A 72,089-nucleotide genomic window follows, 5' to 3' on the forward strand; every position below is an offset into this window, starting at 1 on the left:
ATACTCAAAATTCTTGCCCATATAATGTTCACATATTCATTGTCCAAATCCAAATTTGGTAATAGTTAATAAATCTTAAAAATTATTTCAATTGCAAATATGTAAACCAGTGACAAACACATCCTTTTGATTTGAACATTGGTTTCCATTTAAGGATAGATTCACCTTGATTAACAAAAATTATTTCATCCTAAATCCCCCAGGCTGGACTCACCATTGCTTCTTTCCTGAAAAAACTTCATGCGGTGATACCTAAAGATTTGCCTTTGTAGAAAACCTTTTTAAAAACATAACTAGTTCTTATGATTATGTTTTCAATAAAAGCTGGTGCATTGAAACATTTAAAGAAATTGGAATATGTTAAAAGTGTTTAAAATAGTAAGTATCAGGCCATGTTGGGAAGATATGGGATATCAACAAAGTAAATCAGTATTGCCCGGGGAATTTTGGGAGTGGAAATCTACACATTAAAGTTGCCAAGGTTGGAAAACACTAATCTAGAGATCAGAACATACAGAAATAAATGAATACTTGTAAATGAGATTTTTCCTTTCACCAAAAAATCCTGGTGATTTGAAAAATAAATAAATTTATATTTAAAGCATTAGGATCACACTGAATTCAATTACGGTATCTGCTTTCAACTCAGTGTAATCTGAAAATTAACAAAAACACACAAAGTAAATTCAAGGTCCTGGGATTGAACAATTTATGACCCATTGACTTGCTTCTCAAAAGGTAACAAAAGCTGATCACAGGACCCCAGGACACTGCAACCATTATAAATATGAACCAGATGCCAAGCATCTGAATTTTGATCTCATGACCATGGGAATGCTGCAGCAATCGTAAGTGTGAAAAATGATCATGTTACTTTTTTCAAGGCTGTTGCAACTTTGCACAGTCACTAAATAAACTGTTATAAGTCAAAGACTACTTGTATGACACTCAAACCACTGATTTATGCTCTGGATAAATCTCCTTAATTAATCTTACATTTTTCTAGAAATAACTTAATAAAATCTAAAACATTCTCAGTTTATGATATAGATACATGCATTCTAGTTAAACATTTAATACACTGGCACACCTGAATTAAAATCAAAAACTCTGACACAAGAATTAATAGAAGCTAGTATTGTTGATTGGATTGCTGTAGTTCTTTCCCCAAAACAATTGAAATTTCCACCCCACAAAAATTCATCAGCTATCTTATTTTAATCTACTATTCCAGCAATGGCTTTTTTTCTGCCTTCTTTACATCACATTGAGATCTAAATGATGATACTTTATGGCTTAAGTATCTTTCTCCATTTCCATAATCAATATTGACCAAGACTCTGCAGCCAATATAATCACTACTGCAGATGTTGTCTTGGTTGAAAGAAAGTAAGAAACAGGAATTAATGGTAAATGGCATACAAAATTGAATGATATCTAGATACTCAACGTTCATGACATGGTATGAAATTATTCATGTGATAATAAAAGTGCTATCTGGAAGCATTTAGAAGTCCATCACAAAATCTGTAGCTATGCATTTTACAATTTAACTATAGTTTAACATTGGCACATGGTTTTGTTCATGTGTTAACTGTTTAGCAATTATCTAAGAAAAAAAACTTTGGGTATCACTGTCAAGACTAGTGACTGTACAAACTCAGCCTTTTTTCTAAACCATTGTTTATGGCTTAGTTTGTTATGTGAATTGTATTTTAAACATGATAAATCTGTGTTTTCCGGAACACATCTGTTTTTTGTTCAATTTCCTTTTAGGCAGAAAAAAAATCCCCCCCCCCACAAAAAAAAAGTTTAACAGAGGAGGAACAGAAACCCAACAGAGACACACAGTGCCTTTGATCACTTTCACTCAGGCAAAAACAGTTTTACAGAAGGAGGCGGGGTCAGGCCAAGGCTGCACATAAAACGGCAGGCCAAGGCCGAGCACCAGCCACCAGAGGGTCAGGGAGAGTGCTGAAACGAGTGGGCATCCTGCCTGCAGCACCCATGCCAGCTGCCTCTTCCCCACGAGAGCTAGAATGCCACCACATTTAAATTCCGGTAGAGGCTGGTCTTCCCTCCAGCAGGCCTGGGCAGCTGCTAGAAAGAAATGGCCCATTTCAGTGCCTGATGCCCAGATTCCCTCACTTTCCCCAAGCATTTCTTTGCTAAACTGATTTCCAGCTCCATCGTGTTTTTCCGTTGCATTTCTCGCCATTGTGTTCAACCAATCAATTCCAACTTCACACACACACACACACACACACACACACACACACACACACACACACGATCTCGTGAAGTTGGAATTGATTGATGGAATTTTTTTTTTTTTAGTCCCTCAAACTTTTGTTTTCCTGCACACAATGGTGATGGAGAAACGCAACAGAGCTGGAAATCAGATTAGCAAAGAAATGCTTGGGGAAGTGAGGCATCTGGGCAGTGGTATGTAAGTCAATCTCTGTGGTGAGGCACTGTGCTGCAATGGAGAAAAGGGAAAGAGAGCAGCTGGCATGAGGGGAGAGGGAGGAGCAGGGTTGTTAAATTATTTGAATCCCACCATTGCTCTAATTGTAAGATTACCTGACAAAAGCCCTAGGGTAGTTTGCGTCTACCACACCACAAATAAATCTGAAGTGGAAGCGGATAGGAACATTTTCCAAAAGCTGAGCAATGTGGAATTTCAGACTGCTTGAGCCAGCAACAGCAAAAAATAATAGAATAGAATAACAGAGTTGGAAGGGACCTTGGAGGTCTTCTAGTCCAACCTCCTGCTTAGGCAGGAAACCTTACACCACTTCAGACAAACATTTATCCGACATCTTCTTAAAGACTTCCACTGTTGGAACATTCACAACTTCTGGAAGCAAGTTGTTCCCACTGGTTAATTATTCTAACTGTCAGGAAATTTCTCCTTAGTTCTAAATTGCTTCTCCCCTTGATTATCCATTGCTTCTTGTCCTAGAATCCCTGCACCTGCTTCTTTCCTTCTAAGCTAATACTCCAATCCATTGAATTGTTTTCTATTTCATGCCCATCATATTAGGTTAGTAACCCATTTTCAGAAGCCAGAAAATTTACCATTCTCTATTTTCATTGCAATGAATTTTATTAAAAATTTACTTGAACACAAATCAATTGAACTGATATCTCCTACCGTCTGTCTATGCAACAATACTCTTTGCATGCTATATATTTTCACAAAATCTTGCCTTTTCAGTCTGTGCTACATCAATGAACATGCTAATTGGTTCTAATAGCTTTGTTCTCTTTACAGAGGTGAGTTATTTTCATTTGGTTTACCCATATACTGCTTCTTGCATAAAATATATTACAGAAACATTCATGTAAAGCCATTTTTGAATCTATTGGTGCATTATTAATATATTACAAAAATTTCAGCAGGTAATTTATCTGATATTGCTTAGACAACCTTGACCTTTACTTTCATGCAATGGGAATAACATTACATCACATCTACAAAGAACAATGTAATCATCTTTTCTATTTGAGGCTGTAAGACAGTCAACAGTATTTGATACAATCAGCATGTGTCTTGATACTGAAGGCACATGGTGACAAGTCTAACTGAATGTAGTTATTCAGCTGTCATGAAATGCACCTTATAGTGATAAACTTCAGCCATAAAATTGGAAGACTATCACATAAACATGTTTCATGAAGAAATACACTAAGAGAATTCAATGCAAGTTTATTGCTGGAAAACTGTGCTGTATTTATTACTGTGCAATTTTTACAGTAAGCCAGTACTTGAAAACTCATTACATTTTACAGTGAAGTAATTACTGGATGCTGATTCCTTTATTTCAACCAACAATAGTATCTAATTATTGTACAATAAATTGAAATGCTGAGATTAGAGAACTGTGAAAAGACTTAGCACAGCAGGCATTTGCTTTAGCTCACGCAGAATATGTTGTCTAATCAGCTATAATTTCACTGGATTGTTGCTTGCACAGATATGCACAAAAGATTTTCCTTTTTTATCTCATCTTAGAAACTTGTTTACCCAATTGGTTATTCTGGCCTAATTACTCCACTCCAATTGTATTCTTTTCCATTTCTGTTCTGTTTACACACTTAATCAAAAGTGATGCTCCTCTTGATGAGACAGGGAATATTGTTTTATTATCTCAATGGTACCCAATTCCCCACCCCACCCAGCCAAGTTCCCTACTAGAACAACAGATAGGGTAGAGACTGAAAAATATAAAAACAAAGTTTTATTAGTTTACATAATATTTAACAGATACTATATTGTTCCCATGTACTTAAAGCAGTTCTGCCAGACTAACAATTGCAGTTTAGAAGGACTTTGGCCAGAATATTTAAAGTTTGCATGAATTGATTGGCATTTCTTTTTTATCCCTTTAAAGAGATTTTTATATTAGGTTTGTAATGTTTTAATGCTTGAATCCATCCAGAGTCATTTGCTAAGTAAATAAATAAAATAAATAAATAGGACCTCAGTTTGTGCATTTGTGATGTCACTATCAAGTGTCATCTGGATTAGAAGCCGAATAATCACAGCAAAGAAATGTCTACATTTGATTCATTACGGCCCACATTTCAATGACTTCAGTAAACTCTTACAACCAGCAACATAAAATACCCAAATTATTCCATTTTTTGACCTGGATGATTTTATTTGAATCTTCATTTGACTGTGCTGAACTAAGAACTCCAGTATATGTGTGTGTATGGCTATATGCATAATGGTTATATTTTTAGAGCTGAAAACAACAAAATTTCATTTTAATGTATGCTGATTAGTGTACATTGAAAGTGACAATAAAGTTTTATTCTAATTCTAATTAATTCTAATTCTAGTAAGATTAGAAGTTTCCCTGGGAGTTTAGATTATCAAGAAGAAAATGATGTGAATGTTGATTTGCTGTTTGGAAAAGCACACTGAGAAGGGAAATCCATCATATTAGTAAACAGCAATTTTCAATCAGTCCACTTTTTCATAACTTCTACAATCTGTTTAAAACACTGACACAGAAAATGCAGTCTTGCCCTTGAAGTAAGAAACAAAGCAATTATTCTGCTCCAACATGCCATGCACACAGTCTTTTGTAGATTTTTAGGACATTTCATTTGGCAAATTAGGTAACTTGAAAGGATGGTGTTTGAAACAAAATTTATTATGGGAGCAAACTATCCTTTCAGATAGGTAATTTCTATTTCTAGTTTAGATAATTCAATGCATGTAGATCCAATGATCCAATTCTCAAGCATATATGCAAAATTTTATCAGAGATATCAAGTTTGCATATAATAATTTAAAATTGTGGCCTCGTATGTATGATGCCACAATAATTACAGATTATGGCATCATATATATCCAACAAAAAAGGGGTGGAATCATTGCTTAAATTTTAATCTAATGGGTAGAGATTTCGCTCCTGGGCATTGAAATAAAAACCCACAGCTGCCAATAAACTGGAAGTTTACATGTAATTCATACATTTCGCCTGTGCAAATATAGCAAAGGACATATTTACTTTAACACATTAACCACACATGCTTTAAAGCATTTTCCCACTCTTAGTTAGTGGGTCAGACACTGCTATGATTTACATAATCTACAGATTATAACTAGGATACAATAAATGTAAGAACAAATACCAAAATCCATATGAAGAAATGATGGAAGGGTACACAGAATCTGAAAGGAACTTGGTTTCATATTGTCCAACTCAGATCTACTATATCCTTTTCTTATATAATAATTTTATAATGTATATTTTACATGTACAAAGATTAAAAAAACTAATACAAATTAAGAAAAAATAAAAATATAAAAATGCAAACAAACAAAGAAAAAGTATATAAAGAGATTTTTTTTTTTAGAGATTTTATTAATATTTGTAGGCCGCCCTTTTCCCTGAGGGGACTCAGGGCGGCTCACATAAAATCAGGGAGGGGGAATACAGACATTGACATAGAGACATATAATAAAATAGTAAGCAACATACATTCATCATTCGGGAGGGGCGGCTATCCTTGTCCCCAGGCCTGACGGGCTAGCCAGTTCTTAAGGGCTGTGCGGAAGGCCTGGACGGTGGAGAGGGTACGAATCTCCACGGGGAGCTCGTTCCAAAGGGTCGGGGCTACTACTGAGAAGGCCCTCCTCCTTGTAGTTGCCAGCCGGCATTGGCTGGCCGATGGAATATGGAGGAGGCCTAATCTATGTGATCTTATTGGTCGCAGGGAGGTAATTGGCAGAAGGCGGTCTCTCAAGTATCCAGATCCACTACCATGTAGGGCTTTATGGGTGACTAATAACACCTTGAAGCGCATCCGGAGATCGACAGGTAGCCAGCGCAGCTCGCGGAGGATAGGTGTTATGTGGGTGAACCGAGGTGCACCCACAATCACTCGCGCGGCCGCGTTCTGTACTAGCTGAAGTCGCCGGATGCTCTTCAAGGGCAGCCCCATGTAGAGCACATTGCAGTATTCCAGCCTAGAGGTCACAAGGGCCCGGGTGACTGTTGTGAGAGCCTCCCGATTCAGGTAGGGTCGCAACTGGCGCACCAGGCGAACCTGGGCGAATGCCCCCCTGGTCACAGCCGTCAAGTGGTGGTCAAACGATAGCTGTGGATCCAGGAGGACTCCCAAGTTGCGGACCCTCTCTGAGGGGTATAGAATTTGACCCCCCAGCCTGAGAGATGGAATATTGGTGGAATCTTTGGGAGGGAAACACAACAGCCACTCGGTCTTTTCTGGGTTGAGCACAAGCTTGTTAACCCTCATCCAGTCCATAACGGCTTCAAGGCCTCGGTTCATCACGTCTGCCGCTTCATTGAGTTGGCACGGGGCGGACAGATACAGTTGAGTATCGTCCGCATATTGATGGTATCTGATCCCGTGCCTGCGGATGATCTCTCCCAGCGGTTTCATGTAGATGTTGAATAGTAGGGGGGATAAGACCGAGCCCTGAGGCACCCCATAAGTTAGGGGCCTAGGGGACGATCTCTGCCCCCCACTAACACCGACTGCGACCTGTCCGAGAGGTAGGAGGAGAACCACGACTGCGGGAGGTGGGAGTGGCCGTAGTGGCGTAATCCGGTCGAGGGCCTCCGATGCTGCCGAGTGCCAAGCAGCAACCAGAGTCTCTACCGGACTGTGGGCGAAAGTATCAGGAATAACCCCAAGCTCCGTCTGGAACCTTAACGGTTCCATAAGTCGCCTGGGGCGGAACCACCTGGTCGGTTCCTCCTCCCTACAGTGGGGGTTTGGTCTCCGGAAGTCGAGCCTCAGTAGGCAGTGGTCTGACCACGACAGGGGTATGATGTCGTTACCCCTCAGACCAAGGTCACAAATCCACTGCTCCGAGAGGAATACGAGGAATAACTATATCCCCAATAGTTAGGCTTTTTAATTTGTTATATACCTGAAGCAAAGGAGAACCTTTAACTCTCAAGGCAACATATTCTACTGAGAGGAAGCTCTCAATGAGATGTTTTCTTTGCATATAATTTATCTTTTTTTTTAAATCAAAGAAGGGTACTGGTGTATTCACATTGCATGCCATAACTTGTTTTACTCTTGATTAGTTGAATAATTAAATGCCTGGCTACATAAGATATACTAAATTAACTATGGCTAACTAATACAATTGCTGGGTTCAAACTAAGTTAAAACCAAACAAACCATTCATGATGTGTGAACCTAATTTAATTGGAGTAGATGACAAACACATTTTCCATATGAAGAATTCTGACATGCTGGGCCATTAAAATTGCAATCATGTGTCAGTTAACTCATAGTAGTACAGTTTTTGAAAGAAGTGCATTCTATTAATTTTATGCATATTAAAATGAAGTTGCAGTCTAATACTGCCATACAAGAAAATGGGTTTATGCTTCTCATAAAGGGTCAGTGAAATATATCCCCTAAATGTCACTTCTTTTTCCCTCTCATTATTTATGGAGTGATATCTAGCAAGTGAAAAAAATCTATTTCAAATACCACTATGTTGAAATAAATTTCCTGTGAACATCAGCTAATGACAAGCGATCATAGTTCAGATGGGAGAGAGCAATATCTCCTAAATAGCATCCTTTGATTCTTTTGGCACAATTGCCTCTTTATGTTGCACCAACATGTCAGAATTCTGAAAATGTCTTCATGTACTATCCTATAAAAGATGTATGGTAAAAATAAAGAAATGTCTGGGTAAGTAATTTTATATTTTATGACTCACGTCCCAAAAGGTCTTGAACTGTCAGATTTATACTCTATCCAGTTTTATGACTTCCAGTTGTATTTATTCTTTGATGTTTACAATCAGCTGTGCCTATATGACTTCTTGCTCATGAGCTCTTGCTTATGAGACTTCCATATTGCTAATCATTTTTAAAGCTTTAGCTGTGTTCTTCTTTTTTGCATCAATCCCCTGAGATTTATCACTAGCATGAATCATTTTAAAAAAATATGAAATATGAAATTCTTGTTCAGTCAGTTATTCATTGTGATGAAAGAAATGATGACCTTCAAAGAAGTAGTACACTACAACTAAATATCTGAAGAGATTACCATCATTGTCTGATTGTGAAGTTTATTTCTGTTCCTTTCTTCTTAGAAGAAAAATGCTTCTGAAAATTTTCTCCTTTTAAAAATCAAAGTCTCAGAAAATCCATTTGATTTAATATTTTTAAATGTATGTATTCCAGTTTAAGAATCAAAGATACACAAGTAAAACATTCCAAGCAGGTAGTGATTTAAAATGCTATCCACTTTTGGATATAATTGTGTAATATTATATTCATGTATTAGATCACACTATTTCCTTTTGGGGCAAGAATACTGGTAATAGATCATAAGCCAATGAAATTAAGGCATAAGAGAAAAGAAACTATCTCACTATCCATGTTACACCAACACTATGCATTATATATTTCTATATAATTCATTAGATACATATACTAATTGTATGTTAATTTTTTGGCCAAGAATGTTTTTCATTTTTTATTTTCAAAACAAACATACAAATCCTCCTTCTTTACATACTATAGAAAGTGTATCATTGGTTACAAGAGGCTTTTGTGCATCTCTTCCACCATCATCAAGTATAATTCATATTAACTCTAGTATCTTAACTCAAATGTTTATACGTATTACCATCATCATACCTCCACTTTTATTTGACTATGATTGTTTAAATGTCCTCCCTCATTAAAATATACCAAAATTTAATACATAACCACATACTGGCATTTCATTTACTTATTTATAAAATCCTCCATTATATCCTATTCTAGCTAAACATCCATAATATTTAATAACAAAATTTTCTAATCCTCCTTTCCAAATCCCTGTTTACAACTTACATCCAGTTTCTTTATATTATACACATACATATATACATACATACATACATACATACATACATACATACATACATACATACATTATTATCATTATAATTTCTTTATTTGACTATATCCTATATCATAACATTTCCCCCCTAATAATCAAAACTTAATTGTGTCTAATTTAGTTCTTTTATATTGTTATTATTATTATTAACCTTTATATGTAATCCAAAAGGATTTCTAGCCTTCCCTTCATGGGTACCATTCAATATTCATATCCAATTCAATATTCATATCCAATTATTGCTTATCATAACACTACACATTGTATACATTACTATCATTATCAATTTTTTTATTTAACTGTACCTATTGTCACTAAATTTAACTAGGTTTAGCTAGTTTTAAATTATACTCTTCCATCTATCAACCTGTAACTTTCCAATAACAAAACAATCTCATTCTTCTGCCATTTGTGGAACCAGTTCTCCAAACATCCTCTTAATCAAATCTGTATGGACTCCTCTTAGCAACTCCTTGCTTGTAAGATCTCTCATGTACTCTTGATGCCCTCTTTCTGTTTCCTTGTTCAGTTTGTCTTTGATTGTTAGCAGTGGTGTCAAATATTTTGCGGATAGGATTTTATAGTCCATAAATTCTTTAATTTTTTCTTCTTCTTCTATATCTTTCTGTCAGGGCTGCTTCACTCAGTAACCAAGAAAGAAACCACTCAACACCATTTTGCAGAATTAAGAGTACTTTTACTGGTCAGGAGTAGATAATAGCTAAGCAAAGCGAGGTCTGAGGCAAAAGCGTGTGTAATCATAGATATCAATATGTGACCCAACCCCCTCCCCCTGGTAACCTTAGTCCATAGTCCAATCAGTATACCCTACAGGTGTCATGTGGGAGAAAACAGAGGCCAACATCTGGCCCTCCATCAGGAAAGGAAATCATCCCTGTAGGAAAAAAAATAGACACACAAACAATAGAAAACAAGAACAAGGAAAGGTGAAAATGTCCACGTCAACTCAGGTCATGGCTTGTTGGGGTAGGTAGAGTAGAATTTCTGCAAAAGTTGAGGAGCCCTCACGTGGGACTTATTGACCCATTCAGCATGAGAGGGGAGGATATGAGGTACTGAATTTGATTTCTATGCTTCCAAAAGTCCAAAATCTCCTTAACCTCAAAATGTTGCTCTCCCTCAATAAGAAGAGGGGCAGGTGGTGCAGGCAGAGGAACTCGCAGAGAAGAAGTGTGTTCCGGCTTCAAAAGGTTGACATAAAACACTGGGTAAACATGTTTAAAGTATTTTGGCAGTTCCAATTGCACTGATACAGGGTTAATAATCTTTACAATTGGAAACGGACCGACGTATTTAGGACCCAGTTTCTTAGACTTCTGGGTGGTTTGGAGAAATTTGGTAGACAAAAACACACGATCTCCAATCTTGTATTCCCTTTGCTTAGTCCTCTTCTTGTCAGCCTGTTCTTGTGTGCTCGATGAGAAGCATCCAATGCCTTGTATGCCAAAGGCCAGATTTTGCGGAGTTGGTCACTCCAATCTGAAAGGGACAGGATTTGCTGCTTTTCTCGTGGCACCTCCAGAATAGGTACAAAATCATGGCCAAACACTACTTTAAACGGTGTAAAACCCATGCTGCTGTGCACCGAATTGTTGTAGGCCAGTTCAGCATGAGGTAACAACTCAACCCAATTATCTTGCTGGTAATTAATGAAACATCGGAGATACTGTTCCAAAACAGCATTAGTCCTTTCACAAGCTTAGTTTGCGGATGGTGGACAGAGCTTAGCCCCTGGGCGGAGCCAATCAATTTCAAAAACTCTTTCCAAAATAAGGAGGTGAATTGGATCCCCCTATCGAAGATAATGCAGTCTGGTACACCATGCAGGCGACGTACATGTGTAATAAACAATTTAGCCAAGGATTTAGCCGACGGAATTTTGGCGCATGGAACAAAATGAACCTGCATGGAAAATAAGTCCGTAACGACCCAAACCACAATGAAAACCATAGATATTTCTTTCCACAGTGCCTCCGGATGGGCTACACTTTGGAGCAGGCCCTGGGGTTTCCCTGGTGGGCGCTTCGCAGCAGCACATGTGGGACAACTGGCCACATAGGACTCAATGTCCTTCTTCAATGACAGCCACCAAAATTGCCTTTAATTAGATGCAGAGTTTTCACAAATCCAAAATGGCCAGTTGTAGAACCAAAGTTCAAATGGCAGCAGGAACATACATTTTAGCCCCTATCCAAGGTAGACCATCTTTCATGGTACACTCATTGGAATGCTGTTTAAACCACTCATCGGACTCCAGGTTTTCCTTGAGTTTGGAGACAAGGTCCTTTGTGACCTCAAAATTAGAGCTGTTCTGGCTTCTGGTGACCACCGGAGCAGCGAGATTCTTCGCTGGGATGACTGGGTGAACCACGCGAATCTTTGAGCTGTTGTATTGAGGGAGTCTAAATAGAGCATCTGCCATAAAGTTCTTCCCCCCGGGATATACTTTAAAGTGAAATTGAACCTGTTAAAATGTTGTGCCCATCTCATCTGTTTGGGGGATAATTTTTGGAGAGTTTTTAACGCCTCCAAATTCTTCTTTTTTTTTCACAGTCAACCAACGTAACTCATATTAACTCAAGCATTATTATATATCCATTTTCATTTAACTGTAATTATTATTTAGGAGTATTGGTAGGAGTAATAATCTTGAACAATATCTACCCACACCGATGGGAAGGGAGAGAAATCAAAAAAAAGAAAAAGAAAAAAAGAACAAATATAAAGTAAAAGTTAAGATAAAAAATAGTAGATAATACAAAAAAGACAAAAACAATAATCAGGAAAACAAAACAAAACACAGGTGTCTGTTGTGAAAAGAAAAAAAAGAAGTATATCAACTGGTTACAACATGTTTTGGTGCTTCTCTTCCATTAATTCATATTAATTCAGATATCTTAACTCAAATATTTACCATACCAACATCATTATACCTCCAGTTTCAATTATTATGGTTATTTAAACATCCTTCATCTTTAGCTATGCTAAAGAATTAATCCATAGCACATGCTGACAATTCATTTACTTATTTGTAAATTCCTCTATTGTCATCAAATCCTCATATCCTATTTTAGCTAAACCTCCATAATATTCAGTTATATCATATATCATAACATTTTCCCAGTATTGATTAACATTTGATTGTATGAATTTTATTTAGTTTTTTTTAATAGTGCTAATTATTATAGTTAATACTCTTTATGTATAATCTAAAGGCGTTTTTTCATATCCAATTGTCAGTTATCATATCAACTCCACATTATATACATTACTATCAGTATCCATTATTATTCAGCAATATCTGTTACAAGAGTGAGCGATTGTGTTTAACTAGTTTTCAATTGTATTCATCAATCTATCAGCCAGTTCCAAATTATATATATTGCTATCCATATCAGTCATTATTCAGCTATATCTATTACAAATTGAAGTAATCCGATTTAGCTAATTTTTGGATGTATTGTCCCATCTGTCAGCCTGTGTCCCTCCAACAACGCGATTTCCTCAGCCCAGTAGCCATTCGTTGGATAGATTTACCAAATGTTTCCATAAGCAAATCCAAACAAGAATATTTCGGCACCTTTGGATTCTGAATGTCGGTGATGAAATAATAATGTTGTCTTAGGCTTATAAAATTTCCCAAATTAACTTTAATTCATAAGGGTGGATTCTCCATTCCTCCTGCACTTTGTCTCTTTAAATGAATCTTCTTTATAGCTTCCCCCTCCCTTTCTTCCTCTGAGATAGACCAGACACCATTTCTCACATTTTCCATTTGTGTTTCAGGAACATTTAAGCATTCAACGATCTCAGTTTTAGCTTCAGATTTTAGAATCAGTTGATCCAGGGTTCTTTCCAATTTTTGGTAAGAATCAAAGAGTCCTTTACACGCAGAGAACAGAGCCTGAAATGAAATCTTGGAGGTATTTTGGGACGCCATGATGTGTCGTAGTTAAATATTAGCAGCTCTCTTTTTCCCCCCCCCCCCACAGGCTTCGAAGTACTTTTTTTTGTCTCTTACAGGCTGTCAATCTTATCTAGTTGTAAACAGAACTAGGTAGTAAAGTAGTAAAAATGTCAAATCGTGACGGGCTAATTAGAAGGAGATAAGTTTTACGATCCACTTAGGGAGATTCAGAGGGGGGAGGATGTCGCGGAGTTTCTTGAAGCATTTAAGAAGTAAAGTAACCACCAGTCATAAATCCATTAGAAAAGCCAATTCGCCGCTAAATCTTCTTGTTGTTTGGTTTTCAATTAGCTTAGTTTTTAACACGAACAGTCTCTCTTGGATAATAAAATCAGCTTACCAGATGACATCACTTCTTCCATTCTTAGGGGCAACCTGCAGTTTCAGTTAGCACGCAGCTAATCCAAAAAGGAATTGGCACGGGGAGTTAATACCCTCCCCCAGAGATTTGCGGATATCTCTGGAGTCCTGGGTCTCTCCCCACCTTCACTGTCGTCTACGGGACAGCTAGAGTTCAAAGAACCTGTCCAAAAATCCTTTGGTATAGAGGAATTTCAGGAGTAGCCTGAAACTCCATCTTCTCACTGCTAAGCCCCGCCTTCTTCCCCGCCTCCAAATTCTTATGGTCAGTCCACACCTCAAAAGGGTGTTTTGCTCCCTCCAAGAAATGTTGCCAGGTCATTAAAGCCCACCTGACTGCAAAAGCTTCATTTTCCCATATAGCCCATCGTCTCTCTGTCTCAGTTAGCTTTCGAGAGGTGTAAGCGCAAGGTTGTAGCTTTCCATCAGCATTGGCTTGTAGCAATACTGCCCCCACTGCAATGTCACTTGCATCCGCCTGGACCACAAATGGCAAATCCATGTCTGGGTATTTCAAAAGAGGTTCAGCTGCAAATAGTCATTTAAGTTTTTCAAATGTGGCTTGACACTCCATAGTCCAATTTAAGGGCTTTCCTGGTCTAGGTTTTGATTTCAGGAGGTTCGTAATGATGCTGGCGAACGAGGGAATAAATTGACTATAAGAATTCTTAAATCCCAAAAAACTTTGCAACTGTTTGCGGGTGCGGGGGGGGGGTGCCCATTCAGTGACAGCTTGGACCTTTGCTGGGTCCATCTCGATGCTATCATGGGAGATGTGATACCCAAGGTAGTCAATTTTCTCTTGATGAAATTCACACTTAGACAATTTCGCATACAGCTCTGCTGCCCGGAGTTTTGTTAAGCACTGAGCGGACCAGTTTCACATGTTCTTCACGTGTTTCCATGTAAATAAGGATGTCATCAAGATAGACCATCACGCCTTTGTAGAGATGGTCATGAAAAACATGAGTAATTAATTGCATGAAAATAGTTGGCGCCTCCTGTAGGCCAAATGGCAGTACCAGGAATTAAAAACAACCAAGAGGGCTGTTGAACGCAGTCTTCCACTCATCACCCTCCTTAATTCTGACTCTGTAACAGGTCTAATTTCGTGAAAATTCTTCCTTTACCCAACTGGGCTAGCATGTCCTTCATTAATGGCAACGGGTAGAGATTCTGAATAGAGATAGCGTTCAGATTTTTATAATTCACCACCAAGCGAAAGGAGTCATCTTTCTTTTCTCTGAACATAACAGGGGCAGCCACCCGGGGCCTAGCAGGCTCAATGAAACCTCTTTGCAAATTTTTGTCACTAAAGTTTCTTAACTCATCCATTTCACGAGAGGTCATTGAATAAATCTGAGGTTTCGGAAGTTTTACTCCAGGAAGGATATCAATGCTGCAATCAGTGGCACGGTGTGGGGGTAATTTATCAGATGACTTTTCACTGAAAACATCTTTCAGGTCCCAATATTCTTTTGGGGTTTTCTCCTCCCCCTCAATTTTTTCTTGCCCCCTGGCTGCTAGTTTGGGGTCAATGTTACACCATTTGGGAGCCTCCCCCTCTCCTTCAGGGGGTGTAGCAGATTGGATGCGTATCCACCCTCTCCTCCAATTGATGTGTGGATTCCATTTACGCAACCAGGGTAAGCCTAATATAAGAGGCCAATCCATTCCTGGGGCCACAATAAAACTTATTGACTCTTGGTGAGTTCCCATCCACATGTCTATTGTCTCAGCCACAAAATGGGCTGGACTCCCTCCAGCTATCGAGCCGTCCAACTGGCAAAAAGCAATAGGGACCTTCAAGGTTTTTAGTCTTAGGCCCAATTTTTCCACTACTTCGGGGCTAAAGATGCAATGTGTGCAACCCAAATCTAAAAGAGCAAGCATATTTTCTTGCGCTCCAGTAGAGGACACTTTAAGTTTCACTGGGATAGTCATGGGCCCCAATCGGGAGCTTACTAGACAATCGTCATCAGTTTCGGTTTCACTTTCCTCCGAATCCTCTTCCCCTGGGGCAGGGTTGATTTGGGGATGAGCCTCCAATGCCTTCATGGCGGTCTCTCTCTTCCTCCCAAGTGGTTTCTCTGGTGTCCTCTCCCCCAAAATAGAGGGCCTTGGACTCGGTTTGGGGATGAAAAATCTGAGTTTGCTTGCAGAGCTACTTTCCCTTTCATTTGGAGCTCCTTGGGGGAGGTTTGGAGGGGGGGTAGCCTTCCCTCTCCCACTATCTTCGCTATAATTGTCATGGACTAAATCACTTCCCATCTCCACAGCCAGTTCATAGCAGAGCTGCAATTTTGGGGGGGGTCCCCCTATTTACACAGTTCTTGTTTCCCTTGTTAAGGGATTCAATGTTGGCTTTTGTTTGTCGCACTGTGAGCGAATCATCAAAGTATTTACTCAGAGCCGCCATAAATCTTTTATAGTCTCTCGGTAGGGGGGGGGGTCAGCATCATGCGGGGCCTCCATCCCAACCTCTGCCTTGCTTCCCAAAGCCACAGTAATTTTTCTTACCTTTTTATTCTTCAATAAAAAATACATCTCCAAACTGTTGCATGGAATTCCTCAGCTGCCTGAGGGAGAGCCATAAATCCTTTGATTGTCCCCCGGTTTTCACACTCTGGGGGGAGGTTTTAGCCATCCAGCGTCTGCAGGGGCGCCCTCCTCCTCTTGGAATGTTTTTGGCTGTTGTCAGTGGGGTCACAGCTAAATCATATCGATCAGTTCCACCTTCAGCCCTCCCCCCCCCGGCTTCCCTCAAGCAGAGCAAATTTTCTACAGCCCTCTCCTCTGTTCCATGGAGTTCTGTTTCTTTTCCAGGGTCATGGCTGGAATGTTTATTTTTCTAAGCCTCTGCAATTTGTTTCATGAGGCTCTCCTCATTCTCCCCCTGGTTGCTGCCTTGCTGGGACATGTTCCAGCGGGGGTGTAGGAATTGGGTGCACTCCCCTCAGAAGTTATCAGCTCTGGGATGAGTGAATGTCTGAGACCTCGCTTAATGTCGGGGCTGCTTCACTCAGTAACCAAGAAAGAAACAACTCAACTCCATTTTGCAGAATTAAGAGTACTTTTACTGGTCATGAGTAGATAGTAGCTAAGCAAAGCGAGGTCTGAGGCAATAGCGTGTGTAATCATAGATATCAATATGTGACCTAACCCTCTCCCCCTGGTAACCTTAGTTCATAGTCCAATCAGTATACCCCACAGGTATCATGTGGGAGACATCTTCAAAAAGCATAATCAGGCTGGTATGCCAAACAGTTTGTCTGCGCAGCAAATCCTTCATCTGCAGCATACGCAGTAGATGGTGAGAACACCTCCCTTTATATAGTCACTCCTGTGCTGACACTTCCCCACCCACATACAATGCCCCCTCCTCCCCGTTTCAATGGCAGCTGAAAGCAAGCAGCAAAACAGAGGCTGACACTTTCCCTTTGAAATAAATTTCCTCTCTATTTAATTCCTCTTTCAATATTCCATTCTTTCTTTTTTCAGAAAGAAAACCAATTGCCATAAATGTCAACAAGTTTAATCTCTTTATATTCATCTTCCATTTTGTTTTTTTGCATTTCAATCACCTCATTTTGCATTTGAAAAACATCCTCAGTTTTTTCATCATATTTTATTGTTAAATGCTCCAAGTATTCCAAATTTCTCTCAATGTTTTCCTCTCTATTTAATAATTTTTGCAGTTCTTAAAATATTCCTTGCAAGTTCAAAGCCTCTACGTTGTCTGGAGGTGCCATATTCATACACAGCTGCTTTCGCTTAGAAGGCCAACAAGATTAAAACATACGTTCACAGAGACCGCTGTTTTTCGCAAAGAATGCTGCTATCAGCTCTCTGTGAATGAAAACAAACTTCAAAGGGACAGCTATGGACCCTTATCAGATCGTAACCAAACAGCCAAGCAGTAAAACCTTGTAATGCTAAAGTCAAAGTAATCCATGAGAGAAAAAAAGAACGTTCCATCTTTGAATACACAAAAACTCCGTCAGGGTGGGGATTTTTTTTGTATCTCTTTTGTATATCAAATTAGACAAAAAATCCAATCTTTAAATGAGTTTTAAAAAAACCCACAACAATAAAAGAGGAAAAAGTTAATCTGTAGCTTACAGAGAGTCACAAAGAAAGGTTAAAAGAAGAAAACTTAATCCACCCATTTGAAAAAGGTTTGCTTAGATTCAATCCATGTAAATAACATTTAAAAAGTAAGATAACCACCGTCCAAAACCATTCCAAAATTCAAATTCGCCGCTAAATTCTTCTATTTTTTTATTTAAATTGGTTTTTAAGTTTTATAGGCAGTCCCTTTTTTTCAGAACAATAAAAATTTCTCACCAGCTGGAAACACTTTCTTTTTCCATATTGTTTTGGAGCCGCCCCAACTTTGTCAGCCTTTTGGCTGGATTTTTTATCACCGGCTTAAAGAACTTCTCTTGCTTCTTTCGGAGATTTTGCAATAGCCCCAAGATCAGCAAGATGTAATCTTCCTATTCACCATCTCTTCAGAATGGTTTAGGTCTGTTAAGACCTCCCAGTGATAAAAGTGTCGACTGTGATATCAGAGTATTGAGATCTCACGTCATCTTGTCACAACTTCGGCCCCTCCTCTGTATGTTAATTTTTTTGTTGTTTAAGCATCTTCTGTATTTTGGAGTTATCATGAATTCAATCAAATAAGAACTTTCTCTCCCTTCCCTCTTCCGCTTTTCATACGTTTTACAATTTGACCCTCAGTCTCTATATATGACCAAACCATTTCAATATACTTTTTCGTACAAGATCACATAAGTGTTAGTACTACTTTATAATGTCTTAGAAAGACCCCACTTGGATTTTTGTATCCAAAAGTTGGCTGTCACAATATAAAAAAGATGTTGAAACTGTAGAAATTGTTCATAGAAAAGCATAAAAATCATTAGGGAATGGGAGTAAAAAGATATGCAGAATAGGTTTCAGGAACTTGGCATGTTTAGTTTAATGAAAAGAAGGACTAGGGGTGATATGGTAGCAATGTTCCAATATCTAAGGAGCTACTACAAAGAAGACGGGGTCAACCTATTCTCCAAAGCACCTGAAGGCAGGATAAGAAGCAATGGATTGAAACTAATCAAGTAGAGAATCAACCTAGAACTAAGGAGAAATTTCCTGACAGGACAATTAATCAATGCAATGACTTGCCTCCAGAAGTTATGGGTGCTCCTGCTCCAACCCTGGATGTTTTTAAGAAGACATTAAACAATCATTTGTCTGATGTTTTAAGAAGACATTGAACCACCATTGTCTGAAATGAGTACATGGTTGGATTAGAAGACTTCTAAGATCACTGCAAACTCTGTTATTCTGTTAGTACTTAACAATAAACTGTTTTTTCTTTTAGCATTATTTGAATCAATAGTTGTTACAGCATGCTTTGTAGTATTAAAATAAGTTAATTTTGATTATACTATTATATTAAGTTATATTAAGTTGACACCAGTAATTAAATGACTGTTCAAAGTTATGATAAACCTCTCTGGAGGTCTATCTGCACCAGGGACGTGCAGTCAGGGGAGGCAGGAGTGGCAGGGCCTCACCACTGTCATCATGAAAAGAAAAGAAAAATGTAAAAGGAAAAAGGCTGAGGTAGTTGCTGCCAGAGTTACAGTGGATGACTCTGATGAGTGCTTAACTGTTTAAAAAAGCCTCTTAAAAAAAAGTGCCCTCTACAGGAGGAGGTGAGAGAACCACGTGCCTCATTTAGTCTTTCTTTATAATCACTCGAGCAGAGTTAAGCAAGGGTTAAAAGCCGAAAAATTCCTTATGTAGATGAGGCACGTGGTTCTCTCGCCTCCTCCTGTAGAGGGCACTTTTTTTAGAGGCTTTTTTAAACAGTTAAGCAGAGTCATCCATTGGAGACTCTGGCAGCAGCTAACCCAGCCTAACCTCAGCAGCTCTTGCCTTTTTCCTTTTATATTTTTATATTTTCATGAGGGCAGACAAGAGCAGAGTTGAACTCCTCTGTGAAACAGCTGGAAAAGGTATGTGGGTCAGAGGGAGGGAAGGAATTCAAAATTAGTGTAATTTGTAAGTAATTGTATTATTGTAAGTAATTTGTGTGCATCTGTGTGTTTTACCCGCCTCTGCTGGTGCGCGGGCTGGCATTTTTTTTATGTTTAAGCAACCCAAAACTGTTAAAACGAGGAGGCTGACCATTTAGCAGGCATGTTTATAATCATTTTCCGTTCCTGACTAAGGGGAACCACTTTAAGTGTGTGGTGTCTTCATTAATATAATCTGCCCCTTTCTCCTTCTGATGCTGTTTTGTAGGAAAGGGGAGAAAGATGGGTTCCCCCTTGGTGTGGTAGAGCCCTTCCGAAAGCCCCAGCGCTGTGTCCGACATAGAGGCGTCCTCTATAGCGGACACAGTGCCGGGGCTTTCCAAAGTCTCGACGCTGTGTCCGACATAGGGCGGCTTTTGTCCGCTTGCCTCACCATCCATAAACCTCACCGCATGTCACTGATCTGCACACATATCTGTGGTCATGTAATCACATTTTGGATACTTGGCAATGAGCTCAACTTTACAAATTTTTGCAGTGTACAACAAATACCGGAGTGCAATTTGTGATTTCTTTTGCCTGTTTCCAGTGTTTATTTCTGGTTTCAAGTTTCAAAAAAAGAACCATTGAAGAAAATGGATCTGCTTAACAAATGCAACGTTCACTTAAGAACAATACTATTTGTTTAAAAGCTGTTACAAAATATGTCAAAAAATCAGCCCAGCCATGTGATACTTTGATTTATATCTGTAATTCTGGGGTCAATTACAGTCATGAGTAGAGGTTTATCTATATTGGAATGGATCTAGCTTTTATCATAAAATAGTGCAGAATTAAATATGCAAATACTTTACTATCTTATATGGCACTTCATGTCAGAGCTAATCAGAAGGCACAGACAGATATTTATTCCACTTATTAGTTAAAATTGTGGCATTTAAAAGACAACACTAATAACAACAATTCTTGCAATATTTAACATTTTCAGTATTTCTTCTGTTGTGTCCAATAGTGGAAAATATAGTAGCTGAGAGTTTGTTGTTTTAATCCATGAATTTTGAACAAAAGGTAACTAGTTGTACAGTTAGCTTGGTCTATCAATCTTGATAGATAGGGGTCATATTTTTTTCTGTTTATGGCATTATTTGTTCCCTAATTGTCCATCTGTTCGTAATACTGTTTTCCATACTGTGTGTTGGTTGTTAGAAAAAATGTGTTCTAGGCTGTTTCTTTCTTTCTTGACTTACTTTTAAATACATAAATAGGTTTATCTTCATGTGTCTGCTCTGTTAACATTAATCATTTCCAAACTTTTGATCATACAAATAGCTATCAATTAATGCAATATGTAAACATAATCTTAAGTTTAGTGTACTGTTGTGGCCCAGCAGGATCCGGTTGAGCTGCTGATGGACTTGGATAGTGAGGAACCATATGAATCTGCCAGGGAAGATGTGGAGCACTCTGGGCAGGATTCAGACTCAGAGCAGAGATCTGAGAGGCTGGTTGGCCACCAGAAGATGTCTGAGGCATAGAGCAGTGTGGAGGACGCAGTTTGTTCCTGACACTAGGCAAAGAAGGGCAGAGAAATGAAAGCAGCAGCTGCAGAAGCAGACTCAGAGACAATAATTAAGCCCATGTGGTTGTGGCTTGGCCCCTCCAAGAGAGTATATAAGTAAAGAAGTGGGAGGAGTCATTTGCAAGACACAACCGTTTGAAATTGTATTGGAATACTCTGTCTGTCGTGTATCTGTGCCTGTTGGATTTTCAACTAGTCTTGCATGTGAGCCGTGACTGGGCCTTCAGCCAAAGGAGTTGATAAAGTGGCAAACAGCCAAGCCTGTGTCTGGGTGATTTGCAGGTCGGGGGGGGGGGTCAGAACAGTGTACTATATCCAACAGGTGCATATCTGTCTCATTCTATTGCTTTTTAAATAGCTTTTTTTAAAAACTGCTTATTGCAATTCAAGTCTACGTATTGCTTATGGAGAATAATTATTTGGTACCTTCTCCATATCAGATTGGCAATTACTAGTCATCAACTATTTGTCAAGCCTGCAGTTATATTCCTTTTAGGATCTTTGGCCTGCCACTCTCTCTCTCTTTACTATGCTGTTTCATTAGTGGGGTAATTGGGAGGGGGAATAGTAAGGAATAGAATTGTAGAATGTGTTGTTGTCAAAATAAAACATTCCTTTCTAGAAGCCCAAAATCATTCTTTGTCTCCGCATCTCTGCACCTGACCGGAACTAGATGGGTGGAAATGCCAGTGTGGTAGAGGAAGATTGGATCATGTGATGGACTTGTGGGTGTGGGGACAAGATCATGAACTTTCATCTTGGTGGGAACGCCAGGAAGCTTTCAGATTCGGGTTTCCCACAGATGTACCAACATATCTCTCTTATTAAATTGGAACTTTGAGGAAAGCTCTGCCTTGGACTCTGATTTAATTCTGGATGATATTTGGAACACTGACACTATTAGTCAGTTGTTAAGTTTCTACTGTCTCATCTAGACAAATTTCTTATTGCTGAAGAAATTTTCTCACGTTGTCTAATGGTAGCACTCACTCAGGATTTTTAGTTCTTGTTTTCAACCTTCAGTTTTGTGTATTGTTCTTTATATAGCTTCCATCATCCAGAGCTTTCTTAATCCAATAGTTAAATAAAATAAATCCATTGAACTGAAAAACAAAAATTATCTGTATATGAAAGACATCTTTGAAAACTGGAATATTTTCTGTATGTTGTTTTCCTAGCACAATTTAATTTTGCTTACTTCAGCCTAGTAAAACTCAATTGTTACAGGTAGCAAACTCTTGTGATGGCACTCCAGTCTAGAATATTCTAAATATAGAAGTACACCCGCACGCCCCACATTTTAAGCAAAGCAAAGCAAAGCTACTAAAAAGAATAAAAAGTAAAAAAAATCTGATTAATTAAGTTACATTAATTTAGGGATGTGTTTATTTTATTTCAGACAATAGTGTAAAAGGGATTGTATTACTGAAAATTAACTATAATTACATTCACCCTGGGATCCTCTAAGACAATACAGGGTACTAGTAGAGTAATACATTGTTGATTACATACAATTATATTTATTTAATAAATTTATATGGCTGCCTGAACACAACTCTGAGCAGTGAACAACCAGCAAGTTAAACAATTTCACACCTCTTAAAAACATAACAATATAAATAAAAGCTGGAGAAGAACATACATTTAAACACAATATAGTCACAGACTCCCCATGGGATATCCAGGGCTGCTGGAAAAGCTACATTTTCAAGATCTTCCAAAATGCTAAACGCTAACATTTATTTATTTGTTTATTTGCTTATTTGTTGATTACATAGCAGTAAATATAAAGTATACAGATATATCAGTTTATTTGGAGAAGTAAAAGGTAGTTGAGACAGTATTATCACCTCTCTTATAAATAGCTTGCTTTTTCTCAACATACCATTTTTAGACTGGTAAAATAACATATTTTTTATTATAACTCCTTTTCTTTAAAAAATCTGAAATAATGAATGTGTAGAAAAAGTAATGAGATACGGCATCCTGTTCGTGAAATGTACCATAAATAGTAGAGAGATTGTAGCATACCGTAAAAATAATGTAAAAGTTAACTGAAATTATAAAGTAGAATAATGTGGTTAGTGCTAGTTATATTGTAGCTAAAATAGGACTCAGAATAAATATCTATTTCCCTCTGAAATTAACAGTGTACTCCCAACTAAGATATATTGGGAACAGGATGATGCTAGCTTTGCATTCAGTGGATACTGTTATAACCCAGCAACAGCCTGTGCTGCGTTCTAATTGGTCGGGCGAAGCACAGCCTGTGATTGGAGGTTCTAATGACAGTTGGTGACCTGAGGGTATAAATACCGGACAGTTGTAACGGATTTCTGAATCGCTTGTCATCTTGTCATCTGGTACTAATAAACATCATTACTCTCATGATCCATGGCTCCTGCGTTCCTTTCACCCAATCTTTAAAACTGGTGACGAGGATGGGATAGCGATTCCCGCAGAGCCTGGAATAAGAACAAAACTAAGCAATAAGCCAGTCGCAACGCAACCAAGCAAACACGAACAGAAAATTCTTTGAAGACATGTCAGAGCTGCAGCAGCAGTTGCCACCGCCTCAGGTTTCGCCTCCGATCAAGCCAACCTGAGTAGATCCACAGGCGCGGACTCCATCAGTCACAGGGACGGGCAACCTACGCTTAACCTTGGCTGGAGCCGCCGCCTCTGCTCAGGGACGAGCTACGAATCGCGTTGGCTCAACCGTGGCTGAAGCTGCCTGTCTGCCTGCCTCTCTGCCATGAAGATCTACCAGACACAACTCTAGAGTCTATCCGGTCTACTGTTAGCTACTGTTACAAACGTTCGTGTTGCAATAAACGGTTACTGTTGCCTAAGAAGCCTCTGATTCTAGCATACAGCTTTCCAGCCTGCTCTACTGCCTCCCGAGAAGCCATAGACATAGACGCTGCAGTCTTTCTTCTTGCAGAGCCAACCGCTGCTCCACCTGGGTTTTCCACAGCTGACAGCCTTCCAAGGCCATTTGCATTACAAAGCTGCCTGCCTCCCAAGGAGCAACTCTGGCCACTCAAAAGCCTGCCTGCTGCCTTCCAAACGATCTCCGCTCTCTAACAGAAGCCTCCACAGCCGTTTCAGAAGCCTACCATTCTCTGCAGCAAAAGTCAGCAAAGCCAATCCACAAAGTCGCTAATCTCTTCAACCCTGCCTGCATGCCGATCGAGTAAAGCAAATACACAAAGCGGATAATCTCTTCATACACAAACTTACAAGTTATACTGCCTCCCTGCCGCTGCTGGCCGCTGTTAGATTCAGGAGCGAGCCAAAAAGACTTGATTGAAGGTCCTGAACCAGTTAACTGGTGGGGGGGAATGCAAATGTGTATATGTAAATGGTGTATATGCAAATAGGAATATGAGGATGGAGTGTCTGGTTAACTGGGGGGAAGGAGAGAACACAAATTTGTAGGTGTTGAACATAAACACAAGAACACAAAAATGCAAATAAATTGTAAATGTTAAACATGAACACAAGAACACAAAAATGCAAATAAATTGTAAATGTTGAACATGATACAAAAAAAATGCAATTAAATTGTAAATGCAATAAATAAATAGATTTAAAAAAATGCAAACAAATAACACGCTAATTGACACGTATGCAAATAACTGGGGGGAAGGAGTGTCATAACCCAGCAACAGCCTGTGCTGCGTTCTAATTGGTCGGGCGAAGCACAGCCTGTGATTGGAGGTTCTAATGACAGTTGGTGACCTGAGGGTATAAATACCGGACAGTTGTAACGGATTTCTGAATCGCTTGTCATCTTGTCATCTGGTACTAACATCATTACTCTCATGATCCATGGCTCCTGCGTCTATCCCTCACACAATCTTTAAAAGATACAATCTATTTCATACCCATGAAAAGATAATAGTTTTTTAAATTAATCATGTTAGTGTTGAACAATAAAGAATAGAAGCCTCCTTCAGATAATCTGTCTTTCACCACTTATCTGAACTACATCCAGCTAGCGGAATTTTAGAAACAGGTCCAACAACTATTTCTAATTCATACTGTACATACTGACCTGCCATATCATGATTTTTCTCTTTCCAAACATTAAAGCTCCAGCGTTCACCCAGTATTGCTTTCTAAAATTAGATGGATAGCATATAAATTTAATAAATAAATAAATGGTGGTTGACCAAAGAGCCAAAAGAAAGAAAATAAAGTTATTGTTTTTCAAAGATGAAATTCAATCTGCTCTACAGTTCCTGAATGCTTTGTTAGTAAACAGTTTTTATTATTTTATTATTAAACCCATAACACTAAGGAGAGGTGTGTGAATGTATTGTATTTTTTAATATTAAAAAAGCAAATTAAAATAAAAGGTATTACCAATTTTCTTATAATTCCACAGAATTTTAGTAAAGTTAATTTCCAATATATAGGATTCAATACATAGTTGAGGTTACACCACATGACTGATGGAAAATATTGAAATACATAGTTCCTTATACCATAATTCCAATAGCCACACTTCAAAGACGATTCAATACACTGTATATTCTGTAGATAAATAATAGGGATAAGCACACTCTCTTATATTAAACAAAAGCATATGTTACGATTAAAAATGTTTCCCTGTATTTTAAGGCTAATGCATGACATTTCTATTAGGTTCTATTAGGTTCCAAGCCATAGCTCAAATTAAATTCTCTGACATGATTTCTTTGAGAAATTCAGTGATTTGTACTTGTAAGTCAGTTTACCAATATAAGGTCAATATTCTTCCCATACTGTCAAGAAAATTACCAGCTTTATTATTAAACAATCATGTTATGAAGGGTGGGAAGACTAACATTTCTAGATTATAATTTTTTGGACTTTGTGTTGAATCTGGTGTTCAGATGTTTTGACCTGAAACAATATACAATCCATATACTGTATGTATTGTATATATGTATACATATTCATATACTTATGCAATGCTTAAGTGTCCTTTATGTTTGTAAAAAAAGCAAAATAATTCTCAATACAACTACAACAGATCAGAAAAGGGTGCTTATTTGAGATCATAGAGTTAAAAATATAGCTATTCTCTAAGGTATAGAGGCATATTGTCTACTTCTTCAAATTCTTTTATTGGAGAAAGATTCACTCTTATTTTTTGCTGATTAAATATATTCTTTGAAATCTTAGATATTATGTTGACAAATACTCATTCACATAGTGTAAGTGACACAATTGTGAAGAGAATGAGCAGATATAATATGACAAATAAAGAATTAAGTATACCACTGTGTAAGCTCTTAGCCACCGCTTTCCACTGGGTTTGCATTTGTATGCCTGCGATCAGGGTGGCATTCGTTTTTTACCAAGATGTTTTTCATGATTTATATCTACATTCCTTCACAAGCACACAAATTAGCAGGGAAGAGGAAGGTTTGCTGGCAAAAGAATTGTAGAGCTGCTGATTCTCAGTGGTAAGTCCTTTGGGAAGTATATCATGAAAGCTATAAATCTGAACTAATCATAAAGGATGAAAGCAGCTGAAATAATAGACGGACTGAAAATGACCACATTACAGATTTGACTGTATAGGCAATAAAATGTGGTGGCCCCTTATATTTTGTTGTTGGTGTTACAGATGTAGAAGTAAAATATTAAGTCTGAAACATTTCTACAAATGTCAACTAGGGTTTATAAAAATCAAAGTAAAAGACACAACCAAAGTTGCACACAGAAAGTGTCATCTAATTTTAGAATGCAGGACTTTCAGGTTTTAATTGTGGAGATGTTTGTATAGGTATGTGAGAAAGAAAGATGATTTGTGATGTATAATGCCAACTCATTTTTATTTTTTTTATCTGGTGGGTTATCGGAGTAAAAATATTTAAGATTATGCTGCAAAAATGTTTATCCCTATAAAATTGTAGGACTTAAGTTACAGCAGCTAAGTTACTATGTAATACTGAAATTATTTCTGACATGGAGTTGAATCACCCGAAATATCTTTTGGGATTTCAATGTTCATATTAAGATTCCTGATTCCGAAAATTTAAATATTATTGAACATAGTGTCCTTCTGAATTGTGTAGCTGGATTAGACCTTGGGGAATATTGCTTTGCAATGGTTCTGCCTTTTAGCTGGTAGATGTTGAAAGGCTGGTGCTAGTGAACTACACTCTAATTTGTAGGGCCCTCAAGGTTTTATCTTCCTCATTATACTATTCAATATTTGAAATCAGTCATTTGGAGCACTGGAGTGGAGTGCTATGAGTACACTGATACCATCTACCTTTGTTTATCTTATAGTTGCAAGAAAGCAATCAGTACCATGATTCCCCAAAAATATGACCTGTCCCAAAACTAATGCCTTGCCACATTTTTCGTGTGGGCAAAAATATAAGCCTACCCCCCAAAAATAAACCCCCTGTACAACCCTCCCCTCTGGCCAGGCAGAGCATCGCTCACCATCCTAGCAATATCCCGAAGGCGCCAAGCTGGGAGGGGGGGGGGAAAGGCGCTCATGTTGCTTGCTGCCTTCGGGATACTGCTAGGTTGGGGAGTGGCATTCTGCCTGGCTGGAAGGGGGAGTTGCTGGGCGGCTGCTCCCTTGCGAGCGGGCTCCTGAAGCTCATGAGCAGCCACCTGGCAAATCCCCTCTTCAGCCGGGCAGAGTGCCACTCACTGACCTAGGGGGTATCACTAAGGCATGAAGCCACGTGGCACTCTGCCCGCCCCCCAGCTCCCACAGCTTGGCATATTTGGGATATCCCCTAGGTCAGTCCATGGAGCTCTGCCCGGCTGGAGAGGGGATTTGCCCAGCTGAAGAGGGGATTCAGCGAATGCCTGTTCTGCCCCAAGCCTCACCAAGCCCTTGTGCTGCTCTCCAAGGGTACTGCTGCCACCTGTCGTTGCCCGTCGCTGCCCACCACTGCCCACTTCAAGCATAACTTCCAAACTCCAAAACTCAGCTGCCAAGTCTTCCAGCATCAGCCGCTCTAGGAGTGTTCTCTATGGTGGGCCAGCTGCTGGAAGACTCTCTGTCTGGCAGCCGGCCCACCAGCCGAGTTTTGGAGTTTGGAAGTTATGTTCAGAGCGTGGCGGCGGCGGTGGTGCCCTGGTAGAGCTGCACAACGGCTTGGTGAGGCTAAGGGGCAGAACAGGCACTCATGCAACCCCCTCTCCAGCTGGTCAGAGCTCCATGCACTGACCTAGGGGGTATCCCAAATGTGCCAAGCAGTGGGAGCTGGGGGGCGGGCAGAGCACCATGTTGCTTGGCGCCTTAGTATAATTTCTAAAACACTGCATGACAGCAAGCTGCAAAGCATATTTGTAGTATAAAATGAAATACTGCTCATTTAACAGAAAATAATTACCATATTTTTTGGAGTATAAGATGCACCTTTTTTCCTCAACAAACAGGCTGAAAAATCTGTGTGCATCTTATACATCGAATACAGCATTTTTTGCCTCCCGAAGCCCCACCCCTTCACAAAAATGGCCGTGCATTGCCTTATGGAAGCTTTCAGAGAGCTCCTGGGGACTGGGGAGGGCAGAAATGAGCAATGGGCCTTTTTGCCCCTGAGCCCCCAGCAGGATTATATAATCCTTCATAAGGCTATGCATGCAATTTTTTTGACAAAAAATGGTCCAGTTTTCATGGAAAATGGGCCGTTTTTTCTCATTTTTGTCCCTCCCAGCCCCCCAGGAGCACTCTGCAAGCCCTCCCCCAAGGCTATTCATGCCTTTTTGGGGAGGTTTGCAGAGTGCAAAAACTTTTTTTCCTTTCAGAAAGCTGGGTGGAAAACTCAGGAAGCTTTCAGATCCGGGTTAATGTCAGTGTTCCAAATATCATCCAGAATTAAATCAGAGTTCAAGGCAGAGCTTTCCTCAAAGTTCCAATTTATTAAGAGAGACATGTTGGTACATCTGTGGAGCTGTAGAGCCAAGGTGGCGCAGTGGTTAAATGCAGCACTGCAGGCTACTTCAGCTGACTGCAGTTCTGCAGTTTGGCTGTTCAAATCTCACCGGCTCAGGTTGACTCAGCCTTCCATCCTTCCGAGGTGGGTAAAATGAGGACCCGGATTGTTGTTGGGGGCAATATGCTGACTCTGTAAACCACTCCGAGAGGGCTGAAAGCTCTATGAAGCGGTATATAAGTCTAACTGCTATTGCTATTGCTATAAACCTGAATCTGAAAGCTTCCTGGGTTTTCCACCTAGTTGAAAGTTCAAGACCTTTCCCCCACACCCACAAGTTCATCACATGGTCCAATCTTCCACTGCCATGCTGGCAATTCCACCCATCTAGTTCTGGTCAGGTGCAGAGATGCGGAGACAAAGAATGACTTTGGGCTTCTAGAAATGAATCTTTTATTTTGACAACAACACATTCTACAATTCTATTCCTTACTATTCCTCCTCCCAATTACCCCACTAATGAAACAGCATAGTAAAGAAAGAGAGAGAATGTGGCACCCATCCACATCTAGTCAGGTGCAGAGATGCAAAGACAAAGGATGACCTTGGGCTTCTAGAAAGGAATGTTTTATTTTGACAACATTCTACTCCTTACTATTCCCCCTCCCAATTCCCCACTAATGAAACAATATAGTAAAATAAGACAGTGTGCGGCAGGCCAAAGATCCTAAAAGGAATATGACTGGAGGCCTGATACTTTAACTGATTGATGAGAATTACATTGATCAAGTGCTATGCCAGCAGAAACAAAATCTTAAGTGCTGCAAATTGTCAGTTATTTCCTTCTCCAGCACATGGATAAATACACCTGGAAACATTTACCTACCTACTTACTCTTTCTACCTACCTACCTACCTACCTACCTACCTACCTACCTATCTTCTCTCTCTTCCTCCCTCCTCTCTCTACCTATCTACCTACCCTCTCTCCCTACCTATCTACTGCATTTCTCTCTCTCTCCCTCATCTACCTATGTACCTACCTACCTACTCTCCCCCTTACCTATCTACTGTATTTATCTCTCTCTCTATCCCTCTATCTACTAACTCTCTCTCTCCCACCCACCTATCTACTATATTTCTCTCTCTCCCTTTATCTACCTTCCTACCTAACTACCCCTCTCTCTCTCCCTACCTACCTACTGTATTTCTCTCTTGTTCTCTCCCTCTCTATCCCTCTATTTACCCACCTTTTTTAAAATTTGCCTCTTCAAAACCTTGGTCTTATACTTGGCACATCTTATACTCCGAAAAATATGGTATCACTGGCATGGTAAGAAGAGATAGTGTTTCATGCTAACTACTGCTTTTTATACAATTCAGTTGACACAGTATGCTGAACCATAATCTGGTTTGGCTTACTATGTTACATATAAAATATGGTTTATGGCAAGAATGTGTAAACAAACAATGAAAAGAATATAATGAAACTTTGGGTAAGGTGTATGTAATGTATTATAATGTAATGTAAATTAATGGTTCTTCATATCTCCCTGGATACTGTCTGAATTTATTCAAGAGAAATAGAGTTTGGGAAATCCAACACCAAGCCATGGTTTATTTAAATAAAATTCCATAACCAATATTTGCATTTTAAATTAAAACTATCATTTATAAACCACAATGCCTGATTTGTAAAACAAGGATATGATTTAGTGTTTTGTATGAATTACATTTCTTTCCAGAATGGAAGAAACAGATAGAAATGTTTATAGAATAAGTAACCATTCATATGATGCTCTCTAAAGAGCTAAGGCTACTTTTGTGTAGGCTATCTCTGTGAGATGGAAGTGTGAAAATGGGTTTGGAGATTAGTTCTGTCAAGGTAAAAGATATTCACTCTCATTATTGTCCTTTCTCCATGTTCCATAGCAGAGAAGAGTTCTTGGTATCCTCCAGAATAGGATTGCATGTCCCTTAAATTCCAGATAGTATAAGTAATATCAGAATTATTGTAATAATCATTTAAAACTACTGGAGAATAACAAGTTTTTAAATCTGTAGGTAGCTCTGCTGTTGTATAATCATGTTGTGAATAGCATCTCTTTTAGTTGAGTGAATAGAGAAATATTGAAGCATCTTGACAAACCCTCTTCTTACAAAAGTTGATGAATAGAAAGGAAAGTTATCAAACTAATGCAGCTGGCCTATATATTTGCCTTAACCTGCTCCTGTTTATAGTGGCTTGGCATTTTCAGTACTATCATTCAATATATCAACATAGATGTATTTTGGAGGGTCAGATGAATAGATTTAATCATTGCAAGGAAGGGAGACAATAGATTACACCAACAATGCAAAAGTCCAATAACTAATAAATGTTATGTAATAAGCATATCAAAATGTTATGAAATAAAGATTATATAATAACCAGTATATATAAAATGCATTTGCAATTGAGGACAAATAAATCTCTGACTTCAGCATTATATATCTATAACTACATGATAGAGAAGATGGCCATATATTTGCTGGAAAGAACATTTCTACAAATATCATACAGTACATCATTTAAAGAATCCAAAAGAACATACTACATTGTCACTTGTAAATGTAAAAATAAAATTATTCATCCACTTAGGCTTCTTTGATCTACAATTCAAAAATGTGATAAATTAAATAAATAAAATTACATTTTTGATGTTGAGAGTTCTTTATGTATGAGTAATACCTCAAGCCCCTTAAATAAAAATAGAATATTAATCTCAAATAAATTATATCAAGTATTATTTATTTATTCATTGTATGGCAGATTCATATCACATTTCAATAACAACACAAGTGATAAAAATACAAAATATAAAATTATGTCTAGATTATATATATATTTTGATTCATTTGTCATAGCCAAAAAATCTGCAAAGTATCCATTACAAACTCTATTTTGGAACTCTGAGACTATACGTTAAATAGTTTTTCTTCTGCCCCAGTCATAATTCACTGGTGGTATTTTACCTAATTTATAGAAGACAACCCCATATCTACCATGGTCAGTGTAAATTTGGTACAGCATTGTCCATATCACACATGGTTGGTCAAGTCAAGGTGGATTTTCCAAGATACAAAGCAAACTTTGAGATTGAGAGAGGGCATTTTTTTATCCAATATTGTTTCCACATATTGCCTATGTTAAAATTATCTTCTACAATTATTTTATCAATAGAAATAGCTAGATGTCTAAATCTCAATCTCTTTTACTCCAGGTACTCTACATTGCTCAATATTGGTAATTGGAAGTTATCAATAATCTTTAGGTTTTTTTTTGAAGGAGGGCATTTTTTTTGGTCTTATTTTTGGGTGCATTATGACTCAAAATACAGTCAATATGTAGGAGTAGTTTGAATTACCCTGCTAACAATATAATTTGTGCCAAAATGCAATGGTGCATCAATCCTATTTGGGTATGGGCTATTAAGCCATCCTGAGGAACAAAACTCTTTTGCTGAATAAATCAAGCTGAGTAAAGATATCTGAAGTGTGTTTGTTGCCAAATCTCAACTAATGTTGCACAATTTGTGCAGAATGTTATATCTACTTGTCAATTTGGCAGCAATTTTTTCAAGTGTTCTTTGTAGGACTACTTTGTAGTCCAGTCCAAGATAACACAAAGATATTTAGAGTATTTATTGTGATTGAGTTGGTTTTCCTTGACATGTACATTAAGCTCTTGCTTGCTGATCCATTACAAAAATGAATGCATGTTATTTCCATCTTGGTTGGATTAGGCTATAACCTCCATTTGCAGAAGTATTTATCTAATATACCTAAGTTTTAAGTGAGGACATTTTCAGTTATCTCAAAGTATTCATATTGGGTGGCTAAAGCCCAGTCATCTGCATAGCCAAAGTTCCTGATCTATGTATGAAAAATATCGGTATGTGTAAATTGAAAAGAAGGGATAAAAGAACTTAACCTTATGGTAATACATAGCAATCCAATGGGTCCATGCTCTATCATATGCTGCATTTAGATCTATTAAATGAAGCTAACATTTTTTGTTTTGCATCATATTCTGCTTCATTATAGGTTGTTAATGAAAGCACTTGCTCAGTGCATCTTCGAGCATGGCAGAAACTGGCTTATTTTACTGTGATCATTTTGAGTCTTTTGAGAAGCTTATAGACAATACTTAACAGCACAATTAGATAATAATTGTTTGATTGATCATTTGTTTTTCATAGTTTAAGTATTGCAATGGGTTTTGATTGTTTCATTTATATAATGTATTTCTATATCTGAGAAGAGTTCTGACAGCCACCCTTTCGCTTATTTTCCACAGTGAAGGAGGAATTCAAGATGTATAACATCATGTCTAGTGTTTGTTGGCTTTTATGTCCTTAGATGCATTTATAATTTCAAAGGTCAAAAAGGGGAATGAGAATTCAGATGGTTCAGTAAAAGTCTTTTAAGAATATTAAGTTTATGTCTAATTTGTTTAGCATGGGCTTTGTCTCTTGATGCTCTGGATGTAGATAATATATGTGCATTGATCTTATTGGCTGCAATATGTGTCTTATTATTTATATTCTTCTTACTTCCCTCTAGTTTTTGTAACTATGCTTCTCTACTAGACATTTTAATGTTAAGAAATTCAGCAATTTCTCACGGGGATGCATCTGGGCTATGTAGAAAGTCACTTGCAATTTCATAATCTCCAATTTTAAAAACTCCTGATAAAGATTTTCACAAGTATCATTCCAATCCAGAATATATTGCTTGCGATACCTTTTTGCTACACACATAAATACGCCCACAGTTCTTCCCTTTAGGGAGGATCCAGCCCAAGCATTTGTCAACCTTTCATCAAATATATTACATTTTTCCCTCTTAAAATTCCACTTTGGGTGAGGAAAAGATCACACAAAGACTATAACTGTATCAATTTCAATCAGAAATGGGGAATGATGACTTTGGGGTAAATCTGTTAGTACTAATTGATAGGTATCAAGGATGTTGGAAAGGACATGAATAATAATGTGCAATAGTTCTTGACTTATAACAATTTGTTTAATGGCTGTTTGAAGTTACAACAGTATTGAAAGTGACTTATGGCCGTTTTTCATACTTACAATTATTACAGCCTGCTCATGGTTCCATAATCATAATTTGAATATATGGCAATTGACATATATTTATGACAATTGCACTGTTCCATTTGTAACCTTCCCAGCTGCTTTTTGACAAGCAAATGGGGAATGTCAGATTTGTTCACACCATTCATTTAACAATGGTTATAGTTCACTTAACAACAATGGCAAAAAAGACCTAAATGGGACAAAATTCACTTAAAATTGCTTTGCTTAGCAACAGGAATTTGGGGGTCAATTGTGGCTGTAAGCTAAGACAAACTCAACCATCCAATGTATGAAATGTAACAACCTTACATATTAATGCAAGCTATTATGATATAGTTGTGCATTTTAGTAACAAATTAACTTTTGTAAAAAAAATAGAAATAGCAGAGGAGAACTGCTGAGAACCATGAAATAAACCATGTTTTTCATTCAATAACCTTAAAAATCACAAGGAATTGTCTTCACATACATCCATGAATACACTAAATCAAACTGCAAGTTTTATGCAGCATAAAGTTGAATTGGTAGCTGATGTTTATGATATGGTCATTAAATGCGACAGCCTTGTTTAATGATCACCATGCCTGCTCTCTCTAATGTGTCTGTTAAACATATGAATGGGTAATTGAGTGGAGCAGAGAGTGCCTCAAAGATGGGACAAGCCCTTGGAAGCCTAATGCAGGCTCAGATGGGACAACATTCATGGGACAACAGTGCTCTGTTTTTCCCTTTGGGTTCCTAGAGACTTTTTCTTCCCAAGAGGTATTTTTCCCCCTTCCCTGGGTCCCCACCAGGTCCCATACCTTTTTCTCACTTATCTTTTGAAGATCCTTATGGTGGAGAAAAGGGGTGAAACACAACTATCGTTTCAGCATGTGGTCCAAGAACAAACTGCTCCATTTTGCCTTCTTAATAATTCTGTCCTGATCATGTTAAAGCAACAAAATGAAGCAGTTCATCCCTGAGCTATGTGGTGGTTTCTGGAAGTGGACATTATTTTTGACCACCCACATTGCTGTGCCTTTGCTGCATGTCTGCACAGAAATGCTGCAGAAATGTTCTACAAGGCTGTGCAGGACATGTTAAGGCATCCAAAGGGAATGGTACACTCAGTGGTGGGATTCAAATAATTTAACATGTTTGCCCATGGTCAAGTTGGCTGTTGTCGGAGACAGGGCCCATATGCAGACTCCAAGCTCTGCTGCACATGCGGCACAAGCCTCTTGTGACAGCCAAACTGATCCTGGGCAAACCGGTTGTTAAATTTCCACCCTTTGCCAAAAGGCTGTTTCCAAGGGTGCTTGTCTGGACGTTGGTGTCACGGCTGTTTCAGCCTTCCGGACACAGCTCTTTTAAGAGACAAGGTTTCAGAGAAATGAGGAAGGGGGTTGCCATAGAGACAAGGAGTTGATGCTCCCTAGAGCTCAGGTGGGAAGGTGAAGATTTGGGAGAAAGTGGAGGAAGGGATTTCCCTACTCCCCATGGATGTAATAATCTCCCCTTCCACAATGCTTCCAACAGTAAACCACAAGACTTAGTTGAAATTCTCTATTTAATCTGGGGGCTAAAGAAAAAAAATGGTTTTCAAGGGTCATTTAAATGACAGCAGGGCTGGAGCAACTTGAGCTTCTTAAAAGAACTCTTCCAGAAGGCAAGTGCCCTGATAAGAGAAGGCATATTTTCTAGGCCCTATTAGATGCTTTTAAGATGGAACCTGCAGAATCAAATATTAGCAGATGGGCAAAAACAGTGATAAAAAGGTAGTCCTTAAGAACCTATGATATGAAAGCTTTATAGACATCAAGCAGCACAATGGACTGCAGCCAGAACATTAGTTGCAAGCTGTATAGCTCATACATACAGCCAAAGGCATACTGAAGTACACCCAAAACTACTTATGCAATTGCATTCTAACTCAGCTGCAGTTTCCCAGTGTCTACGTGAGCATTCCCAAATAAAGTCCATTGCATCATTCCATATACAAAGTGGCTAAAGAATAAGTGATTAGGGATTCGTAGTCAAGAACACAGTGCAACATTTTTACAAATTTAAGTAAAGACACTCCTATCCATGTGCATCTTCAAAGACCCTGCAAAGTGTACATTTTTCGTGCCAGCACAGCCAGAATCTTCTTTCATGTGCTGGACATCTATAAGTAGACTCATGGAATGAACAAAGTCCCTGACTGGACCACGAGAAAGTGAGCTGTACTGGTATAAGAGATCATCCTGGCTGGTACAGTACGACTGCATTATTTTGCAGTCAGGGACAGGCAATGGAGAGAGCTGGTGACTAAAAATTAGTTGTAAATGATGGGTAGACACAAATGGCCCTGAACTTTGTTTCCTGGAGGCCCTACAATAGCTTTCAGGACTGATTGTCCCCATGTTCAGTGTTACTGTAACTTTGAACTGTTGATAAACAAATAGATATTAAACAAGGATTACTTATATTGCTTTAATTCAGTGTCATATTTCACAGATTCAGTGCTTTACAGTTAAAGACATACAGAAGTTATGATGTTTTGCAGAAAAGGAAAAGCATAGCTTAGTACAGTTGGCGTATAGTTGATCTTTAACATGAAATTTATGGATGCTATTTCCTAATCGGTTTAGACTGATACAACATTGGGAACAGACAAAAAACATGAAAAATAAATATTAAAGTGATTGGACAATTTTGGGGGATTTTGCTCAGAAAATTAAATTTACCAATACTACCACCAAATAATTTCTAAATTAAACTTTAACATATTTCTGTGATATATTGTGATTAATAATGCCTAAGTGTGGTTAATTGCTGAAGGCTCTGCCATATCAGACCAATCAATTGCCCTGTCAGTATCCTGATAGAAATCGATAAAAATCACCAAGGTTCTCTCTATAACTTCCATAATTACTTCAAAATTGACCAAGATGACCCTATATCTAATGGTTCCTTGATATCCAGTAAATATTTGCACCAGCAGGGAAAATCCTGGCATACTGATTACACACCAAATAGCTGTTAAATTGCCTGAATTCAACAAACTGTAGGGAATTCTTCCTGGGGGAAAAAAGAAAAAATAATAATATGAATGACTGTTGATAGACCAACTCCTTTAATGCATAATAAAAAAAACATCTAAGGAAGAATCTAGTAGGCAAGTAATGGCATAAACAGAACCAAGAATATTGATAATTTTTCAGGGGAAAAATAATGCAAATAGTTTAGACATATACTGTACTAGCAGGTGGCGTGATGAATGTCCTAGTTATAGCCACAAATGACATCAGACTTTCCTTTTAAAGCATCTTGAAATATGTAGCAATGGAGTATTATGGACTTCAACATGGAGATAGAAGTCATTTAAGGCTCAATGTATTTAGCACTTCGTACATTTTGTATTGTTCATCTCAACCAGTGAGTACTGCCTTACTTTTACAGTTTAGTAGAACTGTTTTGCAACAGGTTTGCAACTGCTACCACTACCAACCTCCAGATTATAATTACTGTTCGTCAAACACTTCTTAGTGGGGCGATTTTACTCATACCTTTTTTGACTTTAGACCAAGGTCTATTTTTTTCTAATGATTATTTCTATCAGTTCTCTGTTTGATGATTATGTGTCATCAGTTTGGTGCCAACTCTTAAGACTACAGAAATAGATTTTCTCAAAATGACTCAGATCTTTAGTTTGAATAGATCCTTGAGAGTCCTTGAGAATATAATAATAAAAAAAGTTTTACCATACAGATACTTTACCTGTCTGAAAAATGTACAACTCTTAGGGATAAAGAAGGCATGCACTAAAAGAATTGAATAGGTCACTATTCAGTGAGTTCTGAGAATTGTAGTCCAATGTATTTAATGAATGCTACCTTAAAGGCTACTTTGAAAATAGATAATAGGTACACAATAATCTGCCATATTTTTGATATTTCAAAAAAGTGTAGGCTAAGAAATTAAATCAAGCAAAATAATTATAATTATTTTAATTACAATATCATCACCATCATATCCTTTTTGAATCAAGCTTGCAATATATTAACTTGGGATCATCAAATTAATTAATCCTTAATGTTTACTGTCACAAATGAGATTTCATTATTATGAATCCCTGTAGAGCTGTAAACCTCATTTTGTTTTACACTGAGGCAAGGAATGTGACATCCAAACTCAAGCAGAGATGTTCAGTGAAGAATAATTGATGAAAAAGTGCTTTTCCCATGGATATTAGAGCATGCTTGTTTCCTTACTCAGACATTATCATGCCCATGTATAGGCTGATTTTTTAAAATCATCGTGGAAGGTGAATATGAAATAATTGTTAATTATGCAGGAATACAGTGAAATTGTCCTTAAATACACACTTCAAGAGCAAAATTCCTTTGAGGCCATGAGTAGCAATATTTTGACAATTTAATTGATTCACAGTTCTTTGCAGGCATCAACTCCATTGGCAATTTTTACTTTAATTATTCACATGGCAGCAATTGCTTTAAAAAGTTGATAGTATATTTCCATGTTTCAGTATAATTTTAATTGCAGCTTTTAATAATCATGTAACCTAGATATGAAAGGGAATAAGGCAAAAATCTTACCTCTACAAGATGATTATCTCTTTCTTTTAGATACCAGCTGGCATAAATTTGGACAAGGTGTAGATTGCAGAATCTGGACTAGTCAAACTAAAAATAGAAGAAAAATTAAGCATTTTATAATTTTCTTCTACTTTTTGTTTCAAGTATCATTTTCAATCAAGATTTTTTTTGAGAAAAAAAAACAAAGCCATACTTTATAATATCTTTGTCCAAACCTTAACCTTCTACTTCCTGAGTAGAAAGGTAGGTGAAGAGGTATGACAAATATTTCATATCACAAACATGGGTTCAACTCAGATAAAGGTAAAGGTATTTCCTGTCATGTCCAATTCTAGGATATGGTGATTATCTCAGTTTCTTAACTGAGGGAGCCAGTATTGTTCAAGACACTTCCATGGTCATGTAGTCAGCATGACTATATGCTGAGGTGCATGGAAATAGTTACCTTCCCATCAAAGTGCTACCTATTCATTTATTCGCATTTGCATGCTTTCAAACTACTATGTTGGTAAGAAGTAGGGCAAGAAACACGAGCTTACACCATCACACAGCGGGGACTCAAACCTGGAAGTCAGCTTTCCAGTTGACAAGCTCTGTGTCTTTAACCGTTTTGCCATTGTGCCCCCAAATAATTAAATAGATGTACTAATATAAGTAGATAGACTTTAGATTGTCAAATACTGCTTAAATTAAAGTTAGTTCTGGGGAGGGGGAGCGAAAGCACAAACAAAGCAATAAGCCTGTTGCTAAGAGAGAAGAAAATATAATTAACTTCCCTGAAAGAAGCATTACCAAGAAAGGATCACATTTAAGAGGAGGAGCCAACGTCGTGACATTACATAATGCTGACTCGACAGTCTGCGTCCGCAGATGACACTTTTGCCCCTGAACAGTCCGGTAGGACCTAAACTGTCCCGAAGAGATGGTGACTGGGAAAATAAGACCTTGCTGGTCACAGGGACACCGCAAAGTCCCTGATCGACCCAAGGGAAGCGCTTCCAACCGGTGACAAACAGGCAGCCCCCAGGTTGACATAGTCTCCGGAAAGAAAGAAGAAGTGAAAGTTTTCCATCTGGTGAGGTTCTTTTTTTCTTTTTCTTTTAAAAGATTGCCCTAAGAAACTTTTTTTAAAGTTAAATTAGTCCTTTAAGTAAGAACAAAGCGGCACATTTAATCCCTATTGGACTGCCTTAGAAAGTTTTTTGCTCTTGCTTGTAACGATGTTTTGTGGATTGAAGTGACTGCAACGTTTCCTGTTTCTCCGCTTGAGGTGAATGAACTGATATTTTTCCTCTAATTCTTTTTACTACTTTAATCTTTTTGGCTTAAACTAATTTTTTTTTATTCTAATAAACTTCTCCTTCTACTTGTTACAAAATTACATTAAATATATTTAAGGAAAAAGAATTAAAAAATAGTTGAATCTGCCACTTGGAAGCCTAAGGCTGAACTTTCCTTTTTTGTTGAAACAATGTATCCTTTGTTCATTCCTATTTGACTACACTGACTTTGCAATAGAAGGGTTCGGAACTTGTTTTTAAAACCTGATAAAGACTCAAGGTCACGATCAGTGTACTACTGGTGCTTGTGGAATATATTTTGGCAAGACTAGGAAAAGGAAAGAAAAAGATAAGGACCTCCTACTTTGAAAATCATAAAAGAACTTAAGTTTTAAAATAAAAATAGATATATTCTTCAAAAAAAATTGACAGGCTAGGGTGGCAGTAACTATCAAATTCCTCCTTTTCTTTTTCTTTCTTTTTCTTTTTTATTCTGAAAAATGGATCATTGCTTAGATGAAGAAAAAATGATAATCCAAAATATTTTGGCTGGACTTCAAAACATCTCAAAAGGACTTGAGAGATTTGATAAGAAAAGGGACAGACTGTGGGGTATCACAGAAAAAGATGATGGGGTTGGAGCCCCAGAAATTAAAGAAGCAAATGAAAATACAGAAAACCAAGATAAGACGTTAGATGAACTTATTAATGAAGTAAATGTAAGTGAATGCAGAAAGAATGGAAGCCGGAAAAGTGACTTTGATAATTTGGTGCTTCATTCCAAATTCCATGATGCAGGAGAAAAAGAAAGAGCGAAAAAGATGGAGTTAACAAGACAAATCTATGCAGAAATAAGCTTGACAACCAAAGTTAATCTTATATTAATAACAATTCAAGGGAACAAATCTATATGAGAGATCTTTTAAGCTACAAAGTGTGGAGAGAAACCTTAAAACCTGGAAAGGTCCTGAAAAGAGAATTGATACAACAGCTGGCAAGAGAGAAAAGACCATTTTGTTACTGGAAAGACACTGGTTAATAATGCTAGTTGATGAAAAAAAAGCTAGCTAATTATTGATGATTAACAAGTAGAGATCTTAGTACTATGTAGACTGTTCTAGATTATCATTGAATGTTTATTTGTCAACATATAATTTACTATGATACTAACAGTGAAATGATAACTTTAATTAGGATAAATAGCTGGGCCATGAACTGTGGGATCTGGCAAAAAATGTACAAATCCTACAAATTTTTGTTAAGATCTTGTTATGAAGATATAAATAATTTGAATCAGAAGAGAGGAGATGTGATATAAATAAGGAAATGCTAATGTATACCCTGGTGATTATTAAGTAGAAATGTTAACATCTCTTAGATTGTTTTAGATTTTTAATGTCTATCTTATTAACACGTAACTAACCAATTTGGGACTAAGGAAAAAGACCTATAAATCTTATTAATAATTTTTTGTTTAAAGATGGTTATAAAGGTATAATCTCGTGTGGGCCTGTGGAGAGGAGAGGTGAGACAAATAGTAAATAATTCCTAGTCAACAACAATAACAACAAAGAAATGTTGATGGATAATATTTAATGATACATACAGGTGTGTTATGGGGGGGGGATATGCTTAGATATCTTACTTAACTGAATTTGTTTCAGAATATGTCATAAAGGTGTAATGTTATTGGAGGTTTATTGAAACTGCAAATGAATGCCAGTGTCTTTAAATACAAATGATTCTAGATAAAAACATGTTTAAATAATTGTAATTAAATGAGAATTGTCGTACAGGGATAGTAAAATACATAAAATTTCTTTTTTGATTTAAAATGTACAATTCAATTTGAATGAAGTATATGTAAGGATTGTAGAAGAAGCATATGGAATGTATTTGTAACCAATCGATACACTTTCTACAGGATGTAACGAAGGATGATTCTTTTTTTGTGTGTTTTTGTTTAATTAAAACAATAAAAAATCCTCCCCCCCCCAAAAGAAAGGATCACATTTTGCTCCTAAACAGCAGTGCAGTCCTGTTCAATTATTTTCACTTCTACGTCCTTCCATTCAATCGGTAAAAAATTATGGTTGACTTTGGTTAGTACATAAACCTAGTTATCAAGTATAATGTGCAATTCTCATTCATGTGGTATAGATGGGAATTTAAATATACATATTTTTCAATAATTAAAAATAATTAACTATTGCAGCATGCACATGGTCACGTGATCAAAATTCAGATGCTTAGCAACTGACTGATATTTCTGATGGTTGCAGTGTCCCAGAATCATGTGATCATCTTTTGTTACATGCAAAATCAATGGGTAAGCCGGATTCACTTAATAACCATGTTCTTAACTTAAGATCTGCTGTGATTTACTTTACAACTCTGGCAGGAAAGGTTGCAAAATTGGACAAAACTTACTTAACAAATGTCTCACTTAGCAACATAAATTTTGGGGTCAATTGTGGTCGTAAGTCAAGAACACCTGTACATGGATCTGGATCTTTTTCTTTGCTTGCACCCTCTAATGTCAAGAGCTCTTGTTCTTTTGATGGATGGTCTCTCAGATTATTGTTAGACCTTGTTTATGCCTAATCCCTTGAATGTTTATATAACTCATAAGATTTTAACTGCAAACTTATTTCCAGAAGCACATTTTCAAAAGTTCTGAAGTTAATTAAAACATGTAAACTTTTTATTTTTATTTTTAAAAATGGAGACACTGATGGGAATCTATACTCCAATTACCAAAGTGTGTATTTCATTTATAACTATTCCTAACTCAATCGTGCTAAGTTTTAACCAATGCGCATAAATTCAACCTAAAAATATAATAGTTGGGTTGATATTTAAGTATAAGAAATAAATCTTTTGGATTTGTAAATTGTGATTGGTATCTTCTGATTTACTAATTTATTTGGGGTTTATTAATTTTCAATCTAAGACTTATTGAAGAAAGGTGCCGATTCTTTCTATTTTTTATTCAAGTCTATTCAAACAACATAACCTGTATGATCAGAAGAGTTCCATCCACTTTTTTCATGACTCATAGACTTAATGTACAATTGATAGATTCTTATTCAAAATTCTTAAAATATAAAGTTGCACAAATATTTGTTAATGGCAAGGACTAATTAATTCAGATTTTATGAAGAAAACAGATAAACAAATTAATATAAAGTCTGCCATATTTTTAATTAAGCTTCTGTTGCACAATATCTCATCTGTTCTACCTATTGTAATATTTTCAATATACCAGAAAATTTAAAAAACTCAAGAGGTGACAAGTCATGATACAGCAAAGACATTCCTACATGAACCTAAGTTTCCAATTCTTTCCATATCCCATATTATGAGATGCATTATCAGATGAGAACCTAGTGTGTTTTTCATACAATTGTTTCTGTTGTCAAAATTCTGCCTTGCATGCCAATGTTATTCTTCAGCAAATCAAACAGCTTATAACAATATAACAACAATAGTTCTAAGGCACTGTAAATGTAGCCTTAACCTTAGACTTAACTGCATTGCAAATAAAACCATTGAGATTTTACTCTGAGATAAAGGAAGATAGAGTGAGTTAATACATAAGAAGCAGGGGTGGGTTCCTACCAGTTTGCACCTATTCGGTAGAACCGAAAATCTACCGAACCGGTTAGAAGAGATTCCACCAGTGGACCCGGAAAGCAGGCCACACCTACAGAAGAGGTTCCAAAAAAATTTGAAACCCACCACTGATAAGAAGGGATATGCTAGAATTCACATACCATACAAAGCCAGGAGATATCAAATTGGAAGTCAAAATCAATTTAGAAAGGGGTGATATTTCTTTTAAAAGGTTATCAGAATTGTACAAAGGAAGCGGAACTGTGGTTAAAAGTCACTCATGCTTTGTCTGAACAAACATCTGTCAGATCCATCCCGCAAATCACAACAGTTTTATTTCTATTTATTTAATTAATTTACTATTTATTTTTATAATTTACTATTTTTACTCACTTTCATTATTTTATAAATAACTGAAGGCAGCAAACATACATAATGTGCCCCTTTCTTATTTTGCCCATAACCACCCTGTGAGGTTAGTTGGGCTGAGAGAGTAACTTGCACAAAATCCTCCAGCTGGTTTTTCATATGTAAGGTAGAAAAGTAAAGATCACAGACACCTGGGTTGTTAGGTCAGCACCTTAACCATTAGCCCAAACTAAATGGAGATGACATAACTCCATTTCTCGTTTAGATAGTTGGGATATTTTTTTTAAAATCATTCTAATAAGCTGTTTTGCTTTTTTACTTTACTATGTGAATCCAATCAATTGTTGCTTATTCAATGACATAATCAGGTAGTCCTAGCTTAAAGCACACTTGTTCAGAGACTGTTCAAAGATATAATGGCCTTACTAAGGCCCTTGTAGTTACAACCATTGCAGTGTCTCCATAGTCACATTATTGCCTTTTGAAATTTTCACTGCTGGCTTCTTATAGTCAATGGTGATCATATGGCTGTGAGACACTGTAATTACAAGGGATTCATGCTAGCAACTAGCGCAGCTAGAACTGCCATCCTACACCAGCATGGTTGAATTACATTGTATCATACAACTACATTGCTTAGTGATAGAGTTGCTAGATCTAAATACTGTTAGTAAGTTTAGGAGTAACTAATCCACCAATGATGTAGCAGAATGAATGAGTCCATGAATATACTTTAGCTCTCTCCTGTAGGTTTTTAAAAATATTATGATAAAATAGCATTAACAATATTAACATATTTTCATAGATCTATTCATAAACAAATGTAACCATAAATCAATAGACATTATATGACTTAAGGTGATCCAGGAAGCAGAAAATTATTAGATTAGAAGAATAGATAGTTGGAAAGAACATGAAAAAACAAAGGAAAAATCGGGGTCATTCAGAATGCTGAATATTTGTTGAGTGTCTGCTTAGAAAAAGGTTTGGATATGCTGAATAAGCATAAAAACACAACAAAGGGATTAAAATAAATAAAAATAAATTGAAAACTATGATTGAATGGATTGTTTGTGATGTAAGACAAATTTAATACAAGTCTAGCCACCATTGAACTTATATTAAACTTTATACAAGTATCAGGTACATTTGTGTTATCTGAGTTCCTTCAAACAGTAAGGCTGAATAGTCAGAGCCTTCAGGGCAAATAGTGACAGATATTGACAGATGTAATTTATCAACATTTGCCACAAGATCTTTCCCTGTAGTTGAATATCTTCATTTGTAAATGCTGACATCTTTATTATTTATCTGATTCTACATTCTTCCTGGCCAGATCCAACTCAAGGGGCCAGGAACAGAAGCCGATTGCCCTCCACCTGGGTTGTCTGGAGAAGAGGAAGGCCAAGCAGGGAGCTATCCTGCCTTACACTTCTTATGCAGTGCCCGCTTCACCTGTCCTTTCTTGGGCGGTTCCAGGCGGGTGAGATCACTGGGCTGCTGTTACCGCAATCTCTGCAGCATCCACTTCACCTGCCCCTTCTCAGGCAGTTCCAGGCAGCAGAGATCACAGTAACAACATTTTTGGGTGGTAGCGCAGCAATCTTGGCTGCATGGAACAGCCCAATAAGGGACAGGTGAGAGGTGTAAGGCAATGTGGCTCACTGCTCGGCCTTCCTCTTCTCCAGATAACCCAGGTGGAGGGTAGTTGGCTTCTGCTCCTGGGCTGTGAGACAGATCTGGCCAGGAGGGATGCACGCCCCGTTTTTGCAATCAGGAAGGAAAAAGAGCGTTTCAGGTGGCATGCGGTTCCAGGTTGCGGGGATTGCAGATCCGTCTCCCAGGCCAGGAGCAGAAGCTGACCCTCTTCCGCCTGGGTAAGAATTAATCCGGACTGGGCTATGTCTGGAGGGAGCCAGGCAAGTGAGAGCTCTGCGTGGTGGGCAGGGAGTGTGCATGTGTTGGTGATGGTGGGTTCTTCCGGCAAAGACTTTCCTTCCGAAGCCATGCAGTTTTTGGTGGGTCGGAGGGGTGTCACGCTGGCTACCTTCAACCCTGGCCAGCCTGGGAGGCCAGATGGCTATTTGGAAGGCTTTTCGGGAGGGCCTAGAAGCAAACTTTGCAGGAGGCCCATGCCAGGCCCTAGGTGTGCGTGAAAGAGCAGGTGACAGTGAAAGCAAATGAGCCAGGACCAGATGCTGGGCTCACAATAATTCCACAAAATTAATGTGCATCTTATACTCCGGTGTGTCCTATACTCCGAAAAATGCAGTATATCGTATGGGTAAATATTATTTCCTGGGTACAAATGCCCCTCCATTTTCCTCCCCCCCCCCATTTCTAAAGACAATAGCATTTTGGGAGTAGCAATAGCAATAGCAATAGCAGTAGACTTATATACCGCTTCATAGGCCTTTCAGGCCTCTCTAAGCGGTTTACAGAGAGTCAGCATATTGCCCCCAACAATCTGGGTCCTCAGTAGCCCAAAATTGTAACACAATAGCATCTTAACATTCGCAAACTCTATTACTCAGTATGATACTTCGCTCAGAGCAACATGTTATGTACTTTTGAAATGCAACACCTGAAAAAAGATAATCAGTAGACTAGGTTTGTACAACTAGAAAAGTTTAAATATGATTGTTTATAGCTTCTCATACTGTGTGAATCAGGGGTGGGTTCCGGCTGCCGCTACTGCCGGTTTGCTCAGGGATGTGTTGTGTGTTTGTGTGCTTGATGTTCGCTGCAAATGCACGTACAAAAGAAAAAACCAGATGGCGGTGCCTACGGTGCAGCCGAGATAACCTGTTTGGGGGCGTGGCAGGTCTGGGTCGCTGCCAGTTTCAGCGACCCATGCCAAGTTACTACCAGTTCAGCCGAACCGGTCCCAACCAGTAGGAACCCACCTCTGGTGTCAATATAATTGGCATAATTAGCTAATGATTTACTTTGTTGCATAAAATATGACAAATTATAAGTTCAGTTAATATGCTAAGTGAATACATCCATATAGCAACGTATTTATTCTTTGGAATTCCTGAATTGAGGAATTGAGATAAAGAGTCTCAGTTTTTTATAAAAATATTGTCAGATATGCTACATTATATATCTTAACATTAAATTTCACTGTAATCATTTGTAGAATTTACCTTTTCTTTGCTAGGTATTATATGTTCCTAAGAACTTAAAAGGGGGAGAGTGAGTTCTGTTCTCATGACATATCAACATTTTAGGCTGATACATAGCTTGAGTCTTGTTCATGTAATTAATTTATAATTCAGAGTAGTAATGTAAACCCCAAAGTATATTGTAAAACATAACATAAAACATGTATCCTTGTTTTTTAAAATATAAAGATAGCACTGCAATGAATAGATTTTTTTATAAACTTATTGATCTGGCCACATATGTACAGATTTATTGAGCAGAAAGGTAGAAAGCAGAATAACTATTAGCAAATGTAAACACTTGAGTAATACATAATTCATGAGAACAACACAAATTGACTGTTCACTTCTATGGAGTAGCTTGCATGGACGACCAGTGATTGCTATATGTTAATGAACAACAAAGTTAGAATGTGAGCTACAGCTGTTCAGAGCTATCAGTCAGGAATTTTTATGGGCCACAAGTTTTTCCTGCTCTGAATAGGCTGCTTCCATGCTTGAAGCTCAGTAAGTTCATGTATTCAGTCATAAATGTCTATACAGTCACAATGACATCGAATCATAAACTAAGCCATTTTGACTTTGTTGCACAAATCCTGACAGTACATTTAGTGAACTCAGGAAATTGGGCTAATTTCATTATTTAGTTAGCCACGGGTAAGCAAGTTGTACAGAGATAGCCTATAGATTTAAACTCAATGAGTTCATTATTCTGGTGAGTAATAGTGACTTGCCCACAGGCATTCAGGATGGAACTATATGAAGTCTCACAGGGACAAATCTGACTGTCAAATTGCTTGAAAGCTGTTCTTCTTTTGCATCTCAATAACAGCAACGGTCCCTTTGAGGTTTATTAGCTCTATTTCTTCACAGTTCCTTAAAGATGGAACATTCTTTATAGATTTTCCAGTCTATTAATTTTGAAACATTTATGGCTCGAGAGTAGAGTGTAGTATAGAAGTAAAAGATATGAGATTCCCTTACTCATGTCTTCTCTAAGTTTTCCATATTTATATATTGTGTCATTTTTATCTGACCCTTCTTCTAGGGAGTTTAGGGCAGCCTAAATCATCTTTAATATTCATAGCTATCCTGAAAAAATATTTTAACTAAAGTAGGAATTTTGAACTATTAACTGATAAGCTGTGTAGCTAGAGATTTGAACTTGTGTTTTGTCAGCCTTTCAACCTCATGCTATACAGTATGCCCTAGGGATATTTGTTGATTTTTGAAAACCAATTTTGAACATTTCAAAGTGAAGGACTGTCAGATATTATTATTTCAGATAAAGCTGTGGAAGCACTGTGGTAGGATTTATAGCTTATATATAATGTGTATTATTAATTGTGTATCATTATTAATAGAACTATACACCCAGGTGGATTTGAAGGGAAAAGAGGGTTTTGACTGTGCAGAGAAGCCCATGGTAGCATGTGCATTGATTAAGGGGTTTCCCATAGGTGCTAAGAGTACCTCAAATCTCTCAAGCATCATGCAGCCTTAACTATTTATGTTGTATAAAAATGGCTACAAGAGCATTCCTATTAATATGTATTCATTTTGATTGAGCAAGGAAAGGCCACTTTGTTTTCATGTCCTACATACCAGTGATTTATTTAGTTAAGATCTATAATTAAGTAGTCTTGGTTAGTATGGCATACTGAATTGCAAACTAATTACTCTGGGTACATTCATACATGGCTAAAACCTGGTTTGTTTTCTTGCTGTTTAATACATTATATGAACCTATCCTTTCTCTTCTAAAATCCCTTTTACATTTCCAAGTCGTTGCACTGCAAATTGCCTCTAGTTTTTCTAGAATTATTAAAGAACAAAACCTAGTTTCTGCATTTTTATAACAATATATTAGAAGGAATCTCCATTCATGTACTTTTAGCAAATTAATATTTAAAAAAGCAAGTGCTTTTAAATTAAACACAGTACTAAAAACAGTCCAGGAAGAGAACATGGTGATCTGTGTGATGTGTCATCATATGCTTCTGACAAAAGTATGCAGCCTTTGGTCTGTTTTCTGATTAGCAAGAGGATAAATCTTCTTTTCCGCATTTTCATGTAAGAGCATGCTAGGAGAAGAATGATGAATGTATTTTTTATGAAAGGAGTTGTGAACTTGGTTATGGTTAATTAGGAATTTAAATTCCTTTCTCAAATATGTGTACAGTCATGGCCCTTCCTAATTTTAGTAAACTCACTGTAAACCATAGCCTATAAAACCATAGTTTAAGTAAATCACAATTTATGGCATAATTATGGTCTATAACTGGAAGCTATAAATATACCATAAAGCACTCTCTGGAGCAATAATGGCCTGTAAAGCAAACAAACCAAAGTCTTATCAAGTCATATCAGAATTTGTACAATGTATGAACTTTATGGTTTGTCTAACATTCTAGGTCTGACTTCAGTTACTGGAACTCTGCAACCTCAATTATTTAGCCTCAAAACAAACAAGAATGTTTCACATACTCTCACAAATTCAAGTTTGTCCTTATCCTGCTAAGTGTACGCTTGCAAATGGTACTTATCTGCTAAACTGAAACCGAACAAAGCATTATGTCTTAATGCCTGGTGTGCATCACGCCCACATAAATTTGGTTGGTTAGGGTGAAAAGCCACGCAGATATTGCAACTTGTTAACTAATTATTTAGGTTTCGCATATTTATTTTTAAAGTTTGGAGACAATAGAATGCATCCAGACTTTCAAACGAGTCCCAATAATTAGGAAGTATTGGGGAAGCACTCCAGAGTTGGCGTTATGGTTATACAAAGCACTACTTAGAGGCTTGTGTCCAAGGGGGGGGGGGAGAGGAAGAGGTGAGCTTTTCTCACTGTTCCTCTTTCTCGAATAACCTTCCAGAGCCTTGAAACCGAGCAACTGAAGACAAAAGGGGGGGGGGGGAGAAGCACAGGATTTCACGCATACCTTTTCCCAGTAGCTAACACTCTGCCTTTGGGAATTTGGGAACAAACCACTCAGCGTCCAGGCTGTTCTCTGGCTACTCTCCATTTAGAGTAGCTTTGATTAAGCAGAGCTTTAAGTAGAAACTATAACGAGACGCACCGGCAGCTGTGAAGTAAATCAAAGAACGTAAAGACCGCGGCGGTAGGCGTGGCAGGACGGCACGTGGATTGGCAAGAGCGGCGGCGGCTACGGGGATCCCGTTGTTGCTATTTCTTGATCTGGGGAGAGTCAGGGAGTGCGACGGCCAGCGCACATCCGCCAAGGTATTGTAAAAGCCTTGCTGCTGCTTAGGGTATAATTTGTACTTGCATTTATTTTGTATTTTTCATCCCACAGCATAGTTACAGGAAATAAATAAGAAAACAAAGAAAAAGTGAGAACGATAGGAGGATGCTTTTCAGCTTTCCTTGTGGTTCCCGCTGCCTCTCTTGGCATGAAATTCTACCTCCCGACCACTTTATTGCAGAGTGAAATGCGGTTTGTTCGTCTCCTTCCCCTACTTATTTTGTCTAGAAACTCCATTGTATCCTATAAAGGGACACAATGAGCATAGATCGACAGGGAATCAAAATGGTCCTGTTCCCACTCCGCTGGAAGAGTAACTCATGCTGGATGACCGGTTTGAGTTCCAAAAACCTGACATTCATTTTGTAAAAAGCGTCGTAGAAGCGCAAGCAAACAAATCGGGGTGGTAGTGGGGACGCTGCTGCAGGTCGGAGACTGGGCAGGAATATTCCGAGATTGATAGGTCCTTTTGCAGCAGCAGAATAAGAGGCGGGCTAGAATAAAGTTTAGAACGGGAGGCCGATGGTCATCCGGTTTTTGAGGCGAAGGGATTGCGCAGGGTTTCTAAGCGGCTCCCATTTCGGTAGTGTGTTTTCAGAGTACAGATTTAATGCAAACAAAGTCTCTGCTAGACTGCCCCGTCCTAGTTACATCCCACCTTTCACGCAATTCAGGAGTAACGCTCTTTTAAAGTTTGGTGTCGACTTAAGAGTTGAAGTTTGGGGTGACAGCCGGAAGTCGGTTGCTTTTCCTCTTCTATTTTGATGTACAGTACAGTCTCTCTTCTGGGTATACCCAGATGTGTATCTGCAAGCGGTGAAGATGCTTATGTGGCATGGAGAGCTGGCACCCATCAAGATGATGGAGTGAAGCTGGAGAAATAAGACCTGACTCAAAATAGCAGTGAACTGCTATTGAACTGTCACTAGTAACCTCTGAAGACCCGTTTGATTGGACATGGGGTGAGCTCACTTTTTAGCAGCTTTGCAGGAAAATTACACGTTTTTCAGCTACCATAGTAAATAGTCATCTGCATAAAATTGGTGCTGTATTTGCTGGAGGAGCTTCTGGAATTTAAAATTATCGGCTCCGGTAGTAATTCAGATTGATTTTTTATAGCAAAACTACTAAGAAGTGAAAAAAGCAGCTTAGCATATTTTTAAACTCCACTAATTTCTTTTTCCTTTAAAAATATTGTATAATAAATGCCTCTTCCTTCTCCGTATGCTGTGGAAGCCTTGGGACATAAATGAAAAATATGGCTAGGCAGTTAAGTATCTGGACGGAAGTTTTTAAGTGAAGCTTTAAAAAGGATTAAATGGGATGTGTAACTGCTGTAAAGTACTGATGAAGCAATTAAATAGCTCAAAATAAAGTGGAAATAATTGTAAGAAGAAAATGAAAGCTTTGCAAGGAGTATGGTGATGAACTTATAATATATGATACATGCAGTAATTATTTCTCTATTTACATCATGAACAATTGTAATTTAACATTAATGCCTTGGTATTTTATTCTTTTTTCGTTTGCAGACAATGGCACATCTCAGACATCAAGAGGGAGTAATTTAATAAACTAAAATAATGAATAGAAAATGCTATGCTCAGAAGTCTGACAACATTAAGTGTAGAACAAACCAACCTTATTTGCTTTTATTTGTCTTTTATCATTCTGGTTATCATTGCTTGCATAAATGCATAGCAAATATTGCTAAATCTAGAAATGGGTTTAATGTATATTAAACCCATTTCTGTGGGTTAAAGAACCTTCACTGTGAGCAAATTTGTTTGAAGATTTTCCAGGCCTCTTTTGGGGAGTCAGGCAAAAAACTCTTTTACTTTTTCTATCTTGAACTTTTTAGGGAACAAAATTGAACTAGAATGCACAATGGTTCCCTGAAGTAGCAACATTTCCCCTTTGATGATTAAAATAGAATTGGTAATTTCACAATCTGGCCTCTTATTTGTTTACTTTCAAAAAATGGGCCTTTTTCACTAATTTGTCTTTAACATTTATCTATCTTTTGGAGACTGCTTAGTGAGCTAAATTTTGTGATGTCCTGCAATACTAAAGTATATGTTTCTAACTCTGAATTGTCTGATATCAAGAAAAGGAGATAGTGTATTTTCATAGTTAACAAAAGAAAGCTTATAATTGCAAGTGGAACATTTTTCCTCATGTAATACATATGGAATTAAGTACTGTATGTGTTGCTGCTCCTGATTTCTGGTATGCTATCCGTTTGTAATGAGCAGTGTTTCTTGAGCAGTGTTTCTCCAGATGCAGAATAGTTGGCCACTTGTCGCCCACCAGAAGGCAGAAATTCCAAGTTTCCCTAATTCTCAGCTACTGTGACTAGTAATACAAAATTAATACCACTTAGTTGTCCCTGAAACAGAATTCTGCTTCAGAAAAATAATGTCTATTTAATTACTGTATTGCATTCCTCCCAAACTGGGAGAATAATCTTGTACAATAATTGTTGCAGTTGAGAGAAAAAATGTAAATGTGATATAATAGGGCTTGGGAAGAAGAATCATCTTGCAATGATACTCAAGATTTCCTTTGTTCAAATGCTTAAGGAAGGCCTAGTATAATATAGAGATTAATATTTGACGTTTTGAACTGGCATTGAGGAGACAGAGATTCTAATCCATCCTTATAGATGACCCTTGCATGATTTTGGACCACATGAATTGTCCAGAGCCCCAAAATGTTTCAGGTGTGTTAGTGGGCTCCATCCCATCAACTTCCAATCAGACTAGCAACTCTCTTGTACAGGTAGTCCTTGAGTTACAACTGTAATAGAGATAGCCCATTAAGCGAGATGGCCTTGCTTAAGGACCCTCACCACTTGTTCTCTTTGATGCAGCTGTTAAGCAAATATAGAGGTTGTTAATGGACAACAAGTTGTCTGGGATGGGGTGATCATTTGAGACTTTTGCACCTCATTCTTTGCTTCTTGCCCCTCAGGATCCTGCAGTTCTTCAGTTTCCTTTCCATCCAGCGACCTAGGGGCGATCAGGCTGACTGGAGTTTGTAAGCTTCCAATGGGAAAGGGAAATCATGCCAATGGCAGCTTGCAAGCACACACTGAACAAGGGGAAATCAGGCCAGCTGGAATTTGCAACTTCCAATGAACAAGAAGAAATCATACTGGCTGGAATTTCAGGCCTCCAGTATACCAAATTTGTGCTATTCTGTGATACTGTAAAGTAGTGATACCCAGCCTTTCTGGCTTTGCAGACTGGCCAGGGGCAGGAAGACGGAATAGTTACTCATGAGCAGCTCCATTTGCATGAGTGGTGAGCACATGTACACAAAGGGACTGCACACATGCATGCTAGCCCACCATTTCTGCATCCTATTCTGAACGCGCCAATAGTGAGTCATGGCCCGGGCATTGGAGACCCTTGTTATAAAGGCAGGGGTGGATTCCTGTACTGGTTGATATTCGTTCTCTTTGCACATGCTTTGCATATGTGCTGTTTGCTTTGTCCACAGACACACGCACCATACATAGCTCACACATGCAGTTGACTGTAATTTGTTGTCGGCATGTGTATAAACATGCCGGCAATGGTGGAATAGACAAGGGGACCAGTTGGGATGCAGCCAGCCTGGATTGCTTCTGGTTCTGCGACCCAATCCGAATCACCACTACTGGTTTGGCCAAACCAGGTCGAACCAGGAGCAACCCACCTCTGTATATAAAGAGCTCCATTTTCTAAGGAGGTTCTGTTTGTTTATGGAACTTCCTTAAAAAGAGAGCCTCCTACAGCTTTGTGAGATTAATACCTATTTTGCCACCAGACTAATTCTCTAAGAAATCCTCTCTCATTGCAAAAAATAGAAAGGTAAGTTGAGAGTTACCAAGCCCTGGAGTAGGCTGAATCCTGCAACTCCCTGGGTAGGAAGGCAACTGGAGGCTTGCAAACTGCAGATGTCCTGATTTCCCCTCTGCTTGCTGGCTAGGAAAGAAGCTGAAGGCTTGCAAATTCTACCTTATTTGTTCAGCCTGATCTCATTTGGCTGTGTATGATGGGAAAAAGTGGAATTGGGTGAGCGCTGCAATGTCCTTGTGATTGGCCATTAGGATGAATGACTGCAAGGGTGCTGCAGCGGCTATAACTTTGAAACTAGATCATAAGTAGCTTGGGACAGGGCTTTGTTGTAACTTCAAATGATTACTAACCAGTTTTAAGTCAAGACTTAGGTATATCAGTGAAGAAAATTTCATTGCCTTGCTCAGAAGGATCTTGACAAACTTGAACATTGGGCACTATTTAATAAAATGAAATTCAATGGTGAAAAGAGTAAGGTTCTACATTTAGGCAAGAAAAATGAAATGCACAGGTACAGTATAGATGGTACCTTGCTCAATAGTAGTAACTGTGAGAAGGATCTTGGAGTCCTAGTGGACAGCCATTTAAATATGAGCCAGCAGTGTGCAGCAGCCAAAAAAGCCAACACAGTTCTAGGCTACATAAACAGAGGGATAGAATCAAGATCACGTGAAGTGTTAATACCACTTTATAATGCCTTGGTAAGGCCACTCTTGGAATACTGCATAGAAAAGATGTGGAGACTCTAGAAAGAGTGCAGAGAAGAGCAACAAAGATGATTAGGGGACTGGAGACTAAAACATATGAAGAACGGTTGCAGGAACTGGGTATGTCTAATGAAAAGAAGGACTAGGGAAGACATGATAGCAGTGCTCCAATATCTCAGGGGTTGCCACAAAGAAGAGGGAGTCAAACTATTCTCCAAGGCACCTGAGGGTAGAACAAGAAGCAATGGGTGGAAACTAATCAAGGAGAGAAGCAACTTAGAACTGAGGAGAAATTTCCTGACAGTTAGAACAATTAATCAGTGGAACAGCTTGCCTCCAGAAGTTGTGAATGCCCCAACACTGGAAGTCTTTAAGAAGATGTTGGATAGCCATCTGTGTAAAACGGTATAGGGTTTCCTGCCTAGGCAGGGGGCTGAACTAGAAGACCTCCAAGGTCCCTTCCAACTCTGCTATTATATTGTATTGTATTTCATATTGTCTAATATCTCACATTGACAAATTATTCTAGGATTACATTTAGCTTTCTTCTTTTTTCAGAACATACACTTTGGTGAGTTGACAATTTTTGCTTAACATTGGTAAAGAGAGTTTGAATTAGCTTCCTAGGATTAATTGATTTGATGCCTTAAAAAGCATCTTTTTATAAGCAGTACTCTTTTATTAATTTGAATATTAGATTGTCATTGTGAATATTATGGAGACTACTCTGGTGTGTCCTTACTTTGTGGACTTGTTTTTCCCTGGAGATCTGTTTGGCACCAACTAGTCCTGATATTTCTCTTTAAAATTGCCAAAAGAGGGCTATTATGTATAGCATTTGTTAGCTAATGTTGCTTGATACTTGAGTATTTGAAAATGTTTACTTGTTTTAATTATTTTATTATGTCACTGTTTGGGGGTTTAATTGCTTTTAATGGTTTGATATTTTAATTGCTTTTAATGGCTAGCGTAAACTACCATGCCTCACAAGATTAAGCAGTAATACAAGCATAACAAACACATAGGATGGCACTTTTCTTAGTGGCTGATGGCAGAGAGAAGACATTAACTCCATCAGAGGCTTATTTTTAGCATTTCCCAATTTACTCTCACTTTTGTCTTGGTTCTAATGTTCTTATCTGTGATGCCACACTAAATACTTTGATCACTTTTCCTCAAGTGATCAGAATATTGAATTGGACACGATTTTGTTTTAATTTATATTCTTGGTGCTTTGCTATGATAGGAGAGCAGTGTAGAAGCAAACAGAATTTGCTAAATTGTTGTTGTTTTTAAAGCAAAAAATTAAACAGAAGCCATAATGAAAAAAAATCAAACCTGAAGTTTTGATCTGTAGCAGTCCATTTTTAAGTTACTGAACTTGCTGTTAGAGTGAGTTTAATGTGTCACAAAGGGAACAACAAAGTAGTGTATTTTAATTGCAAGGAAAAGAGAGAAAACCCAGCCAAGGAATGTTGCTTCTTTTGCTGCCACAAAGAAACCCTGTTTCTTTTCTTTTCTTTTTTTTTTTAAATATATTTTATTCATTTTCACATTCCATTTTACAATCACTTATATACAGGGTATTTGCTATAAGAAAAAAAAAATTAAAATAAAAAAAGAAAAAAGAAAACACAACTCATCATTCACAACCCCACCTGACACTTCCATCCTCCATACACCCCATCTACCCCCTCCAACTTTCCTTTCCTCCCTCTAACGCTCCCCTCCTACTTCCCTTTCCCCTCAAACCTTCCTTCTACTCCCAACACGCCCTCCTTACATTCCCCTTACTCCTTCCTTATTCCTCCCTCCTCTTTCCCTCTACCTCCCTCCTTGGTGTATTCCTTTATTCAAGTGTTGTTTATTATAATCTGATAATAAGTAAAATAAACCAAGGGGAAAAAAATATAAAGAAAGAAAAGAGAAAAAAAAGGGAAAAAAAAGAACAACCGTATATAAGTGCATTCTTGTTCTTATTGAGACTATGTTAACACCCACCCACCCACCCCACATAAATCCCCATCCCTACTCCTCCCGACTTCCCAGGGCCCACACCTGGCACTGCCTTCTATCTAAAGTATCTTATGTTCGTATGGATTAAAAATAAAAGTAATATATTAAGGGGGAAAAAAAAACCCCAAAAAAAGAAAAGAACAGAGAAAAAAAAAAGAAACTCTTTGTGTTAAGCTCAGCCCCTCATCTTTCTTTTCTTGTTTCCTCCCTCTCTCCTTCCCTCCCTCCCTCCTTCTCATTCCTATCTTGTTCCTCTCTCCTTTCTCTCCGCTCAGGATTGGATGAGGGGAGGAGGAGAGATTGGCAGGGCTGCCGGTGGCTGTGCTTACTGTGGTTGCTTTTTGTGGTTGTGGGGCAGAGGTGGTCTGGGTGAAAAGGAAGCTGAATGGGCTGCAAGGCCGGCCAGCAAGCAGGCCATAGAGGCTTTGGTGGTAGGTGCGGTACTGATCTATAACTGGATGACAGGGTCTTATTTTCTTTTGACCCATGAAATAAGCCCTTGGCCTTATTTTCAGGGAAGTCTTATTATTTTTGAGGTGCAGGAGGTGGCAATGGTGATCACCTCATGGCTGGTGCTGTGTTGCAATTATTTTCAGGGGAGAGCTTATTTGAGTGCATGTGCTCAAAAGCTCGATTGGGCTTATTATCTGGGGAGGTCTTTTCGAGGAAACGGTGTGTGTGTGTGTGTGTGTGTGTGTGTGTGTGTGTGTGCATGTGTGTGTGTGTGTATCTAGCTAGCTAGCCAGCTATCCATCCATCCATCCATCCATCCATCCATCCACCCATCCATGTGTGTGACGTGCACTCAGGGAAGGCAGGGGAGGCAGAGCCTCACCACTGTCATCATGAAAAGAAAAGGAAATGTAAAAGGAAAAAGGCTGAGGTAGTTGCTGCCAGAGTCACAGTGGATGACTCTGCTTAGTGCTATGTCCGACATAGAGGCGGGCAAAAGAAAGCCAGCGGCGGGCTGGTGCTTTCTTTCGCCCGCCTGTCAGAACTCAGGCGGGCAAAAGAAAGAAAGCGCTTTAAACAGTGGGATGTTGGGGGGGAAAGACCGCCTCACCAGCCATAAACCTCACCGCACGTCACTGATAGATATGTATGTATGTATGTATGTATGTATGTATGTATGTATGTATGTATACACACACACACTCAATATTGATATTTTTGTAATATTTGTTAGCATGCTAATATCTTCCCTGTGATCATATCTTGTTTTATCTAATAAAGTAATTATAGAGTAATGTGGTTCCAGATTATCAAATTAAGCAGGCAATCTATTTCACCAGAATCTTTTCTTTACTTAAGTAATAAAATGCTCATGAAAATTTGCTTCCTAAGAAAGTGCAGTTAAGTTTAACTCACTATTTTAGGTTTGCTGGAATACCTAAAGATTTTTTTTTTTTGCCTTTTCAGCTAAACCATTTGTGTAATTGAAATTTACAACTCTATATCTTTAGCAAGAGTGCCTTAGAATGTTGGTTTGGGAAAGGTTTCCTTTCATGTATCACTTGCTTTTTTAATCCGGATCACTGCTAAATGAGGAACATTTGCCAAATCGAAAACATTGAAAATGGGTAAATAACTATTCATGATATATAAATTGAAAAATAGACAAGAGTCACACTGATTTACAGCATCTTAGTGATTGATTATAGAACTATACTTCTTGACCACAAGGTCACAGAAATAGATGCAGTAGGGAATTTTTATCTTTTTATGACTTCACAAGGTTATATTTTTTCCATTTTTTTGAAAAAAGTATATAAATAATATACTTATGTGGTTACATAATAATCACAATACAGTATTCCCTTTTGGATTAAACAGTATTACCCAGATGCAGCAAAGAAATAAAATTAAATCAAATATGTTAAAGCTATAAGATAAAGAAAAGACATTTCCATATAATAAAATGAATCAGAATATTTTTACACGGGCATTTTTCTTTTTTTCACAAAGCTTAGATCTTTGTAACAGACTATATTTCTGCCATCATTTGCATTTGTTAAAAATTCTCCATCCTTACCCCATATTTAGTATCCATTCTACTAAGATACATGAATTCACATCTTTACTTTCATTTATCATTTATTAGAATGCAGTATTGCAGGTTAATTTAGTTCACTGCCAGGAGTTTGATCCTGACTGGCTCAGTTGACTCAGCCTTTCTTTCTTCCAAGGTTGGTAAAATGAGGACCCAGATTATTGGTAGTAGAAATGTTGAGTAATTTGGAGAACCGGTAAATACCACCTCTGACTGGCCCTTTCCCCATCTATTCTCTGCCTCCCAAGTCCCAGCTGATCGGGAGGAAATAGGGATATTGCAGTAACCTTCCCCTGGAGTGGGGAGGGAGTGGAGATTTTACAGTATCCTTTCCCTGCCACACCCACCAAGCCATGCCCACCAAGCCATGCCCTGCCAACCAAGCCATATCCACAGAACCAGTAGTAAAACTTTTTGAATCCCATCACTGGCTGTAAAGCACTGTAAAATGGTACATAAGTGTAAGTGCTATTGTTACTGTTATTAATATGTATTGGTTGAAATTGTTCAGTCCACTTTTTGTATCAAAAACAACTGCTTTGCTCTGATAATTATTCTTTTTTGATCCATACTCCCTGTTGCATTATTCAGCCTAGTATTCTCTGCAAATTATTTTGAATCTCAGCCAACAACATGGCATCCTGTATATAAAAAGTATACATACAATATTCATATTCTCATTCTTAACCATGCTCCAATTACATATGCTTCCCTACTGTGATATATCATTGTAAATGCACTCAGCATTTAATTTCATTTTCACATAGATGTGTGAAGCCTATTCACTTTATCATATGCTTTTCTAGTTCGACTAACTGCAGTGAGCGTTCTTTCTCACATTCATACATTTCTCTGTCACTTGCTAAAAAGCCCTTGGCCTAAAACTATACTGCTCATTGCTTTTGCCAACCATCTAGTCCACTGAGTTCTGATAGCTAGTTTCATGGCCTTAAGCAATCAGTCTTACCTCACTTTTTAACTAGAAATAGAATTAAACTTGAACATTAAAGTTTTCACGTGCAGAGTATTGCTTTATGCTATTCTTTCTGAAATTATATGATTTATATTCCCAAATGGATTGAAATCAATTTGAATTTGGTTGAATGTTAGTTATTGCACTTTTATATCTTTAACTACTCTCAGTCAAATCAAACTCTTTTCTGATTGGTCTTTCCAGGCTTTCATGATCAAAGATGGCAAGCTGAGTAGCCAAGATTGATGTCAGCTAGCATAAATTCCAGGAAGTTGACTGTCGCAAACCAAAGCCATAACTTGCTTTATGTTTATGTTGAAGGGAGCTAGTTGGTACAATTCTACACTCTGGTTTGCATTTGGACAAACAAGTACAAGAAATAAAATTTCTGGATTTAGAAAAAAAATAAACATACTATGATTTGTATCTTATTTGTAACTAATTTAAGAAATTCACTAGCAATAGAAAAATAATACCAGCATTATTCAATCATTTCAAAAGATATTAAGATTAAAAAAATAATACAGATTAGCATTTTATATCAAATATGGTCAGAGGTATGTCATTTTATTTCTATGAATATTATATTATTACATCATGTTTATCATGGTTGGTTGCATAGTCAGCATGATGTGTAGGCTGAATTTGGCATTTGACATCTGGAATCCTTCCCAAGGACCTGGGATAGGCAAATGCTGTTTGATCTGTCATTAAAAGTATGTCGCAGCTGTTCCAAGTAAAGCTCCTTTACTATTATTCTGTGCTTTAATGGGTTCTTTATTTCTTCCTTTTTCTCTTCAAGATGGAAGCTATTTTAGGTGCAACTGTCACAGGTGCTTTGCTATTCTGCTATTCATATGGTATGTTGTAATGTAAGGTAAGTTTAAATAGTAGCCATAGCAGTTCTAAAAAAGAAGTGTGTTGGTACATATTACATTTCTGATTACTGAGCCATGGTTAAGAAACCAAGAACAGGTTTTTAAATCAAAGGATTATTGATTCAAATTTTGAGCTCATTCTTAAAAAGTGAATCTCTTAAAAGCTAGCATAAAGTAGTAATAGCTGCCATCATTAAACATGGGTAAAGATAGCCACTACTAGTGTGTACAATGTTTGAAGCTAGAATGAAAGCTATGATAAAGAGAAGGTTTAGATAGCTTTAACAATGTTTTTAATTGATTTAGTTAGTATTGTGCAAACAAGCCATTATTTCAGATTTAACCTAGGGCAAAGTTGAAATTGAACAAAGCAAGGTGCCACAAAATTCTATACAGGATCAAGTGGAGGAAAAGTCCCCTTATTTTATTTATGGAGAGCATTCTCTCTCCCTCCCTCCCTCCCCCCCTCTCCCTCTCCCTCCCCCTCTCTCCCTTTCTCTCTCCCTCCTTCTCCCTCCTTCTCCCTCCCTCCCTCCCTCCCTCTCTCTCTTTTGATACATTCACTCTGCCAAACGTTTACTTCATTTTTATTATTCCACTAATCACCTGCTCCTGAAATGGGGTGTTACATGATCACTAAGGGCTGTGTTAGACTTCTGCATTGCTGCATGTTAGGAAACGTACCACTCTGTTGTTTGGAGATGGTTGCTGTTGCATTTATATTTTTGCAAATGTTAATGTTCTAGCCAGAGGACATTCAACAAAGCAGTAGCAGGAAGTCGGATCAACCAATCAACATGTAGGACATGCATCTGCACAATCTATAGTTGAGATTTGTGAGATGTATGCATTTAGCCTTTCTGCAACCACCTAGAACCTACGCTTACCCATCAATCCCTTTGCAGTGTAGGTATGCATCAACACTGAGACACAGTTGTGGACAAGTTGAAATTAACACTAAAAGAGGAGAAAAGAGATTTTTAAAGGAACTCTCGCCAACCAATTAGGTCAGCCTTCACTAAAAATAAAGATATCTTCCAGCCCCCAGTTCAGTGGTGGGTTCCTACTGGTTCAGACCACTTCAGCTGAATCAGTAGTGGTATTTTTCAGTTCTGCACATGCTCAGAACAATTTTAATTGCACTGTGCATGTGCACACAGTGCACACATGAGCAAACCAGCAGTATTGCCTGCTGGAACCCATCGCTGCCACAGTTGTATTTTCAGTATTTTCTGAGAAAACCCCTGCTAATTTCTCATGAACCCACAGCTTTCCCAAACACTGGGAACCTAATTTGCCTTGATAAAATTTACTTGCTCATTCAATTTGTAGAAATAAGTAAAAATTATGCAAAATAAAAAATAAAGGTTTCATGAAAGGTAACATGTATTCCATAGCTTACTATAAAAGTTTGTTTCAAGTAGCCCAATGCTTTATAGTGCTTAAAGCTGATAAAATGTTTGGCATTTTTATCCATGGTTCCTATAGTCTCCTCAGGGAAGGAATGTTTTAAGTAATTAGAAAAGCATTTTCTGTTTAAAATGAGTGTAAGAAAATGAGATTTGCCTGTGAATGTGCGGACGTGCACGAACACTCACACACATTGTGAAGAAAGCATACAATAGCTGTTCTAAAGCCTTGATTTTTGTAGTTTTTAATTACTGGTACATGATAAGTTTTACATATCTTCTAGTTATAAGTTTGGTCACTATGTTACATTGTTTATAATCAGTTTGTAGGTATGTAATCTACAGTTTCTTCTGCTTCTTTGTATTAACCTGCACTTTGAATCATTTGATGATTTTTATATTTTGGCCTTGATTGCATTAATTTGAATAGCTTGCTCCAGAGCAGCAGGAAATCAAAGGTATTCAGTTTCTGTTTATTTACTTTCCCTTTATTCTTTTTTAGAAATTGATGAATGCTTTTCCTTGCCAGCATTATGTTCCTGCTTTTATTAATTTATTTTTATAGTTATGTTTTGTTTCTGTACCTTAATAAATTCCAATTTTTAACTTGCTTCAGTGCTTGTTGTTGACTCTCTTTTATACAATTAGCCAATGCATATGTTTCTTTTTCAACAATTTATTTGACTTGAAATACAAATAGTCCTTGAATTATGACAATTGGGACTGAAAAGTCTGTGGCTAATTAATGTGTCTGCAAAGTGAGTTATGCCCAATTTTACAACCATTTTTGACATTGAAGGGAAGTGAATTATTGTGTTTGTTAAATGAAGCATACAGTCATTAAACAAATATGGCTTCCCCATTGACTTTTCTTGTGGGAAGATTGCAAATGATTTCATATGACTCTGGGACACTGCAACTATCTTAAATCCATGTTGGTTGCAAGTAATGTGACTAAAGTGGCTGCAAGTGTGAGGACTGGTCGTAAATTTCTTTTTTTCAGGAAAATTGCAACTTTGAGCAGCTGCTAAATGAATTGTTGTCAGTCAGGGACTACCTGTAAATCTTTGCTTTAGTTTTGTGGGATAGATATTTGTAGACTTCATTCTGATGGCTCATGATGGTTTGGCCAGTCGGCATTTCAATTTCATTACAATTTATGATATTTTTTGCTACAATCACACATTTCTCTATGCCAAATTCCTTTGTTATATCTATGGTAAAATTTCTTACAGTGTTTGTCAATGATTGGATTTCAATTTCTGAATTTCCATAAAGCAAATTTTCTCCTTTTCCTCTTCCTCATTATTATTATTGTATATAGCAGATGTGATTATTATTAGAAATACTATGTGTAGATTATCTACAGTTAGGTTCACAGTGTAAAACTGGTAGAAACCTAATAATTCAGATCTTAACCAAAGAGCTAAGAATTATTCAGGTAGCATCTAAGAATATAGGCAGTTCCAAGCAGGTTTTCTTTTGTAAAATTAGAGTGTTCCCTAGGTATGATAAATTCAGTATTTCCAAACACTGAAGGAGTCCTTTCTGTTTCCTTAAGTGTTCAAATTCAGTCGGTAAGTCTCAGTATTTTGTAATTTTTTTCTCATAGTTTTTCCTCAATCCTAGCATTATCTAACATAGAAACATCAATGAACCATACTCTTTCCCCCCCAGTAACTGTTATATCAAAAAACCAATTGTGGTTTTGATTTAAATCACAATTTAAATAATTATTTAAATCTCTAGTAAAAAGGCCTGATATAAATCAAGTTGATTTAAATCATAATTTTTAAAGAGCAACTGTCATCGCTGTCATGCAGTGGCTCTTCCTCTGACCCACTGTTGACTTACCAACAGATCCAACTTTAATGTTGATGTGGCAGTGACTCAACAAGGTAAGGGACATGGCAAGCAGCAGGTGAGTGGGTGTCTGCTAATGGTCACTGCTATGATGGATCTGAAATGGCAGGTGCACTTTTGCATTATATTTATACAGCTGTGTGAAAAAGTCATTTCAGTTTTTAAGCTGTACATACATGTATAATCAACTTTTCACTCATAGAAATCACGCAAAATTAGTACTTTGATGAAAATTTCTGTAGTCGGATTGAGATGCATATTTTTTATTAATATAAACAAAGTCGATTTAAGGTTTTGAGTGAGTTTATGTGCTAAAACAAACACAACCTGAATTTTCGAGAACGTTAGGATGGAAAGTAGCCAATCATCAGCGAGCTTTGGTTGACCAATCAAAATGCACAGAGGCTAAATCTATGAGCCAATCAATATTGCCATACTCTCTGACTATAAATTAGGCATGAAAAGCTTCGAGAAGTTTAATTTAGCTCTGGCTGCGGGCAAAGATGAAGGCCTTTGCTTTCACCAATACTGAGCAGTGGCATCGCATCATTGTTTCCATGAAGAGGGTTACTTTTGTACAGAAATAGCCAAGAGAATGAAATGCCATCCCACCACATTGCAGCAGAGTGGTTGAAAAATACCAAATAACTGGTTCAATTGATGACAGGCTCTGCTTTGGAAGACCAAGAAAGTTGACCAAATGGCAAGATCGTGCTCTGCAATGCATTTTAATGGCTGACAGGAAGCTCACCTCACCTCAGATCACAATAATTTGGGGTGAAACATGATGTAAAAGTGTGCACAAGCACAGTGCATCGCCGACTGCTTGCCAGAGGGCTCAAAGGCTGCAGGGCTCAAAATAAATCTTTGCTTACAGATGCTCACTGCTCTCATCGATGTGCTTGGCCTAAGAAGTATCTCAAGTGGACCAATGAACAGTGTTCCAAGGTCATCTTCAGTGATGAGGGCAATTTCTACTTGACTGGGAATCAGTGCAATAAGTATGTCAGAAGATTTCCAGCTGAAGAATTTAAGATGTACTGCCTGAATCTATATATGAAATATCCATTGCACATCTGGGGCTGTATCACTGCTTCTGGTATTGGTCGGATACAAATTGTGCAGGGAATCATGAATTCCAAGCAGTATGTTGAAGTCCTGGAAAAGACGATGCTTCCTTCAGCTCAGCAACTTGTAGGGAAGGACTTTTACTTCCAGGATGACAATACTCCTTGTCTTTGAGCCAAGTCTGTCCAGCAGTGGATGAAGAAGCATGGTGTTCGAGTCCTGGATTGGCCAGCTCAGAGCCCAGATTTGAACACAGTTGAGAACTTGTGGGCCAAGATTGGTTACAAAATAAGCAAAAAGCATCCAAAGACCAAACAGGAGCTGATTGAATCCATTATTGCAACCTGGCACCACGTTGTCACCATAGATCATGTGCAAAGGCTTATACAGTCTATGCTGAAATGATGCTGCCTGGTGATAAGCAAAAAGGGCTGGCCAATTTCATATTAGTAACCATGTTTGGTTACCTAAACAGTCCTTTTCAGGGCCACAAACAATAAAAATGTTAACAAACACTAGCATTGACCTTAATAATTGCAACACTGGGTGTGCATGAGTTAATCTGTTTTCATAGGCATTGTAAGCATGCAAGAAAATTCACAATCCCCATCCAAACAGCACCAAATTGCAAGAAACTTATGCTTTTCACTTAAAAATCACCAGTATTTATTTAAATATAACAATATTTTCATAGCAGTTAACATAAAATATCATAAAATGAATGGCTTATTCAAATAAACGTTGTAAACCGTAAAGCGTGCAGGACTTTTTCACACAGCTGTAAGTTGCTTAGAAGCTTTCACTTTCATTTTTACTACTTGTCCTTCCTCCTCACACTTGGAGCTGGGTGTATTGTATTTATCTTCAAACAATTATACAGTTTGTAGTTTACATACTGTAGATTTGCAAAACAATGGGATAAAGGAATATTCCTGAGCTTTGTTTTATGATACATCTCAGTGATGGCTAATCTTTTTGACACCAAATGCTGAAACTGGCATGTGCGCATTGCATGCATGTGCATGTACCAGAACCTGAAGAGAGCAGCTGGCTGGTGCACATGTGTGCATGTATGCGATGGAACCCGGAAGAGCAGCTGTCGACGATATGCATGCCCACAGAGAGGGTTCTGTGACACCTCTGGCACGCTTGCCATAGGTTCGCTATCACGGATATATCTTATAATTACTGTGAAATTGTGCAAATGCATCAATACAATGCATGTTATCTCAGCTTGCACAGCTTGGATTTATTGAATGTGTTTACCAAAAATGTAAATTCTCCATTTCATGCTGAATAAACTAAATTATTAATGTATCTTAGAAAACTATCTTTAGATAGATTTTTACTTAATAAAAACATTTTATTAAAATAAATTCGATAAAAACAAAAATCCAATTAAAAATTTAAAAATTCAATTTTTATCCACCCTGATCCGAAATGTGGAGAATAAGTTGCCTTAAAACATTTTAACCTGCTCATTTTCCAAAACTTTCCCAACCATAATCCCAATACTTTTTATTACATTTGAAACTGTTTAGTAAAGTTTCTAATGAATAATTTTCATGACTTGATCATGACACTGCTTGTAATCAGCTTGTGAAATTTTGCTGCAGTCACTGATCAATAGTTGTTTCACACTTTTCACCCCAAAGGTGACATTTGCTTTTGTATGCTATATGTTGAATTTTTGACTTCATTCAACTAGTTGGCAAAGCTTGTTCTTAAGTCACTAAAGTTAAACCACTAGTTTCTTTCTTTATCATTTCTGATCTTAACCATCTCCAGGTGGGGTTTTTATTAGCTTTTCCTTCTATAACCTTAAGGTATTGACCATGTATTAATTTGTTCTTTCACTAACAAATCAGTTTCCTTGACAAATTTCATATAGCAACAGTTCTTGGCTTTAATTAACATAATCATTCAGTCCATGGTTTTCTTTGTCCATAGTTTGTTTCACCTGCTTCTAAACCTGTCTTGGAAAATATAGCTTATCAATATCACTTTTTCAGGCAATGCATTGTGCCCGTTCATTAGTTTTGTCTTCTGATTCAAGTTACTGTGTACCTTATGGAACTATTCCAGTTGTATATCAAACACACAGACAATTGAGGGATTGATTGTTTTAATGATACTTCCACCATATACCTTTGAGTTCAAAATTTTCCAAACTCATTTGATTTATTTAGTAGAGGTATTTTCTTTTACCTTATTCTGTAACAAATGAGAAGCTTCCAACATTCACCAATATTTATAAACTTCTTTTGATGCTACTGCCTTTATTAAAATGTTATTGTAAAGCTATATTCTGTCATCTTCAACAATTTTGATGCCTTTAATTGCACATTTGATGTCAAATTACATTCAAATATTTCTACTGAAGTCATTGTGCTTTTTAATGAGGAATAATGAGGACAAACAATTTGGTCTAGTGGTTAAGGCACTGGGTTAGAAAGGAGAAAGACTGTGAGTTCAAGTCCTGCATGGAAGCCTTCTGGATTACTTTGAGCCAGTCATTCTCTCTCAGAGCAACCCATCGCAATTTCACAAGGTTGTGGTGGGGTAAATAGGAGAAGAAATGTGTTTTGGATATGTTCATTGCCTTGAATTATTTGTAAAAAATAATAAATGCAGAAGAAAGAGAAAGAAATCGTTCAACATTTGTGTTTCCAAATAATTTTAGATCATTCATATAGAGTATAAACAAACAATTTATTCCTGTTTGGCTAATTCATATGCACAGGTTGTCTTGTTTAAAATTATGTACACTGGGTCCATTTAAATAATAAATATGATAATGAATCAAACTGGAGAGTCCCATTCTTTATTTTGACTTCTCTTAACTCTTCCCCATTAGCCAGAAGCTTCTTTCATTAAAACATTATTACAAAATGTTTTTGTTGATTCCAAAAACTTTTGAGACATTTCCTCATCCAGCTATGTGAAGTAGAATCAGTTGATAGTCTATCCCAGACTATAAACAAATTTATGTTTTCAACTTTTTAAAACTAATTTGTCATTCCATTATAATGTTTTGTTCCTCTTGACTTTTTGTAGCACCCTTTTTGTTCCACAGAGAATAAATTATTTCTTTTCAAATAGCTATTTGTAAAATATATTGTTGACAAAGAAGTTATGGATTGGTAATTTCCAGATTCATTTCCCTCTTCCTTATCTTTTTGAATTACGAATATCCTATTTTTTTCTACAAACATTTCCAAAATTTTAAGGTTTCTTCTTTATCAGACTTTTTATTATTTATAGTTAATTCTTTCCTACTTTTAAAGTTTTGTAGAATAATGTTAGTCTTCATATGCATTGAGTTCTTCTCAAGAATCCAAGATGTTGTAATGTAAGAACCTTAAATGTCATAATGTAAAGTCAATGTATTGCATGAGATTGAATGGTTGCATTTCTTATAGTACAATAATATCCATATTATCACATGCATTTTTCTCTTTTCTCCTTGTCTGTGTCACCTTGGTTGGATGTGCGTGTGGGTGCGAGTGGGTGTTTTTACACCAGCCTTCTGGTAAATGTATTTGACACTGTATTTTGTCTTTAGAAATATTAGCCAGGGAATCAAATTTCACCCTCTCATAGATAGGATTGTCAAGTGTGAATTCTCTCATTGATGTATTCTAATGTGTGAAAGTGCTGTGGACAGCCATATGGTGATAAATCATCAGTGACAATTACCTCTTATCACTCCTAAGCCTTTATCTATCTAGTGTGCATGTCAACAATCATGTTACATGTGATGGCAGTCACCCAAATTGAACTTTTGAACCTGCTTTCAGTTTTCCATCCTGTATCTTTAAATTCTTTGCCACTGGATCACTGTATAAGCCTCTCTGCAAAAGATTATTACAACAAATACTATTCAATAATTCCTTGATGATCTTAAATTTGAAACAAAAAAAAGGACATATTTGATTATTCAATGCACATGTATCTATATGAACATGTATATTGTGCATCCATATATACGTATTTGCACGTTTTGGATTACAACCAGATTTCTAAATGTAAAAGAACTTGGTTACTATTATGTATTTTTTAAATGCATTGAGCTTTTTTTGAAAAACGCTTGGTTATTTGCGAAACTGCTTTGGTTTCTCTACCAAAAATAAATTGGAGGATATGTATTTATGTAAAATATAAGTAGAAAACTGAATAAAAACATTAGAAATCACTAAAGACTAAAGTAAATAAATAACGGCACCTATTGGATTGCATCAAACTCATCAATATATTGCCTTAAGGCTATATACTGTAAATAAAAATGCTTTGATAGGATAATAGGAAATGTAGTAGTCTATCACCTCTTAACAGGGTCTACCAGCATTGTAGATGGGAGGGAGAACATTTTCTCTTGTATTCTTGCCAGAAGATTCTCAGATAGTTCCTGTAGAATGAGTGAGACTTCATGGCTCTCTCAATGATGGCAGGCTGATTTATGCAAATTAAGTAACTGTCCAGTTTTTAGTCATGTAAAGTTTTTTTTAAAAGATTTTTTTTATTTTCAAAATAAACATACAAATCATCCTTCTTTACATACTGTAGAAAGTGTATCAGCTGGTTACAAAAGGCTTTTGTGCATCTCTTCCACTGTCATCAAATATAATTCATATTAATTCAAATATCTTAACTCAAATATTTATTATATTACCATCATCATACCTCCACTTTTATTTGACTATAGTTATTTAAACGTCCTTCATCCTGAAATATACCAAGATTTAATACATAACCACATGCTGGCATTTCATTTACTTATTTATAAAATCCTCCATTAACATTAAATCCTCATATCCTGTTTTAGCTAACATCCATAATATTTAATACCAAAATTTTCTAATCCTCCATGTATATAATTTATTATCATTATCCTTTCTTCATTTAACTATATCCTATATCATAACATTTTCCCCCTATTAGTTAAAATTTAACTGTGTCTAATTTTGTCTTTTTATTATTATTGTTATTAATAATCTTTATATATAGTCCAAAGTATTTCTAACCCTCCCTTCTCAGGTAACATTCATTATTCATATCCAATTATTACCTATCATAACAGCTCAACATTGTATATATTACTGTCATTATCAATTTATATTTACCTATACCTATTATCACTGAATTTAACTAAGTTTAGCTAATTTTGAATTATACTCTTCCTGTATCTCTCTAATAGCAAATCAATCTTATATCTACTGCCATTTGTGGATCCAATTCCTCAAACATCTTTTTAAACAAATCTGTACGGACTCCTCTTTGCAACTCCTTGTTGGTAGTATTTCTCATATAATGTTGACGCCCTCCTTCTGTTTCCTTTTTCAGTTTATCTTTAATTCTCAGCAGTGTTATCAAATATTTTGCAAATAGTATTTCATAATCCATAAGTTATTTAATGCTTTCTTCTCCTTCTATATCCTGTCCTTTGAAATAAGTTTTCTCTCCATTTAAATCCTCTTCGAATATTCCACTCTTTCCTCCCTCAGAAATAAACCAATTGCCACAAATATCAACAGGCTCAATCTCTTTATATTTGTCTTCCATTTCAATTTTTTGAATTTTCATCTTCTTATTTTGTATTTGAAGAACATCCTCAGTTTTTTCATCACATTTTGTTGCCAAATGCACCAAATAGTCCAATTTTCTCTCAATTCTTTCCTCTGTATCCAACACCCTCTTCAAAGCTAAAAGCACAGCTTGAAGAGACGCCATGTTTATACGCAGTTGTATTTTTTCTTAGAAGCTCAGCAAAATTGAAACACACTCGCAAACCCTCTGCAAGCGAAAACAAACTTCAGAGGAACAGCTGTAAAATCTTATCAGAGCTTAAGCCAGAACAGCCAAGCAATAAAAGTGTCGGAATGAAAACAATCAATTTGTGGTTTACGGAGTCAGAAGCACTGTTCCCTCTAAGGTGCGCGCCTGCGTGGCCGCGCACGTTGCAAAAAAACCCCGCGCAGAAGTTTTTATCTGCCGCGCAGAGATTTCTTAAGGAAACGTGTGGAAGTCCTGGCGGCTACAACTGAATCCAGCAGTGCTGTTGCCTGTTGGAGAAGGAGGAGGCGAACTAGCCTGCCACCACCACCCACCGCCAGCCCCGCTGCTCTTCCCGCCCCCTTCTCAGTCCCACAGTCCAGCGCTCGCAGCAAAAGCAGTCCTGGGTCTCCGCTGCCACTCCCCGCATTTTCTGGACGGGGTCTCGCAGGAAGGAATCCCCTCTCCAAGGGATCCCCGTCCAGAAAATGCGGGGAGAGGCAGCGGAGCCCCGGGGCTGCTTCTGCTGCGACCGCTGGACTGTGGGGCTGGGAAGGGGGCGGGAAGAGCGGCGGGGCTGGCGGTGGCCGGCGGTGGCAGGCTGGTTCGCCTCCTCCTCCTCCTCCAACAGCACTGCCGGATTTCCGCCTAACGCTGCGGGGGCGCCAGCAGGAGCTTTGGCGGCTTCATCTCAGCCGCAGCGTTGGGCAGCAAATGTGTTGGTGCTGTTGGAGGAGGAGGAGGAGGAGGAAGAGGAGGAGGAGGAGGAGGAGGAGGCAGCAATAGCACCTGAGGACAGGACAAG

Source organism: Thamnophis sirtalis, unplaced genomic scaffold, assembly GCF_051295495.1.
Source record: "Thamnophis sirtalis isolate CommonGarterSnake01/CBP01778 unplaced genomic scaffold, rThaSir2_p1.2 scaffold_4, whole genome shotgun sequence".
Lineage (NCBI taxonomy): Eukaryota > Metazoa > Chordata > Lepidosauria > Squamata > Natricidae > Thamnophis > Thamnophis sirtalis.